The sequence below is a fragment of the Euphorbia lathyris genome, chromosome 3 (genome assembly GCF_963576675.1).
Source record: "Euphorbia lathyris chromosome 3, ddEupLath1.1, whole genome shotgun sequence".
Classification (NCBI taxonomy): Eukaryota; Viridiplantae; Streptophyta; class Magnoliopsida; order Malpighiales; family Euphorbiaceae; genus Euphorbia; species Euphorbia lathyris.
The window spans coordinates 97,168,412-97,240,500 of NC_088912.1; the positions used below are offsets into that span (position 1 = coordinate 97,168,412).

The 72,089-nt window shown below is 37.4% G+C and overlaps 4 protein-coding genes across 18 annotated transcripts in view; all 4 read left to right on the forward strand.

Moving 5' to 3' along the window:
- The first annotated feature begins 4,219 nt into the window (after nucleotides 1-4,219).
- LOC136221664 (putative lipid-transfer protein DIR1) lies at nucleotides 4,220-7,635 on the forward strand. 6 transcript variants are annotated; one of them, XM_066009074.1, is made up of 6 exons: nucleotides 4,220-4,433; nucleotides 5,061-5,125; nucleotides 5,246-6,028; nucleotides 6,139-6,356; nucleotides 6,577-6,699; nucleotides 7,373-7,635. In XM_066009074.1, the coding sequence occupies exons 3-4, from the start codon at nucleotides 5,686-5,688 to the stop codon at nucleotides 6,153-6,155; spliced, it is 360 nt and encodes a 119-aa protein (XP_065865146.1). In that variant the 5' UTR covers nucleotides 4,220-4,433; nucleotides 5,061-5,125; nucleotides 5,246-5,685; the 3' UTR covers nucleotides 6,156-6,356; nucleotides 6,577-6,699; nucleotides 7,373-7,635. The 6 variants fall into 6 exon arrangements, with proteins under 6 accessions (XP_065865146.1, XP_065865147.1, XP_065865143.1 ...); XM_066009075.1 differs by having other exon boundaries at nucleotides 6,139-6,174; XM_066009071.1 differs by having other exon boundaries at nucleotides 5,246-5,542; nucleotides 5,642-6,028; nucleotides 6,139-6,699.
- Nucleotides 7,636-20,851: 13,216 nt separating this feature from the next.
- LOC136224457 (proline-rich receptor-like protein kinase PERK1) lies at nucleotides 20,852-25,387 on the forward strand. Of its 8 annotated transcripts, none has more exons than XM_066012795.1 (9): nucleotides 20,860-21,071; nucleotides 21,166-21,408; nucleotides 21,642-21,969; nucleotides 22,385-22,471; nucleotides 22,586-22,656; nucleotides 23,477-23,535; nucleotides 23,620-23,764; nucleotides 24,812-24,973; nucleotides 25,064-25,386. In XM_066012795.1, the coding sequence occupies exons 2-9, from the start codon at nucleotides 21,286-21,288 to the stop codon at nucleotides 25,151-25,153; spliced, it is 1,065 nt and encodes a 354-aa protein (XP_065868867.1). In that variant the 5' UTR covers nucleotides 20,860-21,071; nucleotides 21,166-21,285; the 3' UTR covers nucleotides 25,154-25,386. The 8 variants fall into 8 exon arrangements, 7 of the variants coding, with proteins under 7 accessions (XP_065868872.1, XP_065868871.1, XP_065868869.1 ...); XM_066012796.1 differs by having other exon boundaries at nucleotides 21,169-21,408; XM_066012800.1 differs by lacking the exon at nucleotides 25,064-25,386 and adding an exon at nucleotides 23,896-23,955 and having other exon boundaries at nucleotides 20,852-21,408; nucleotides 23,620-23,777; nucleotides 24,812-24,951.
- Nucleotides 25,388-28,497: 3,110 nt separating this feature from the next.
- Nucleotides 28,498-33,283, forward strand: LOC136224809 (putative proline-rich receptor-like protein kinase PERK6). Its single transcript, XM_066013230.1, has 5 exons — nucleotides 28,498-28,855; nucleotides 31,232-31,290; nucleotides 31,376-31,520; nucleotides 32,690-32,851; nucleotides 32,968-33,283. Exons 1-5 carry the CDS (start codon nucleotides 28,640-28,642, stop codon nucleotides 33,055-33,057), a joined length of 672 nt encoding a protein of 223 aa, XP_065869302.1. The 5' UTR covers nucleotides 28,498-28,639; the 3' UTR covers nucleotides 33,058-33,283.
- A 35,676-nt stretch (nucleotides 33,284-68,959) lies between these two features.
- The window catches only part of LOC136223732 (probable disease resistance protein At5g63020), a 3,529-nt gene continuing 399 nt past the window's right edge, over nucleotides 68,960-72,089 (forward strand). The window contains exons 1-2 of one of the 3 annotated variants that reach the window (XM_066011872.1): nucleotides 68,960-69,094; nucleotides 69,560-72,089. The exon at nucleotides 69,560-72,089 is cut by the window's right edge and continues 6 nt beyond it. In XM_066011872.1, the coding sequence (XP_065867944.1) occupies nucleotides 70,009-72,089 (2,081 nt within the window). In that variant the 5' untranslated portion in view covers nucleotides 68,960-69,094; nucleotides 69,560-70,008. The remainder of the gene's footprint in view (nucleotides 69,095-69,559) is intronic. The other 2 variants (XM_066011874.1, XM_066011873.1) reach the window with 2 other exon arrangements.

Below are 72,089 nucleotides of genomic sequence, written 5' to 3' on the forward strand. Positions count from 1 at the left end.
CAAAAAGATCCTCCCTTTTAAATAAAAAACCCCAATCTCCCCTATATTTACCTTTCTCTCTCTTTCTCTCTTTTCTTTTTTCTGGAGATACTTTCTCTCTCTCTCTCAAACTCGTCTCTCTTTCTCTTCAATGATCTTATGGAATTGGATTCAATATAGTTGATTAATTAGTTTTGATTTCAACAAAATCATCTCTCTGTTGCTTCTACTAGGTCTTCACGAACTCAACAAAACAATCGATCTTAACTGAACAAGTTGTTTTTTTTTCTTCTATCTTGGATTATGGGTCATAAGGTTGAGATAATGTGTTTTTATCAAAAAAGAAAAGGTTTTCCCTTTCTGGGTTCTTTCAAATTGGGTACTGAGATTTGTTTTACTACTCCACTCCCTGTGCTGCCGATGATGAATGAGGAAAATGGTGTGCTAAGGAATTTGCACAAAATAGCTATGCATATCATTTTTAGCCAATATACTATATTTTGTATTGCATTATCTAAAAAGAAGAATGAAAAAGAAAACTAAGTTTGGTCTGCTAAATTATGTTTCTTTTATATTGAACTAGAATTAAAGGTTAGGTTATATTTTGATACCACATACAAATCTGCAAGTCTTGGCTTATTGACGGTAGAACAATTGCAAGTAAAGTGAAAAATCCAACTCCAACTCCAACTACTGATTATCAAATAAAAGATTATGGAGCTAAACGTGAATGAATTGCCATTATTTTATAGACAACAGTGATGTAGGTACTTTCAGTTTCACATCTTCTTCTAACCACGAGGTTATAATAAAAAGCAATGTTCTCTGTTGCTTGCTTAAAATTTGATGTTGTTGAAAGTCACGAACTTCATTTTGGCTGATGAGTTGCTGAGAAATATTGAAGAGAGAGAGAGAGACGAGTTTGAGAGAGAGAAAGTATCTCCAGAGAAAAGGAAAGAGAGAAAGGGAAATATGGGAGAGATTGAGGTTTTTTTTATTTAAAAGGGAGGGTCTTTTTGTAATTACACTATATGTGGGTCCTAAGTAAGATAAAAAAAATAATGAGCTGGCGTGTTGACTTTTGAGTTGACCGGTCATTTTAACTGGCCATACACCAAAGTGGGAGGTCACCTTTAAGTTCGTGTATATTAGTGAGACAAATTGAATGTTGTATACCAAAGTGTGAAATTGGGTAAAAGTTGTATACCATTGATGAAATTTACCCGAAGACACAAGAAGATAGATCGATTGAGATGCAGGTTGAGACGGGAGGGAATCGGCCGGTTGCGGACCAAGGGGGTAGGGAAACGTAATAGGCTTCATAGAGGAAGAAGATGAAATAGCCTGGGAATATGATACCATGTTAATTTAGGAAAATAGAATACTAATAGAATGAATAATTGTATTCTTCTATTTATTATGATTGAATAGATATAGTATTAAATACAGGTAAAAAAAAACCGATAGAAGAAAATTTTAGATAGCTATGAACTCTTGATATTTATCAAGAGATTAATGAGTAATTATCCTATAGAAGTTTACCGCATAAAGATAGTTATAACATCTGAAGAGATAATTAGTGAATTATCTTTAACAGGTAGCACATAAGTAATTTATTTATATTGTTTTGTTTATCTATACTATATTTTTCAAATGTGCAACATATATAAAAATAAAAATTAGATATAAAAATATATCTAATGTTGTAAACATAAACAATTTGCATACGTCGTTAAGAATAAAAATATTATGCTTGTATTTTAAAAAAGAAAAAAATATTACATTTGAAATTTCGTTTTATAATTAAATTAACTATTTATTTTATGTTGAAAACATACACTACTATATTTATATGCCTATTATAGCTGATATATTAATATAGTACTTAAATATACAAAATTTTGTTAGTAAATTTTGCGTTAATAAAAAAGCTTAGTTTCTTGTAGTGATATTTGCATTCAATAAACCATATGCATATTATGGCTCAAAATCAATTATCAAGTTATATATAATATAAATCACTTATTCCTCCTTCAAATCTATATTATCCTATGAAGCACCGATACTTTCCGGAGGTCACCGTATGCGTATCCGATACTCCAGGTGCGGGGATTCGCTGGGGATTCGGCGGGACACGTACAAGATTCGCCTGGGAAGTATCCCATTTTTTCTTTTTTTTTTAAATGAGGGGATACGCGGGGACACTTTGGGGACACTTCGGTGACACTTTGGGAAAACTTTGGGGATACTTTAGGGGTTTTTTTAAAAAAAACTTTGAAAGTATAAGTTTTTTTTTTAAAAAAAACCCTGTAAATAGAAGGATTAAAATGAAATAATCCAATATTACTGGTATACAGAGGGTTATCGCGATTGAATTGAACCCTAAATTAAATTGAAAATCTCTCCTGTCGATTGAACCCTAATCGTATCGAGTTCTTCTCTTCAGTCGATCCCTGTCACTCATCTGGTCTTCCTCTCATCTGGTCGATTCCCTCTCATTTGGTCTTCCTCTCATCTGGTCGATTCCCTCTGGTCGAGTTTTTTCTCTCATGGTCGATCTGCTTTGATCGATTTCTTGCTCTTATCTGGTAGATTTCTTTTGTCTGTGCAGTTAATATTATAGATGTTATTTTATTTGTGGTTTTATAATTACTTGGGAGTATTATTTGTGTTTTTATAATGACTTTATGAATATGATTTGTGATTTATATATTTATGTATCTTTTGAATTTTCATTATAAATGATATATATATATATATATATTATTAATGATATACAAAATTTGATGTATCCCCGCCGTACCTGTATCTCATATTTTTTAGAAATGCCGTTTGCCGTATCCGTACGTGTACCCGCCACTATACCATAAAACCCCTAAATGCAACCAAATTTGAATTTGTTGCTTGGAAATTGATGCCTTAAATGAGTTTATTTTGTTGTATTTCAATAATGTTGCATTTTTGTTGTAATAATCTTCATATTAGCAAAATTATAAAAAAAATATGCAACAAAAATATTAATTGTTGCTTGACATGTTGCTTTTAAGCAAGTTAATCCAACAATTTGTTTAAAATATTACAAAAAATAAGGTAAAACCAAGAAAGCAACAAAATTATAATTGTTGCATTGACATTTAAGTGATCCAATGCAACAAAAATAAAGAAAAACTAACAAATATATAATGTTGCAATTAAAATAATTTATCATGTTATTAATATATATAAATATTAATTTTTGAGAACAATTATAATATTAATTTTTGGAAACAATTATAATATTAATCTTTTTTATTAATATTTAAACTTGTAAAAGAAATTTTTTAATTTTTATTAGACCTTAGCATGGGTCGGGCTCGGGCCGGACCTGTCGAGCTTTTAATAAAGCCTGACAAGCCTAAGTCCAGTCCAACCCGTAAGAAATTTAATCGGGCTCGGACTGGGCTCGGGCCTAAGATATGAATCCCACGTCCGCCCATTCAAGCCCATTTATATTTATATATTATAATTTATATTTATATATTATAATTACAATATATATATATATATATATATATATATATATATTTATTATAATTAATATAAATATCAAAGTTAAAACTTAAGTTATATATATATATATATATATATAACCGGGCCGATGTAAAATTCGTAAAGCCCAAACCCATCCAGTTTTTGGCGAGCTTAGGCCGGGCCAGACTTGACAATATCACTGTTCATTCTTGGGAAAATTAGTCGAGAAGAACCAGGGATGCAACTGGGGCAAGGAATACCCGTACCCGTTGGGGCCCTGCCCCGGTTTTTGGCAGGGATGAGATTGGTCCCCGTAGGCAGGTACGGGGCGGGACCAGGAAATGGTATCCCCGTACTTAGGGATGACAGCGGGTACCTGACACTATCCGACCCTAATGGGACTACCCGAACCTTGGTTTAGAGACGGGTATGAAATTAAGAATACTACCCGTCACGGGTATGGGAATACCCCGGGTACACAGTATGTATCTGACGGGTACCCGTTACCCACTACCCATTTCCCTTATATAAAAAAGAAATTCAATGTTAAAAAAAAAATCAATATACATACATGGGACTCAAACTCATACTCTTCTAATTGTAAGAAATAAGCATTACCACTTCGCCATCCTACTATTATTGTTTACATATAAACCGTAATTATTATATTATATTAATTTCGTTATTATTCATATAAAATAAAACCCTAAAATTACAGCCACCACATCGTTTCTTCTCTTCTATTCTCTCCTCAAACTCTCAAACTTCTTCCGCCTAGCCTCTCCTCCACTTCTCCATTGCTCTTCTCCCTCCCTCACCGCCTCTCCTCCACTCTTCTCCATTTATTTTCTCACTGCCGGCGCCGTCAACACCGTGCCGCCATCATCTCGTCGTCGGAGGCCCTCGGCTTGATGACCGTTACTTGCTTCGACTCATCGTGAAAGGTATGCACCGAAAACTTTAATGGATTTACATTGCCATGCCTAGTCTCGAGTTGGGTTCCTAATATGCACCGAAAACTTTAATGGAAAGAATTACCTAGAAAAATAAAATAATGCTTGATTGTTAATGTGAAACACTGCTCAAAACATTTACTAGAAATGTTTATTATCAACTAGAAATTTATGTTTGTTCAGTGGTCGTATGACGAACAAAAGTAAGTAATAATTGAACAATTAAATGTGAAAACAATGAAGGCGTAAATATGGATGGAAAATGATTAGCATAGCTAGGCTTATGAACTTTGTTTCCTGCTCTTCATCTTATCCAGTTGTGTCTTTTTCTTTTTATTCTGTAAGACAGTGGGACAACAGAAGAAAAGTCGGTGAATTCCTTAACATTTGCTATGTTAATTGATTTTTCCTTTGTTTGATACTGTGTTGGGAGATGGAAGTTATTCGATACTTCTTTGTTCTTGTTCATTTCGCATGTTTATTTGAGTATCATAATGGAGTTTGTCATCCTCTATTTGGATTAATTTGATGTCTCCTTGAGCTCTTGTAAACTAAGAGGTTGGAGGAATGCGCCTTTCCCCTCCTATTGCGGGTGGTATTTATTTTTTTCCTCGACAGGTTATGGATACCAACAGATTGGGGCAGGATACAAACATTTTAGAGAAAAAGCAACAGGTGCAAAGGTATGCTTGATAGTTCTAATAAATTATGCATTCTTTTCTCTGTACTATATCTGTGTGTACAATGTACATCTGTCGACTCAGTAAACTAATCAAGTATTTTGCTGCTTACTGCCCCATAAGAAGAGGGGAAACAGAAAGTTCAAGCTACGGTATTTAGTGGAGTATATGCAGTGCATTGATATGCTGTAAATTTCGTACGAAATGCGGGGTTTGAAAGAAGAAAAATACATCAATTTATACCTTCTAGCTCACCACCATAGAACTCAACACTTACACCTACTTGTTTACCTCTATACTTCTACTCTACCCTTCAAAAAAAAAACATTGGCTTCTTAATTTGTACATCAAGTGGTAGAATGATTCTCAGCACTAGCCGGATTAGGTTTTGAATTAGCAAACTAATTTATCATGAGAGTGGTAAGTGCTTCATTAAGTATAATAAACATGATTCTAGTGCAAACTCCACTATGATTAGTGGAATTCACTTTCTAAGCACCATTAACAACTCTGTTTTAGTATAAAACCCCGTGCAGAGAATCATCTAGCATTACAAAGAAGAAATGGCAATTCCAGTGAAGTCCCTTTGCATTGTGGCGTTTCTCGTAGCTCTCGGCATTGCTGGGTTTAATCGAGCTGATGGTGCTGGTGAATGCAGGAAATCCACCAATCCTGACAAGGAAGCTTTTAAACTCGCACCTTGCGCATCCGCAGTACAGAACCAGGATGCTCCAGTTTCTTCACAGTGCTGTGCTCAGGTGAAGAAAATGGGTGAGAATCCCTCGTGCTTGTGTGCTGTTATGCTCTCTAATACCGCGAAAAGCTTCGGAGTCAAGCCAGAAGTCGCCATCAATATTCCAAAACGGTGCAACATTGCTGACCGTCCTGTGGGCTACAAGTGTGGAGGTTTGTTTGCAAATTCACTTATCTTTCTGATCCAGATATGTAACTAGACATACTTTTGCTTATCAATTATAAGTTTATAACTGTGAATCTGGATTTTTTGTTTCTTGCAGCTTATACATTGCCCTGAAAAGCAAACATCAGCCGTGGTACTTTATAATGTGTTGGGAGTGTTCATGGTTGTAGCTAGCTAGTTCATTCTAGCTTGCAAATTACTGAAACATATGATAATAAATAAACTGTTTTAATTCTCATTTGCCTCATTTAATGCTGTTCTACATTCCGTATTTCGGCTTTTTGGCTTCTCGTTTACGTGTACTGCACGCCTCTGGTAAGTAGTAAAAAAATATTACACTCAAATAGCTAGCAGAAATAATATGTTGCAACAGAATGAAAACTAGTAACAGTATATAAAGTTAATACTGAAAACCCAAATGTTTCAAGTTACATCTACCATAAATTCAAGTAGACTTTAGTTTAGCTGCAGACTTCTGATCTTTGTTTACTGATTTTCCTTAAATCTAATGTTTTTTTATTTCCTTTATTTTCAGTCGTGCGAAAAGAATCCCGTGACCCGAATGCATGGCATAGGCGGAGCAGCTGAACGGCTTCTGGCAGCGGGTTTATTGAGGATCAGAATTCCATTAAATCGAAAGTTCAGTGGACGTCTTTAGGTATTTTTCAGACGAACTGTTGATTTCTAATGTTCTTTCTTCCTTTTGTCTACCATTATCTGAGATGAAATGTGACTATATAACGTGATTGAAATATTGTGAATTATTTATGAGTGGATCTAGATTGTGAACCTGCAGACTTTGAGCTGGTTTAGTGAATTGTTAGTTAAGGTCTATCAAATGGATTTGCTTAACAGATGTTCTAAGTCAGCTCTAATACTCTGCTCTTTTTTAACAAAACTATAACAATACCTCTTAAATTGAGAATTTAAAAACTTAAAGTGCTTGATTTTTAATTTCAAACAGATTGAAGATGTCAAATGAATTTGTAAACAGTCCCGATTTCCTTTGTTCATGTTCAGTTTGAATAAAAACCGTGTTTGATCTGTTCCAAAATTGAACACCGAATAGGTTGTATTTGTTATTAAGAAACTGAGGGGTAAATCTTATTCCCTCGTTTTGATTTTGTGTGATTCGAAGGAAATCTTATCTTTTCCTTTCAACATCATTGAACTCCCAACCAAGGGAAATCTTCAATCTTTTCATCAATATTTCATATCCATGCTTATTTCCTTCATCAAAACTTTGGGGTCATGTTTCGTTTGTGATATTATGGTGAATTGTAAATGAAATTTAAAAAGTGCATTAACTTAAATGATTTCTGGTCATGCAGGTCTTATACTGTTTGTCAATCATTCATACTCTTAGCTGATCTTGAGTTGAGGCTTGCTGTCGAGCTTTTTGGTCTACAGGGACCTGCCTGGGAAGAGGAGAAGCTAACGAGTGACATCGATGAAAGATTGTGGTTTCTTAGAATTTGAAAACTATGTATTGGACATATATTATGATACTTTTATCTTATTTTGTAAGAGATTCTGTATGTATGACTTGGATCATTTTTTGTAAATATATTTGGCATATTTTATATTACACTTTCCGAAATTAATCAAAATTTGCATTTATTATAGGTTGAAATTATTAAAAATATTGCAACAAAAAGATGAAAATTACAATGGTTGCAAATTCAATTATAAATGTTGCAATTTCGAACTAAAATTGTTGCAAATCATAAAATTTGTTGCAAATAGTAATATAAATGTTGAATTTGAAGCAATATTTGTGTTGCAGAAACTATTAAAATTGTTGCCAAATTAAATAAATTAGTTGCATTAGATTTAATGCAACAATAATTACATGTTGCATTATTTTGTAAATGTGTTGCTTTAATAAAAAATTTGTTGCAACTAATTAAAAATTACCCAACAATTGTTAGTTGTTGCTATTGTTTACAAATTGTTGCATTAGCAAATAATGCTACAGGAGCGTCCGCAACAATTGGATTTTTGTGGCGTTTGGCCTATTTTTGGCCTACTGCAACTCAAAAAGGGGTCTAAGCCAATAATTTCACTTGGTTGCAGTAGGGGTTTTATGGTATAGTGCGCACCCGTATGCATACCCGTATCAGTGCTTCATAGATATTATCACATAACATGAACATGACCCTAGATTCCTGAAATGCTCTCATGCCTATAGTAGCCTCATACTTGTTCTTGCCAGCAATTTTTTCCACTACTAAAAGAAGTTGGTAGTTTGTCCGACGATGACTTGTGCTTCACACTTTTCGATGCTCTCCAATTTTAAATTGGTATTGGTTTGTTTGTTGTAGCATATTCTATGATCTCAGTCACACGTAAATCTTTCAAATTGTTAATTGGAGTCCAATTGTCAGAGAGTAATCCTACTACTGGAATAAACATGAAAAAGCAGAAAACCACCATTTGAAGTTTCATTTTATAATTAAATTAAATCTGTGTTTATATATATATATATATTCTGTTAAAAATGCAAAACACACTACTCTATTTATATATCCATCACAACTGATATATTAGTATGTTACCTAATTATACAAAATTTTATCACCAAATTTGTAAGGTTGCTTTATCCAGTGAATGCTTATTTGGTGATTGTGATAAAAAAAATATCAGACATGTTACATGTGCTTCCAAATTCACTTGTTATTCAATAATTATTTTTATTCTATTATATTATTTCGTTTGAAACATGTGATTCTTATAAATAAATATGATGTGTTACTTTTAAAACAAAATCAAGAAATCTTGATGACAACAAAATTAAAATACATACATTAAATCTTCAATTTTATTCGATATTGCAATCACTGGGCGAAGCACCTGATTCATCAGTCTCATAAAAGTACTAGGGGAGTTGGTCATCCCAAAGGGCATAACTAACCATTCATACAATCCATCTCTTGTCTTGAAGGCAGTCTTCCACTCATCCCCAGATCGGATTCGTATCTGATGATACCCACTCCTGAGATCAATCTTGGAGAAGACTCGAGATCCGCCAAGTTGGTCCAACATGTCATCCAACCTTGGAATCGGGAACTTATACTTGATGGTGATCTTGTTAATAGCCCTACTGTCAACACACATCCGCCAAGACCCATCCTTCTTTGGTGTAAGTAAAGCTGGAACGGCGCAAGGACTCATACTCTCCCTAACGTATCCCATCTCGATGAGTTCCTCCACTTTCTGTCTCATGATGTCATTCTCCTTTGGGCTCATTCGATAGTGTGGGAGGCTTGGTAAACTAGCCCCGGGAACAAGATCGATATGATGTTGGATGTCCCTCAAAGGTGGTAACCCACTTGACAGTTCGTTAGAGAACAGATCCTGATATTCGCCAAGTAGGCGGGTCACTTCACTCGGCATCTCCCTTTCGTCCCTTTGGGCGGATTCGTGATTCACCTTAACCATTACCACATATACCATTTGGCTCTCTTCACATTCGCTGACAAACGATTTGTGTGTAGGACAGACTACCAAGGTAGACTTCTCGTCGGCCTTTGGCTCTCTCACCATTGGTGTAAGGACAAACTTCACCCCATTCTTCACAAATCTGTAAGTGTTCTCTCTTCCGGCGTGGGTGGCGTTGTTATCAAACTGCCAAGGTCGGCCCAACAATAGGTGGCATACGTCCATGTCGACCACATCACAACAGACTTCATCATGATAGTTACCAATCTCAATCGGTACCTTGCATCTCTGGGTCACCCTCAACTCGCCCACGTTCTTGATCCATCCCACCCTGTAGGGATCAGGGTGCGCCTCTACCAACAACCCGAACTTCTGAACGGCGCTGCTACTCACAATGTTCTCTTGGCTCCCACTATCTATTATCACATTACATCGTCCGCCCTTCACAAGACAGCGGGTCCTGAATAGTCGGTGCCTCTGATCGCCCTCTATCCGGCTGGAGACTAACAAATGTCGTACCACATGAATGGTGTACCTCTCTTCACCCGCCACCTCATCATCTTCTCCCAAGGGTTCACAAAATACTTCATCCTCTTCGTCATAGTCATCTTCATACCTCTCCACCATGTTGGCGCTCTTCCTTCTAGGACACTCGTTGGATCTATGTCCTGGCTCATTGCACCTAAAACATTTGAAAGGTGCTGGCCTCGCATACCGATTGTTGTTCTTAGGTGGTATAGGTGCTTCCTTGTATGGCCTAGTATCTCCAACAGATCCCCTTCCTACACTGTTAACCTTGGCCCCACTGGCACTCGCCACCTGCTTGCCTTTGTCATAAGACCTCACGTTATCTCTTCCTCCAGGCGTATACTCAGTAGTGGCGGATCTCCTGGATCTCCCAGTCAGTTGGGATTCAGCCTTGAGGGCTAAATTCCTAGCATCTTGTACTCGAACCACCATCTGTGTGCCAATACGATCCTGGATATTGTATCTCAATCCTTCTAGATACCTAGAGGTCTTTTGGCTCTCAGTTTCAGACAAGTTGGCCCTTGCTGATAGCCTCAAGAACTCTGAGGTGTACTCATGAACACTTCGGGTCCCTTGAGAACATCCCCTGTAGGAGCTGTAAATATACTGTTCATAATCTTGCGGTAGGAACCGCTCCCTCAACATCGCCTTCATCCGTAGCCAAGATCTAATCGGATCTCTGCCCCCTCTTCTTCTTTCTTCCCTCATCTGATCCCACCAAACTGATGCGCCCCCCTTCAAGCGATACGCCACCAGCCTCACCTTCCTCTCATCAGGAATCCCGGCATACTCAAAGAAACGCTCAACTTTCGATAACCAATCTAATAATCCCTCTATATCCAGCTCGCCACCAAAAGATGGTAAGTCTATTTTTAGCTTAAAGGCATCATCTCTGTCAAAGTTTCCTAGGTCTGGTTCTGCCCTAGCCATACCCACACGCCTGTTATCAATCGGACCACCATTCCTCACAGTTCTAAAGGAACCATTATCCCCAATATCCTCAAAATCATCACTATCAGCGTTATGTACAAGGACAAAGTTGGGTCTTCTTACCTCAGGATCCCTAGGACCCATTTGTGGAAGTTGGGCATTTGTCAACGGCAGTCGAGGTGGCGTGGGTTGCCTTTAGGGTCGTGGTTCAAGGACTCCTTCCCTCTTCTGGTCGGACTCCCCGGCGGCTGGTCTGACATCTGCACGGATCTCCAATCTGAGGTTTTCCAGGGAAGCGGTTAGCTCCTGGAACCGTTGGTCGTTTTATTTCTGCCGCTCCAGGCTGGCCTGGATTTGTTCCGCGAGGTGCTCTCTCAGCTCCTCGTATCTCCGGTCACTGGTTTCCATGGAATCTTGCGGTTTTCGGGGTTGAACCATTGCCAAAAGAAGTTTCGGGTCAGGAAACGATTGGCTCTGATACCAACTGATACAGATTGAAAGCGATAAATGGAGGTTTTAATCGTAAACCAACAAAGATCTTCTTCTCTAGCTAGACTAGAAGGAGTGAATCCCGATAAACAAAGGTATAAACCTTAATCTCAATGAGAAATGATATTTGATTGATTAAAAGTTGCCTTATCCTTACAAAATGAGGGTTTAAATACAACCTCTAAAAGATAAGTAAAGGACAGGGACTACCCCTACTAGGGTTACAATACGGTTAATAATAAAAGGGTAAGATAGGTAATGCGCCTAGACAACAGGTACAGAGGGGCAGGTACGGAGCGTCAGAGGTTCTTGGTGAATTCCTTCGGCAGGAAGTAAACTTGAGATCCGCCCAGTGTAGTTGTTGGTATGCCTCATGGCGTACGCCTAGATCCGCCCCACTCGCGTGTCCAGGGGATCCGCCCTCTTAGATACAACCTCTGTGGGAACGCCGAGAGGAGATCCGCCAAGGCGCGTGTTATTATTGATCCCAGTTAGGATGTCCGCATCATAAGTCCACCTAACCACATTTGTCATCTAGAAATTATAGGTTTAATTGAATTAAATTGAGTCGTGGTTCGCCTTTTGCTATTCGAGGATCATTGTAATGCTACAACCTGAGGTAAAACATAATTTCTAAGTGAAATCATATTCTTTACATTGACTTTCTACCTTTATGTCATTTCATTTTGCACTTTCTCTGTATTTTTACTCTTTTGGCGGTGTCTTAGTGACTATCGAACACATTTTTTCGTGTGTTCAACTCTTCAAATGGCACATTTTATTTATTGATAATATTACCAAGTTAATATTATTAATAATAAAAACAAATTTTGGAACCGGAATTCAGAAAAGAGGACGAATCTTTATTAGAACAGTTTGACTGTTCCAACTATTCGGATCATTCAATTATGATAGTTCCACCAAAATCCTATTTTTTTTAGGCAAAGGAAAGAAAAAACAAAACAAAAAACCAAAACATTAACCTGGGATTAGCCTGGGAAAGCTAACCACCAAAACCCTATTTTATTAGTATGTAAATATATTATACTATATTTATAGTTTTAATTCGAATTATATTGTAATAAACACGAAGGTATATAATTCTAATGTTTTGTAAGTTTGGTGGTGAAAATGTAAATGTACATGTCTCTGTTAGCGCTCAAACCCCTCAGGTAGAGGTGCACGTGGTCAGTTAACCGGTCCATTAAAGTAAATTCGGTCGGTTAACCATTTTATCGGTGTTTTGAAAACACTAACCATACACTAGTACACTAAATTCGGTTAATCACTAATCAGTTAACCAATTATTTCGGTCGGTTAACCTTTTATTTCGGTTTCTAACCATTAGTAATTCAAAAAATACTTCTAATTTTAATTGTGAGTGGAACGACGGGTCAATGGTGAGTTGAAGAGATTAACGACGGAGAAGGAGATGTGCGTGCATTATGTACGTGTGGACTATAGATTGGACACTGCATTTTCCCCTTACAACAACTCTTTAAGGTATTAAATTACTATGTTTTTTAGACCAAAATTCTTAACTTCCGTACTTTACCAACTAAGTCCTATCCATGTATATTAATTTCACTAATTATCTACTTTGTGACAAATTTGATAGTACGACGACATTTTGGACAAAATATTTCATCGTTGAGTCTTAGTCATCGGAAATAATTAGTGTTTCTTATTAACTTTTTTTGCTATTGATCCTTGTATTTATTTTAAGTGGGATAATGTATTATTATTATATGTATAAATATAAATATAAATAAATATATTTTTATACATTTAATTGAATTCGGTCAGTTTCGGTTAACCACGGTTTTTAGAATATGAAAACCGTAACCGTAACCATTAACCACTATTTTTAAAATTAAAAACCGTACACTAGTCCATCAGTTTCGATTAATCTTATTTTCGATTTAGTTTTTCGGTTTTACAGATTTTTATGTGCACCCCTACCCTCAGGTTACTGCCTAGGCCCCTTGGACAACCACCTAGAAGCGCCTACTACTGTCCACAAATGTAGAGATGAGCATGGTCTGGTTCGGTCCAAAAACCAAACCAAAACGAATTGGACCGAACCAAATTACCTCTATTTTTTAAGATCAAACCAAACCGAATTATAATTCAGTTTGGTTTGGACCGAACCGAATTAGTTCGGTCTGGTCTGGTTTGATTCATGTTTGGACCAAACAAAGCACTAGAGACCTACAACTACTTGTGTCTTGACTAACTAAACAATTATGGCCCTGTTTGGTAAAGAGCGTTTTGGGATAAAAAGAGCAGTTTTGACCAATTTTAGAGATTTGACCACTGAAATCGCTGATTGGAGTGTTTGGTGGAGAGAGGTTTGGAAGAGAGTTTTGGAATGAAAACGCTAATTTAGAAAAAGCTCTTAAAATGAGCTTTTTCAATTAGCGTTTTGGAATATTAAAATTAATGGACTTCTTTAACCTAAAACCAGACCGAAAACCAAACTAGCTTAAAAATTAGGACCGAACAAAACAAATTATAATTCGATCTGGTTTGATCCGGTTTTTTTGGTTTTTAGATTTTCGGTTCGGTTCTACTCACCCCTACACAAATAGACCGGATTGAAAAAAAGTGTAATATTGTATGCTTGTTAATTTTTGTCGTTTAACTCTATTTTATTTGTTCTAAAAGCTTTATTTAATCATCAAGACGACAATATTGAGAAATGGAGCACGAAACCAAGCTTTAAGACTACTCGAATGTATATGTAATTTTATGGTTTAATACATCATTTGCCTCCGAAACTTGTCCAAAATGGTTGATTGGCCCCCTGAACTTTCAAAGTGTCTCGATAGCTCCCTGTACTTGTATAAAATATTCAATTAACTCCCTGAACTTGCATAAAATGTAATCAATTAATCATTCGGTTATAAAAAAGTAAGTCAAATGCGGAAGATATGTTACACGTGCCTTATAATGTTATTACATACTTCACAAAATAGATTAAAACATGTTAAAAAAACATGTTAAAAAAATTTCTTACTTATTTAACTATAAAACATTTTCTTCTCTAATATTATAATCGCATACCCCAACCTTGGTCGTTTTACTTTTTTAAGATGCGTGCAACATATCTTCCGCATTTAACTTACTTTTTTACAACCGAGTGATTAATTGATTACATTTTATGCAAGTTCAAGAGGTTATCGAGACACTTTGAAAGTTCAGGAGGTCAATCAACCATTTTGGACAAGTGCAGGAGGCAAATGATGTATTAAGCCTAATTTTATTTTATTATTTTATGTGGCGCCTCTGTTTTTGGGATTTTTTTTAGCTTGGTAACAGCAGACTGGCCATAAGTTTTAAGTATCTCAACCCGCACTGCAAGTTTGGGTCCGCCGAGTCGTAAGTTTAGGCCTGTCCTCAGATGAGCCCCTCAATCCCATCCATAACAAAGATCTCACCACCATATTCTCACCCCACGAGCCCCTCATCCATAACAAAGTTCTCACCACCATATTTGTTGGGATTTTTTATAAAAAAATATAAAAGAAATTAATAACAAAATATAGTGCTAAGAATTTTATTCAATCTGTCAGATACAGATTTATGGTCGTTTTATAGGCTTTTTTTTTGGTAGAAAAGGAAAAAAAAAACGAACAACAACAAACTACTCAGGAATTAGCCTAGGGAAGCTAACCCCAATTCTATCTTCTAAGAGAAGAGGAGAGATGAAACTAGGGGAAACAGGAAGGGTAGTAACGCCTAACGTCCCTTCATGGCCCGCCGCCGCCAAGCGATCAGCAACACGATTCTGCTCTCTAAAAATATGTCTGAACTCTACGAACTCAAAGGAGGAGCAAAGTCTTTTAATAGCTTTGATGAGGTTGCGACTGTTAAGACCCATAGAATGATTCTCAGAAATCATTTTGATTGCTTCCAAATTATCAGACTCCACAGAGAGCCTCTTAACACCCAGCCTTTTAGCAAGATTGATTCCAGTAAGAATAGCCAAGAGCTCCGCAAAAAAGGCGTTTTATAAGCTTATAATGCAATAAAAATGAAGATTTTAAAGAAAACAATAAAATCTCACTACTTATCTCACTAACAAATTAAAGACCTAATAAAACTAAACTTACCCAAATACTGAGCCACTTCCAGCACTAAGAATCAAGTTACCCGGCATTTCAAGCACAACTGAAATTGGAGGTAAACTTTCATTTAATCGCACATCAACAACAGCACCAATCATAACATTTGGTTTAGTTGATGATTTTAATTAGCATATGCGAAGCCTGCGAAACTAATGTTTGGTTTAGTTGATGATTTTAATTAGCATATCTGAAGCGAATGTTTGGTGTAGTTGATGATTTTAATTAGCATATGCGAAGTCTGGATGTGTTTTTAACAAAATTCGTTAAGTGGTATATAACAAAAAAAAATGGCAAACAATAACGTATTCTAACATTAAAATCATAACATTATCAAAATTTACAACAAGATTGCCACAATAACAACATTAAAATCATACCATTATAAAAAAAAATGCTAATTAGCAGACTTCGCATATTACACAATATGCGAAGTGAGATGGAACATTCAAACCATAACAATCGATTGTAAACGCTTTAATCTGTGGTGTTGCACGCTAGCTTTCATTTTCTACATCCCTCAATTAATGTCTGTCGTATTTTCATAAATATTCTGGAAATAATACCTAATTATTTAACAAAAAAAAAATCAGAACATAAATGAATACACCAATAATCATTCAGTGAGATTTATAGAATTAGGCCTTTTTTCTGCGTTTCCCAATCTTCCACCTCACGGAACGAGGTTGCCGTTAGCCCTAAAATCACCCTCTTTCTTTCCTTTTCTCTGATGTTCGCCTTCTTCCTTGTCTTTTCTCTCACTGTTCACCTTCTTCTACCGTCGTTCACCTTCTCTCACCATCGTTCGTCCTAAAATCGCTCTCTCGTATTTCCTCTACTGCCGTTCGCTTTCCTTTTCTTTCACCGGAGTAGGAGTTGATGGAGAATGGCGTTAAAATCGCACTCAAAACGCCAGTGGAAGTAGGTTGCTGGAGATCGCCTTCTAAATCGCCGTTTGTTCGATCTGTTCGCGGAGAAGAATGGAGAATGGGAAAAGACAAGGGTATATTTGTCCAAATGTATTGAAAATGCCTAGATTTGTAAGAAGTTAGAGAAGTAAACTAAATATGTAAATGGGCCTCCTATTTGACCTAGTTTTGTAATTTACCCTTAATTGATTGATGATATAATATAATTGATTGGTTTAGGCTAAATATAATTAATTGATTGATTTAACCTTCCTTTTTGACGTTTTTTTTTTTTTTTTTGAGGAAATTAAATTTAATTACTTGATTGGCTTTTTTTTAAGGCTAAATTTAATCAATTGGCTTTCCTTCTTTAGTTAATTGTTTTAGTTTCCTTTTTTAGCTAATTTTCTTCCTTGTTTACGTTTATTTCTTTTTTAAAGTTTTTGTTGTACAAGGAACAATTATTGCGTATATATTTGGTGAATTAATTAAAAAGAATATTTCAAATAAAGAGCAATTTTATCTCTAACGTCTAAAATGATATAATTTTACCTTTAACGTTGACAGTCAAGAGTAATCTTACTCTTAATATTGACAAGTTGGATCAATTGGAGAAATTATTCACTAAATTGTCTTCTCGGTCATAAATCTTGTCATTTACACTTCACATATATGTCATTTTATCACTAATTAGTAACGGATCACAAATATGTGATTAAACGTGAAAAAATTGAAAATATATATTGTATTTGGTACGAGTTGGACAAGAAATTCAAATATTTTACCTAATTTAAAAATATTAATCTCCAATTCTATTATTAAATCACAAAAAATATAAAATCTTTTTTTTTGAAAATCAACTTACGTGCAATTTGTGCGGAATAAAGAACAAAATATCTGTGTTTTATAATAATGTCTGAAATTGACCAAACTTGTCAATGCTATGGGTAAAATTGCTTTTTGCTTCCAACATTAGGAGTAAAATTGTATCAATTTAGACGTTAAGGGTAAAATTGTTCCTGCCTGTAAACGTTATGGATATTTTTGTACCTTATCCCATAAGAAAATCAGTTCCACAAAAAAAATCATTGTATCAAACCGATGTTAAGAACAGACGATCTAAATATGACCGATAACCACTTGCTTAACACCTTCAATCTCCAAACACGAAAACCAACTATGACACCTCGCAATGGGTGACACCAAAACACAAAGCACTCAATACTACCTCTACATACTACCTCCACTCCTCAGATGGACCGCAAATTACAATCTGTGTGATTGTGTTGCATGGTGAAAATTATAATGAATGGGTACGTGCAATGTGCAACAAATTTCGCGCAAAGAATAAAATAAGGTTCCCTGATGGAACATTAACCAAACTATTGGCTGGAACTGCATAAGGATACTTGTGAGAAACAGTTAATTCTACTCTTGATCCTGTGTTGCGCTTATCTATCCCATAACTATTAACCTGACGATGTGAAAGACATGTGGGATGATTTCCAACAACGTTTCTCAATTGGAAACGGACCACGAATTCACGAATTGAAAACATTTGTGTGTGGTCAACTATTACAACGAATTAAGAAAATTATTGGATGAATATAAAACCTGTTTTATTGTATTTAGATCGGAAAAAACACTTATATGGAGGTTAGTGCTTTCGTTCATAAGGTAGACTTTTTTTCCTTTTCTTGCGGAATTCCTCATTTTCTGAATCATAATTGAATTATGAAGAATCCTTAGTGTAACCTAACCCGAGACTTTCAAGTTTTCTCAAGCTTTCGAAATCTAAAGTGAGTGAACCTTTGAAGGATATTCAACTGTACCAACATGTACATGTCAAGCAGCTAATGTTTATGCCAAAGAAAAAGAGAAAGAAAAGGTACATGCCTTTCTTGTTGGATTAGATTCCTCTGTCTATGGAACCGTAATATCTAACATTTTGATGATGGAGCCTTTACCAAATTTGGACACTATTTTTGCTAAAATCGTAGCTGAAGGAAAACACCAAATGGTGTCTCGAGCGCATAAGACCAAATGTGATGTTGTAGGGTTTGCAATGCAAGGAAGTGTATGACCAAGCCCATTGTTTTCAACTTATTGGATTGCTTGACTGGTGGGTGAGGAAGTGGAAAATCTCGACATGGGGGAGGATGAAATACGGGTAGGAGCAATCGTAATCAGGTCACTCATACAGCAAGTACATTGAAATTTGATATCAACTCAAATAACTCTTCTATGCCAATCCAGGAGTCAGATCATAATGGTCTTCCAGGGCTTTCAAATGAACAGTGGAATATACTTATAGGTATGCTCAAGATGTCACAAATGTAGTCCTCTTCAACCGAAAAATTAAGTGGTAAGTTTGTGTTTCATGATTAATAGATCATCGAAACCGGATCACATGATTGACAATGCTTGTTTATTTATCAAACTAAACGATATTTCTCCTACATTGGTTGGGCTGTCTAATAGAAAACAAACTTTGGCCACTAAGGGACGATCTTTTTGAGCAAACACATGGTGTTATATAATGTCTTATATGTTCCTGATCTTACCTACAATTTGCTATCTGTCTCTCACATTTGCTTGTTGATTTGAACTGTATTATCACTTTTACTAACAAGCTTTGCATTATAAAGGACCGCGTGTGAATAATGTGAAGGGTTTACTGGTTTCGGCCTTTGCGACAAATTCAAGCTTATCAAACTACCATGAAAGACAAATGAGAACACCGACATCAACTTTTTTACGTTTAGTCATACTTTTACGCTTTTAGATACTTCCAATTTTAGTTCGGTTGTAATTCATTTCTCCTTAGTCTAGTTTAATGTTTTCCTTCCATCTTTAATTTAGTTAAACCTAGCTTTGACATTAGTTTGCGTTTTCATCTTTTGTTCTCAAGTAAAGTTCGTTCAATTCAAGTTCCATTTCTACATTTTTTAATCTTAAATTGATATACCCAACTTGATGAACATGATGTTAAATAGATGTCAAATTCAAACTTTATCTCGAAATCTTATAGGCAAAAAGCATAATGAGACTCACGATATTTCAATTTTTGGTGCATTAAGTTATTGATCATTTATTTTTTGTAACATTAACTCTTACTTGTCAAATTGGTTAGTTGTGAATAAATAATTTAGTTAAAAAAATGTTACTTATTCCAACTATGTTTAAACATATATTTTACAGTTCAAAATAAGGGTTTTACAGTTTTTGTATAACCACGTTAAACATATTAAAAACTGTTTCGGATTGTTAAAAATAAAAATTTCAAATGTATGTAAAATAAATAATATTATGTTAGTTTTATATTCAAATCTAACTTTTATGTTTATAAGAGGTTTATTGTAACAAAAAAAAATTAGAACTGGATGTATACAAATAAAAGATCAATGATAACAAATAAAATATGAGAGCATCTCTAATAGAGAGTGATTGATTGAATGTTTGGTAAGAGCTAATGAATTTAGCAACTTGAAACCACATCTATTAGAATAAATGTGATTTTAAGCAATATTGTCACTGTTGGACAACCTTTTTTAAAGTTGTAAAACTTTTTTTAATATAAAAAAGTGATTACTACTATTGCATTTTAATATTTATAATTAAAATAAATTATAAATAGATGGATTTAAATGGATTGGTTTTGAGATTTCAAAGTCAGCCAGCTCTAACCCATAAGACCATCTCTAAGAGCAAGTTTAGTGGGTGTTACAAATTTCTTACTTGTAACACGCAACTATTATACATGTTGTTACTTCCTTGTTACAAGGAAAGTTACTTACAGTAGTAACTTAAAACTGGTTTTGAAATAAAATAGGGTAAAAAGGAGGTTGATTTTCATACCGTCACTCTAGAGCTACAAATGGGCGCGTGCATTACAATTGTTATGTGTGGCATGTCAAATAATCTATAAAGTGGTAGACAATCACTTTCAATTGCTGCAGGGAATAGTTTTTGTTTAATTTTTTCTTTTTATTATGTTAAATGGTGGGCCCTAGCAATAATATAGTAACGAATAAATATACTGGATATTTTTTTTTTTGAGTGTTGCTAACAATGAGGTGGCACTTCTTTGTTGTTATATCTACTACACCTTAGTGACATAGTTGTTACTAAATAAAATAAGTAACAACAAACCAGAGAGCTAGTGACTTGAGTGTTACAAAAACAAGTTTGTTACATTGGTAACATACAGTCATTTATTCCCTCAAATCCAAAAATAAAAAGATTGAAGGCCACGCACAGGGCCAGAGGCGCCAGTTTTGGCGCGTGAATCCCAAGCGTGGCCTTCAACTTTCGTGCTGTTCTGATATAAAAGGGACGGATAATTATAGTTTTAGTAATTTCTGTTAATTAATATATTTCTTTTTATCCTATAAAATTTTAAAAAATTAATCTTCTCTAATGGAGTATTACTACATCTTATTACTAATTTCTCAAAAATCACAATGGTTAGATGCTAACATTTTTATATAAAAATCGGCTCGGTTCTCCATCCCGACCATGGACAGGCCTAATTGGAAATGCTTGGAGAGGTCGTCAGAGATAACACATCAGTCTACAGATGAAGTGTCAACTCATGATTGGTAAAGGTGGTCTTCTGAATTTCAACAGTGGCCGGAGTTTTTCTCCTTGTGCAAGCTTACTTCTCTTTCCTTTCTGATTTCAGACTAATTTCATTCTCAGCAGCTCATTCTTTACACTTCCTAAAATCACTTGATCCAATTTTTGTGATCGAAGTCAGTCAGGAAAACTCCACCGGCCAGTTTACCTACTGGAGATAAAATCAAATGATGCGATAAAGGAATGGGGACGGGCGCTTCAAGAGAAGAGCCACGGACTGGCCAACAGGAGTTAGATTATTTTGATTTCCCAAAGAATAGTCAATTGCAAAAGCAATCCACCTCTTACTCTCGACCAAAGCTTCAGGTAATGGCTGCTCATTCAATCCAGTTTTGACAATTTTCGATAGGGATTTTCGCTGCTTAATTAAGGAATTGGAGAACATTTTCTTTTGAATCAACCTTCGTTTTCATCAGATTTTCATAATTAACTATATTATTCGTACAATTTAGACTGTTCCGAAGTGGAATTTGAATTTCTATGATTCGATAACTGATATAATACTGTTTTACAGTGATTTCTGTTGTTTTTCATTTCAGTCTCTAGCTCACTTACATAGGAGTAGTATTCCGACGAAGTCATTTACTTACCAAGAGCTAGCAAAAGCCACTGATGATTTCTCAGACCACAACTCCCTCGGCTGGGATGGTTGTTGTTATGTTTATCGAGGAAAACTTTCGAATACCGAAGTTATGATTAAGGACTTTGATGGATGTGACGATACTGGATTTTTGTCAGAGATTTTGGTCATAGGCCGCACCAATCATCCAAATATTGTTAAGATGGTTGGATACTGCGTTGGTGCAGGTATCAGAATGCTTGTTTTAGAGATTGTTCCCAACAACACCTTGGACTTTCATTTACATGGTGAGCTATTCCGCTGATAATGTAGCTTTGTTAGATATTCCATATTGCTTAATTAGGGAGCTATGTAGCTCCTTATATATGTGTGAGGCCACATCCTCCTTTGAGGTACCTCTTGGTTGAGTTAGAAATTTGTTTACATGATATTTGCTTCACGGTCCATATGGTTTTGGGCATGAGTGTGCGTGTTAGATATACTGCATTGCTTAATTAGAGAGCTATATAGCTCCTTATATTTGTGAGTCAATTCTCTTTCTATGGTGTACCATTTATGCGAAAGGCTTATTGGTTTCTATGCAATGAATCTGCTTCTTATAAGCTATATGAAGCATATAAATATGTTCATCATAATCATGTCATAAAATGCATCTGTTTGTGTTTGTAAGTTAAGCTGTTAAGTGTGAAAATGACATTGCAGGAGGGGAAACACCTAGCATCAATTGGGAAAACAGAATGAAAATAGCTTTAGGTGTTGCGAAAGGATTGGTGTATTTACACGAAGATTGTGAGTATATGAAATGAAGAATTTCTATTGCATCTAATTAATTAACTGGGAATAAGCCATATGATAATATGAGGTTTAAGTCTATCTCAATTCTTATTTGATTCTCATCTTTAGGTGATCCCACTATCGTTCATAGGAATATTAAGTTGAGCAATGTGCTTCTTGATTTTGACTTTGAACCGAAGGTAAAACTTATGAGACAAATTCATTACTCTTCCGTCATTCTCGCTAAATATTTATGAATTTCAAAGAACACTTTTTTTTAAGTTGTTCAACTGAACAGATTCGTGCCATTGTGCCCTTATACATCTTTTTTATTCTATAATGTCCTAAAACTTTACTTGTTGGTCCTATTGAGCCCCTGTACTTCTTGGTTGGTATTACTCAGTATGTGAGATTGCATTTATTAAAAAAATGTGAAGCACATTGCTATTGATTTTCATTTAGTTCGCAATCAGCTTCGAATTTGTCTCCTCAGGTTGTCCATGATTCTACAGCCGAATATTAGCTTGTAGATGCTTTTACAAGACTGCTTTTATGATCTCAATTTCTCTTACTCCTGAACAGGATTGGACTCTCTTGTCAAGCTTCTACTTGTGGAAACACAATGTTGAAATTTCAGTAGACAAATCAGCTCTTATCTTAACTAGTAATTTTTTTAAATTACATCTGAAGTCTGAATTGTTCTTACTTCAAGTGTAGGAGTTAATGGGTTTAGCAATGATCTCGCTATTTATAGTCCCAATGATCAAAACATGTTAAAGGAAAACAATTCTGATGTTACACCAAACCTCAAAGACTTGTTAATTTCTCATCTTATTCATCTATTCAGATTACGATACAATCTAGTTTAAAGCAAACTTATTTGTAAAACAATAAAGGTTGAATTTTTTTTCTTCTTCTGCTCCTGAAGAAAATTTCTTGTGAACTTGATTTGGTTGATCGTTTTCAGTCAACTCATGTGATAACAAAAATGCTAATTTTTTTTGTTTTTTTGCTTTTCAGATTGCAGGTTTCAACTTTGCTACACAATGTACTGTTTCCCGCACTGCAACTCGTTCTGGGTAACATTATATATGTGTGTGTGTGCAAATATTACTTTCTCATAGATTATCTCTCATGCGTACTTTCTTTTGATCTTTATGCAGTTGTATGTTTCCGGATTACTGTTCAGATAACAGGCATTCTGATAAATCTGATGTTTTCTCCTTTGGTTTCATACTATTGGAATTGATTACTGGCAAGAAACCTTTCTTTTCTGCTGTGGATCAAAGTCCTCACGTAGCCACCTGGGTGCATACTAACAGTAAATATATTCTTGCGCAATCATAATTCATCAACCATGTGTTCTACTAGTTAAAGCTATTAATAAGAAATCAGAAGAACTGATATATATGTGTTTTTTTGCTTCCCTGGACAAATAGATGACGTATTGGAAGAACCAGTTTTGCTAGTAGTCTGTTGATTCGACTGAATGCCAGAAAGTTAAGGTTTCATAAACCTGTTGATTCTACTAATACTAGGAATATAGGGCGAAAAAAGAGAAAATTCTCTTTGATTTGTTATTCAATCTCAAAATACGGTAAAATCCCGTTGCAAAAGATGTTTAATTTAAACCATATCTATAGCCAGGATAAAAGAAAAATGAAAGGCATTAATAACCTTACTAATGGAAAAATGGTAAATAAACTGAAATTTAGAAAACTCTCTTTTTCACAAGGCGGGATTATGTCTTATTTCTCAATTCTGGCCAAGGCTGACTTCCGCAAGGCATGTTCATGCCTTGTGACTTCTACCATAGATTAATATAAGATCTAGGATTGGGCGTTAACTATGAGCTTTTAGTTCAATTGGTTCCTTGACATGGTATCAGAGCATCTTAGACTAAACCGTGGAGAGTTCAAATCCTGTCACCCTCATTTATTGTTGAATTTAAACACATGGTGGGATGGGGCCTGTGTTGCCCACGCTTCAAGCCCGATGGGCATTCGCGTGAGGGACGTGTATAATAAAACTATTCTTGGACCTTAACTCCCATTCCTTCATAAAGCTTTCAGTTATTTCCTCCTCTGCATCAGTAGGTAGATTAGAACATATTATCCATATATATAAAGGTTGAAGTATGTTCATTTAGTTCAACCTATGTTTCAATGGATTGTTATTATATGTCAAGCATTACTGTATTTAACAACTTGTAAAGCTAGTTAATTTAGTATAAGATCTAGTCTTCTGTCAGTAGTACTTCTGAGAGTAGGGTGTTACAAATCCAGAGAAGAATCGAAAACAGAAGATTTAACCTTTCCTTTTTGTGCTAAGATTTTGTCTTTCTTTCCGAAACAGATTATGCCTCCGCTGAAAAATGCATTGAACAAGTGTGATTACACTGCTCTTGTTGATCCCACATTGGGGAATCAGTATAGTAAAGAAGAAATGGGTCGAATGATACACTGCGCTGCGGCTTGTATATATAAACTTGAAAGGAATGGGCCTCAAATGAAGGAGGTAAATCTATGTTAATATATAGATGGTATATATTAATTTCCTGTCCAAATTAGTAATCCTAATGCAGTTTAATGCTTGGATATGAAACAGATAGTTCAAGTTCTAGAAGGAGATATGTCGATGAAGCTTATATGGCAGCACGAAAAAGATAAGCATTATATACGTACTCTATTATGTTAGAATCTAGCAAGATTTTACTTGGAATACTTTTAAGCACATGTTCATCGTTTTTCGCATGTTGAAATTTCTTACTGTTAAGAGTGATTAGTAAGATTATTACTGTTCTGTAAAAGGCTGCTGCTGATAGAGATAAAGAAGTCATTTTGTACTCAATGGGGCTCTGTGTTCTTCATATTTCTGTAAACCCATTTAAGTTGAATATATATGAAAATATCTCTTTAGTTCTCTGCAAGAACCATTATATGCTTCGTTCGGCATAAAAAGTTGTGTTGCGGGTATAGGATCCCCTGTGGTCAGTGGCGGAGCCAAAGCTCAAGGTTAGGAGGGGCTCCATTGCATGAAATTTTTTTTTCTTAATAACGACTTAAGGCTTTGATTCATAGTAGTCAAATCAAAATTTTCAAATTTTGATAATATGAATGTAAATTTGATCATAATTGGAAACATTAAGGTGCAAAAATACTCTAATTTTTACACCTAAGAACAATTTTACCCCTAATGTATAAAATGGTGCAATTTTACCCTTAATGTCGGCAGCCAAGAGCAATTTTATTGCTAACGTTGACAAGTTTGGTCAATTGGAGAAATTATTCATCAAAGGGAGATTCGAACATAAGACCAATTTGAATGTAGAGATTCCTTTAATTATCACTACAACCAACTATACAAGCTTAGTTTATGTCTTATAAGTACCAATTTTAACTATTTTGGAGGCTGCTCGGGACTGAACCAGTGTTCGTCAAGGGTGTTCCGGAGGGTCGGAGAGTCCCCTAGCTCCGCCCCTGCCTATGGTAATGGAGAGTGTCACTTACGGGCAGCGGTGGGGCCAGAACTTAAGGTTTGGGACCTTGACTAGTGACGGAGGGTGGCTGAAAACCAGCAGAGGCAGCCTTGAAACCACTCTACTATGGGGTAGTGTCTGCGGCTAAGGCACTGCGCTACTTCCTAAATTTTATTGGAAAATGATTGCTGTAAAGAAAAGAAAACAAAATCTGCAATTGTTATAATGTGGAACTTATAACTTGAGCAAAGAATATAGTTTAAAGATTTATTGATTTATTTTTTCATTTCACTTTTGAGAAATACTTTTGTATTTTAAATGTTTTCGTCGGTATCTTAAAAGAAGTCACTCAGAATAGTTAAAGATAGATATACAAGAGAATATATAGTCATTATTTGCCTATGGACCAATACAAAATAATTAAATAGAGTGATGAAGTGTATAAATATTGGGCAAATTATAAATCTAGATCAACTGAAGGGGTTTATTAATATATTTGACCCACTTTGCTTGCATCTCATCAAATTAAATATTTTCATCTCTTTTGGATAAATATACCTCTAGTTCCATTCGACCTCTGCTCCCGCTTCTTCTTCTTCTGATACCAATCGTTAACGATTTTTGAGATTATTGAAGTATTCTAAATTTTGTAAAGGAAACACAAAACAAATGAAGTTTTCTAGTAGAAACGGTATGTTTTTAGCTTATATACCTATTATTTTCGGTGGTTTTGTCTCTTCTTCATCTGTATGGTTATCGCATTTGTGACGATGCGATAAATTTCGTCACAAATACGGCAACTGTTGTCGCATCTACACTATCGCAGCTGTGACATGAGCAATTTTATCGTAGATGCGACAACTCTTGTCTTTTCTCTCTCTACAAACATAATCTCTTCTTTTTCTCTCTATAAACCACCGTCTTTTCTCTCTCAATACTTGGCGGTAATGCAGTTTTCGTCGATTTGGGATGAGGAAAAAGACGTTGAGAGTCTGAGGAAGAAAGGGAATTGAAATAGGGATATTCTTATCCAAAGAGAATGAAAGTGTCTAATTTGGTGAGATGGAAGCAAAGTAAGTCAAATATGTTAATACACTTTCAAATGGGCTAGATTAATAATTGGCCCATAAATATCCTTGTTAAACATCATTTTAGGATTTTGCTATTCACCGCCCCCTCTTAGACATTTTCGTCATTTTCATTTTTTCATTCAAAAACGTAATATCCTCTCTTTCCCGAGCCAAGAATTGGATTTCTGAAAAATGAACCCGATCTACAGTTCCTATTTACATTAATTGAAATTCGTCTCCAAAAACCAACCGATCCAATCAGTATATAATTCGTCTCCAAAAACTAATAAATTTATATATTTATATATTAAACATATATTTTTAAGTATAAATTTTATTTTTTATAATTATAAATTTTATTTTTTAAGTATATACATAATTAAGTACAAAATTATAGCTAAGTCATATCACCAAACTTAATTTTTAATATGTCATTATTCTCTATATATTATGATTTTACAACATAATTTAAAAACTCTAGACTCTAATTCATAAATTATAAACCCTAGAAAATATATTATAGACTTCCAATTTATAAATTCTAATCCTTAAAATATATTAAAAGTATTGTTTTTACTAGTTTGATATAATCCAAAATTATTACTTGATATCGTTGTAAATAGTTTTTAAAAGATGAATTTCTGTGTAATTTTCCTTATAAATTATGTATATACTTTTAGATGGATTTATATGAATTGGTCTTTGAATTTGAGTTTTAAATCCGAGTCCAGCCCAACTTTAACCCACCTAAATTAATAGAAACGGAGCATTAACTAAATTTTTTTTTTATCACAGTAAAAGACATGGAGAGAGAAAAAAAATGGGTAAAAAAGCTGGTCAATAGTCGTGGTGAGTATTACAGTAAAAGATAAGAATTAAAATTAGTGGTAATAAAAAAAAGTAAATTCCAAAAAAGAAAAACCATGTGGTTTTATGGATTTCGCAAAAAACCTATGTGGTTTGTTATTACAAAAAAAATGACCGTGTTATACGCCGTTATTCGAAAAACGAATTTTTTATATTTTTTCCCCCTCTCTCTTCTTCTTCTTCCTTCTTCTCTTCTTCTTCATCCTCTCGTCTCTTCTTCTTCTCTTGTTCTTCCTCCTCTCTTCTCTCCTTTTTCTTTTTTTTCTTCTATTTTCTTTTTTAAGTTTCGATTCCAAAAATCTGGAAATTTTCGAAGAAATCTCGAAAAACTGGAATTTTCCAGTCCGAAGTATTGGAAATTAAAAAAAAAAGAAAAAAAAAAGAGAGAAGAAGAAGAAGAAAAAAAAAGAAGAAGAATAAAAAAATCGTTTTTCCAATTTTACCCCTTACCACGTCATTACTTTTAACACCGTTAAGCCATTTTTCGTTTTCGGGTAACGATCGTTTTTTTTTTATAATAACAAACCACACTTATTTTATTTTTTTTGAATTTAGCCTTAAAAAAAAAAATTGTAAAATTGAGTGCTCACGTGTATAATTTACCCCTTCCCATACCTTCCCTTTCCGATTTCAGGCTAATTTCATTCTCAGCTCATATTCCACGCTTCCTAAAATCATTTCATCCACTTTTTGTGATCGAAGTCAGTCGGGAAAACTCCGCCGGCCAGTTTACCTACTGGAGATAGAATCAAATGAAGCGATAAAGGAATGGGGACGGGCGCTGCAAGAGAAGAGCCACGGACTGGTTTTGTAGGGCCACGGATTGGCGAACAGAAGTCATATTATTCTGATTTCCTAAAGTATAAGCGTTTTGGAGGGCCACGGATTGAACAGAAGTTAGATTTAATAGATTATATTGATTTCCTAAAGTATAAGCGTCAATTGGAAAAGGAATCCACCTCTGACTCTCAACCAAATCTTCAGGTAATGGCTGCTCATTCAATCCAGTTTTGACAATTTTCGATAGGGATTTTCGCTGCTTAATTAACGAATTGGAGAACATTTTCTTTTGAATCAGCCTTTGTTTTCATCAGATTTTCATAATTAACCATATTATTCGTACAATTTAGACTGTTCCGAAGTGGAATTTGAATTTCTATGATTCGATAACTGATATAATACTGTTTTATAGTGGTTTCTGTTATTTTTCATTTCAGTCTCTAGCTCACTTACATAAGAGTTGTATTCCGACGAAGTCATTTACTTACCAAGAGCTAGCAAGAGCCACTGATGATTTCTCAGACGACAACTCCCTCGGCTGGGATGGTTGTTGTTATGTTTATCGAGGAAAACTTTCGAATACCGAAGTTATGATTTAGGACTTTGATCGATGTGACGATACTGGATTTTTGTCAGAGATTTTGGTCATAGGCCGCACCAATCATCCAAATATTGTTAAGATGGTTGGATACTGCGTTGGTGCAGGTATCAGAATGCTTGTTTTGGAGCTTGTACCCAACAACACCTTGGACTTTCATTTATATGGTGAGCTATTCCGCTGATAATGTAGCTTTGTTAGATATTCCATATTGCTTAATTAGGGAGCTATATAGCTCCTTATATATGTGAGGCCACATCCTCCTTTGAGGTACCTCTTGGTTGAGTTAGACATTTGTTTACATGATATTTGCTTCACGATCCATATGGTTTTGGGCATGAGTGTGCGTGTTAGATATATTGCATTGCTTAATTAGAGAGCTATATAGCTCCTTATATATGTGAGTTAATTCTCCTTCTATGATGTACCTTTTTGCAGTGGGCTTGGCCTTGGCTTACAATTTTCTTATCTTATTATTATGTGTAACAAAATTTGAAATTTCAAAAGGTTATGTCCTACCATTTGTGCGAAAGGCTATCGGTTTCTATGAAATGAATCTGTATGGGGCATATATATGTTCATCATAATCATGTCATAAAATGCATCTGTTTGTGTTTGTAAGTTAAGCTGTTAAGTGTGAAAATGACATTGCAGGAGGGGGAACACCTAGCATCAATTGGGAAAACAGAATGAAAATAGCATTAGGTGTTGCGAAAGGATTGGTGTATTTACACGAAGATTGTGAGTATATGAAATGAAGAATTTCTATTGCTTCTACTTAATTAAGTGGTAATAAGCCATATGATAATATGAGGTTGAAGTCTATCTCAATTCTTATTTGATTCTCATCTTTAGGTGATCCCACTATCGTTCATAGGAATATTAAGTTGAGCAATGTGCTTCTTGATTTTGACTTTGAACCAAAGGTACAATTTATTCCAGTTCAGTCATTCTCAACAACAACAACAACAACAAAGCCTTAGTCCCGAAATGATTCGGGGTCGGCTAACATGAACCATCATATAAAACCGTGAAAATCAAGTCGTGTCAGCGACACAGATTCGCTCCCTCCACTCCGTCCTATCCACTACCATATTTTCCTCAATTCCCAATAAACTCATATCACTCTCGATCACCCTCCTCCAAGTTTGCTTAGGTCTTCCCCTACCCCTCACCACACATCCCTTTGCCACTCTTCGGTTCTCCTAACCGGCGCATCAAGCCCTCTACGTCTCACATGGCCAAACCACCTCAGTCATTCTCGCGAAATATTTATAGATTTCTTTCAGAGAAAACACATTTTTTAAGTTGTTAAACTTTACGTACTTGTGCCATTGTGCCCTTATACATCCTTTTTATTCTATAAAGTACTTAAACTTTACTTGTTGGTCCTATTGAGCCCCTGTACTTCTTGGTTGGTATTACTCAGTATGTGAGATTGCATGTATTAAAAAATGTGAAGCACATTGCTATTGATTTTCATTTAGTTTGCAATCAATTTCAAATTCATCTCCTCAGGTTGTCCATGATTCTACAGCCGAATATTAGCTTGATGATGTTTTTCTCTTACTCTAGAACAAGATTAGACTCTCTTGTTGAGCTTCTACTTGTGGAAGAACGATGTTGAAATTTCAGTACACAAATCAGCTTTTATGTTAACTCATGATTTTTTTGAATTACATCTGAAGTCTGAATTGTTCTTACTTCTTACTTCAAGTGTAGGAGTTAATGGGTTTAGCAGTGATCTCTCTATTTATAGTGCATATGATAAAAACATGTTAAACGAAAATGATTCTGATGTGACACCAAAACTCAAAGACTTGTTAATTTCTCGTCTTATTCATCTATTAAAATGATAGAGTTTGAATTTTTTTTCTTCTTCTCGTCTTGAAGAAAACTTCTTAGGAACTTTATTTGGTTGATCATTTTCAGTCAAACTTATGTGATAACAAAAATGCTAATCTTTATTTTTTGCTTTTCAGATTGCAGGTTTCAACTTTGCTACACAATGTTCTGTTTCCCGCTCCGCAACTCGCTCTGGGTAACATTATATGTATATTGTATGTGTGAACATTACTTTCTCATAGATTATCTCTCATGCATACCTTCGTTGGATCTTTATGCAGGTGTATGTTTCCAGATTACTGTTCAGATAACAGGCATTCTGATAAATCTGATGTTTTCTCCTTCGGTTTCATACTATTGGAATTGATTACTGGCAAGAAACCTTTCTTTTCTGCTGTGGATCAAAGTCCTCACCTAGCCACATGGGTGCGTACTAACAGTAAATATATTCTTGCACAATCATAATTCATCAACCATGTGTTCTACTAGTTAAAGCTATTAATAAGAAATCAGAAGAACTGATATATATGAGTTTTTTTGCTTCCCTGGACAAGTAGGTGACCTATTGGAAGAATCCGTTTTGCTAGTAGTCTGTTGATTGGCTAAATGCCAGAAAGTTAAGGTTTCATAAACCTATTGATTCTAGGAATCTTAGGAGTATAGGACAAAAAGAGAGAAAATTCTCTTTGATTTGTCATTCAATCTCAACCCCTTGCAAAATATGTTTAAACCATATCTATATCTAGGACAGAAAAAAAAAAAACAAAACTAAAAGGCATTAATAACCTCACTAATGGAAAAATGGTAAATAAACTGAAATTTAGAAGTAAAAACCGCAAGAGGTCACTTTTGGGCAGAAAACTCTCTTCTTCTCAAGGCAGGATCATGCCTTAGAGCATCTTTAATAGGCTCTTTGAGGAGTTTGTTGCAAAATTCAACTCCATCAAGTGTTGGACCTCTTACCTCTCCTAGTCCTTCCTCATTTCATTTTTATTAATAATTTATTATTGAGGAGTCTCTCTTCTCATTATTGGTAAATATAACAATATATAATAATTTTAATGATAAAAAATAAATAAAGAGTGAGTTTAAGGAATATTGTTAGAGATGACATGTATTTTAATGTTTTAAATGGCCAACAGTTGTTTATATTATTTTTTAGAGAGTGGACTAAGAGGCTGTCGGAGATGCTCTTATTTCTCAATTCTGGCCAAGTCTGGCTTCCACAAGGCATGCTCATGCCTTGTGACTTCAACTTCCATTTCTTCATAAAGCTTTCAGTTATTTCCTCTTCTGCATCAGTAGGTTTAATTAAGATTAAAATTAATGATTCTCAAGTGCATAGCATATTATCCATATGTATATAAAGGTTGAAGTATGTTCATTTAGTTCGATCTATGTTTCAATGGATCGTTATTATATGTCAAGCATTACTGTATTTAACAACTCGTAAAGCTAGTTAATTTAGTATAAGATCTAGTCTTCTGTCAGTAGCACTTCTGAGAGTAGGGTGTTACAAATCCAGAGAAGAATCGAAAACAGAAGATTTAACCTTTCCTTTTTGTGCTAAGATTTTGTCTTTCTTTCCGAAACAGATTATGCCTCCGCTGAAAAATGCATTGAACAAGTGTGATTACACTGCTCTTGTTGATCCCACATTGGGGAATCAGTATAGTAAAGAAGAAATGGGTCGAATGATACACTGCGCTGCGGCTTGTATATATAAACTTGAAAGGAATCGGCCTCAAATGAAGGAGGTAAATCTATGTTAATATATAGATGGTTTGAGGTAAATCTATGTTAATAATATATAGATTAATTTCCTGTCCAAATTAGTAATCCTAATGCAATTTAATGCTTGGATATGAAACAGATAGTTCAAGTTCTAGAAGGAGATATGTCGATGAAGCTTATATGGCAACACGAAAAAGATAAGCATTACATACGTACTCTATTATGTTAGAATCTAGCAAGATTTTACTTGGAATACTTTTAAGCTTATGTTCAGCGTTTTTCGCATGTTGAAATTACTTACTGTTAAGAGTGATTAGAAGATTATTACTGTTCTGTAAAAGGCTGCTGCTGATAGAGATAAAGAAGTCATTTTGTACTCAATGGGGCTCTGTGTTCTTCATATTTCTGTAAACCCATTTAAGTTGAATAGATATGAAAATATGTCTCTTTAGTTCTCTGCGAGAACCATAATATGCCTCATTCGGCATAAAAAGCTGTGTTGCGTGTATAGGATCCCCTGTGGTAATGGAGAGTGTCACCTACGGGCAGCGGTGGGGCCAGAACTTAAGGTTTGGAACCTTGACTAGTGACGGAGGGTGGCTGAAAACCAGCAGAGGCAGCCTTAAAACCACTCTACTATGGGATGGTGTAGGCGGCTCAGGCACTACCCTGCTCCCTAAACTTTGGGCTGTCACCGCCTCTGCCTGTATGTGTATATATGTATTTATATGTATATATATGTATTTTATTGGAAAATGATTGATGTAAAGAAAAAAAATCTACAATTGTTATAATGTGGAATTTATAACTTAGCAAAATAACTCTTGTAAAAGGAATATAGTTTAAAGATTTATTTTTTTCCATTTCACTTTTGAGAAATACTTTTGTATTTTAAATGTTTCGTCAGTATCTTAAAAGAAGTCACTCAGAATAATTAAAGATAGATATACAAAAGAATATATAGTCATTATTTGCCTATAGACCAATACAAAATAATTAAATAAAGTGATAAAGTGTATAAATATTCTTAAGGTTTGTAGTTAAAAATAATTTTATCCTAATATCATAAATGATACAATTATCTCCCCAATAGAGGAGAAATTATACGGTGCTATTATAGTTCAAACTAGGGGTAGAGATCCTCTAGAGTTGAAATCCTCTAGAGTTGGTGGAGTTATATACATCTCAACCATTAATTACAAAATGAATGGATGAGATTTGATTGATCAATAAATGACTAATTAAATATTAAAATTTATCAATCAAATCTCATCCATTAATGTTGCAATTAATGGTTGAGATTACAACTCAACTCTAGAGGATCCCTACACTCAAACTAGATAATCTAGTTGGAACTTGCGATCAATAAAATTGGTCCAAATGTGTATTTCAGCATGGTCCACATTTAATTACAAAATAAAAAATTTGAAACTAAAATCGATATTCATTGTTCTCGTGCGTTTCTTCATAGCACGTTTCTTTGCACGTTTCTTCACAGCAGAAAGGGTTTCAAACTAAAACTAAAGTCAGATCATTTTAAAGTTAAAAATCAATGATTTTATTCTTCAAAACCAATTATATTCTAACCAACTTAGATAGAACAATTGGGATAAAAAAAATCTAGTAGTTATTTTATCATTGGAACATACCATTGAAAGAATGGAGCTTGTTCAAGTTTTAATGGAGAAAGTGAATATCAATTAAAAAAACAAGAGATCCAGGAATTTTTTCATGCTTTAATGGAGAAAATTAAAATTAAAACAAGAGATCTAGTTCAGTAATAAATCCTTATTTTACGGTAATCAATTTATATAGAGGAAAAGCGTATTCTTTTAAGAGAGGTTTAATTTTAGTTTTGGTTTGAAAACCCATTGATTTGTGTTATGGAGGTGAAGAAAAGCGCATGGATTTTAATTTTAGGTTTATTATTTTAATATTTTTATATAAATGTAGACCTTGCTTATACGTGGTAAGGGATACGCTTGGACTAATTTTATTGGTTGCAAGTTCCAACTAGATTGTTTAGTTGGAACTATAATAACACTGTATAATTTAATTTTTTGGGAGCTGAAATACTAACAAAGTTTAAGAAATCAAATTTTATGTACAAGTTTAGGGCAGATGCTCTAGTACTATAATAATGTTAAATTCCTTAACTAATGGTCACTCTTAATTATATAATAGATAATTGTATAATATTTCAAAGGGTGTTGCTATTTACCATTCCTAAATTACTTATCACCGTTTCCATTTGGACAATTTTACCCTTTTCATAAAAAAAATTCAAAATTGAAAAATTTGAATTAAAAAAACGTGAAATTTGGCCTAGGCGGATGACGGATCCGCCCAACCAATGGGCTGGCGGATCTAGCACCCACCCAGCCAATGGGCTGGGCGGATCCAGCACCCACCCAACCAATTGGCTGGGTGTGTGCTGGATCCGCCCAGCCCATTGCTCCATTTTTAGTGATGAAATGTAAAAAATTTTACTTTTTTGTGACGAAAAATGGAAAATCGTCACAAAAAACATGCATTATGTTCATGGTTTTTTGACTAAAAAACGTAAATTTTAATGTTTATAACTCGTAATCATCCATTTCCGGAGTTTGATTGTCACACATTAATTATTTTTATAATTTTAATTATTATTGTTTGGGTTTGTGATTTTGGAGAGAAAATTTTTAGTTTTTTATCAAAAAATTTGAGAAAGATAAAAATATCCAAATGAAAACGGTAACTAGTAAAAGGAGGCAGTATTTAACAAGTGGATTACTATACCCAGCCCCAAATTCACACTTCCAGTCCCGAAAAAAGACGTAACCGCCCTTTAACCAAAAATTGAAAATTTCAAACCCTCCCAAACTCTCTCAAACTCTCCCAAATACATTTTGATCCGAAATCAAAGACAACACGTTTGATGGAGAGCAATCCGTTATCACCGGGAAGAGGCGGGAGTGATGCAGTGTCTGAAGTTGAGGTATTTTTCCGATTGAACTTCCTTTGATTTCTGTCGTTTTTTTTTTAAAATTCGCTGGTTCGACACTCGGACGTGTGAGCATCACGCCCCACCATGTGGTGGGGCGTTTGAACATTACGCCCCACCACATGGTGGGGCGTGATATCCACATGCCCCACTATGAGGTGGGACGTGATATTCATACGCCCCACCATGAGGTGGGACGTGATGTTCATACGCCCCACCTCATGGTGGAGCGTGATGCTCACACGCCCCACCTCATGGTGGGGCATGATGCTCACACGTCCGAGCATATTTGTGGCTGCTTTTCGGGTTTAGACACCGAAACGCTTTTGGAAATATCGCGTGTTGGAATGTAATGTTCATTATTTATCATTTGCAGGAGGTTTCGTGGGAAGAATTTGGCGGAAACAGCAATGATTATAGTTCGCAGTTTTTTCCCAAACAAACGTTTCAAACATATCATGAAGCTGTTAACTGGCAAAATAGACGGCAATTGGGATCGACTTCGAGTTAACCACAGCGTCGCACAAGACAGGGGACAAGTCAAAGTGGATATTGGTTAAATGTGCTCATGGTATTAAGAATTATAGAAGGAAAAGAGATATAGATATGGATGTTATACTATGGAGGGATACAAAAACAAAGTACTATGGTTGCAAATTCCAGATAAAGGTTCTGGAAATCGCTGAATTAGGTGGTTGGGTGGTGAATGGGATTGCTGGAGATAGAGGACAGCACTGTCATCAGTTGGTTGTATATCGTCAGGGCTACAGACAGATGAGCGGACTAAGCCCGGGTTCCAAAAAACTTGTTCGTGAAATGAATTCAGCTCAAGCTAAGCCTTGTGCTATTTTTGCTGCAATCAAAGAAAAACATCCGGAGGATTGCCCGACACAAAGACATATCTATAACTACAGAGAGAAAATTAGGACTAAGAGCTTTGAGGGTCGGGATGTAATCGGTCAGTTTTATCGGCTTGCTATAGATAAGGAATATGTACATTGGACGCAAGCGATGTTGGGGTTTAGTGTCCTATAGACAATTGTTGCAGGATACAAACTTAATGTAAATGAATTGTTCTTTATATCATTTGTTTTAATGAGATATATGTTTTATAACTATATATAAAGGCAATCCCTTTTAAGCACTAAACAAAGTCTAATAAAAGGAAATCCGTAAGTTTGTTTAAAGTGATTATAAAGTGTCCATACAAGCATGAAGTGAGACAAAACTTTATAATAAACTAATAAACTTAAAACCACCCCAAGTCAAGTGATATGTTTAGGATTGATATATCACTGTTGAGACTTGTATGTAACAATGTCTTCTGTCCGACAGAAAGCTGATCTCACAAGCTTCATATATATAGATATCTGGACAGTTACATAGATTCGATGAAACGTCGTTCATTAGGATTGGGGATCCGATTTGAGATAACAGGATGGGTAGATTCATCCTTGTCACCTGTTCATCTCATTGGTATTAATAGGTATAACTAATCCTCAGACTCAAAGGAATGTTAATTGGTCATCCTGAATTACTGAATGTGAGACTTTGATCCCGCGGTCCCACGATCCTTAACAGAGATGACTCTGGGGTGTGAACTGCAAAGGTTGGGTGTCACATGAGGTAATGTCAGGGTATTTATACATTGGATTGAGCATTTATCACTCCCGATTAATGGGAGATACATCCAAGGATCGCTTGTGGAAGACTCGACTCTAAATCCTTGCAAGGTGATAGCTTAAGAGTAAGAAATACAGATTTCACTTAACCTATCTATTTGAGTTGACTCGGCCTATACAAGTAAAACGAACGTCTCGCTATATGTGACTTGACATCACCCATAGTCATAAGATTCAGTTCAAGGATGTAGTTGATAAAGGATCGAATTATACTGTAACTAATACGGAAGGGTTAACGACAGAATCAACCTGTCTTCTTAACGGACTCTGGGGGAATGATTACAGACTTGCCAATAACATACTCAGTACGTCATTCCGTTATGCAAGGATTAAATATAATTCTTGAAGAAATTAATTTAATAGTTGCATACGGCCAGAAGTAGTAAGAACCTAATGGATCACACATAAGACTTGGAACCAAAAGAGAGATGGATGTCATGAATAGATGGAAGCCCAATTGAGCCCAGTAAGGCCCATTTAAATAGAGGGGGCCGAAATTTATATATAATAAATAAGGAATTATTTTAATTCCATTAATCCTAATTTGATTAGGTTTGGGAATTAAATTAATTAAGAGATAATTAATTTAGGAGTTTTAATTAGATTAATATACTCCTATTATTATCCAATTAGGTTATTTATTATTATCCTAGATATATTAGATATATTATAATATAATAATTGGGAATCCTATTCCGAATTGAATTCCTATTAAGTAACCTATTCCTATCTAACTAGGGTTTAGATACAAGTTATTATATATACCCCCCTACTACATGAATTTCGACTAAGCTTAACCCCTCCCCTTATTGTGATTTTCGAAACATACAATTAGAGAGAGAAAGTGAATTCGCATCCCCTAGTTCGTGGACAAGAATTCATACGGCTTCCATCGGTCGATTAATTTCATCTATCTTTCTTTCTCTTTAATCTTGTGTTGGTTAATTAGAGGCAATTTATTTTGGTTGCATCTCATACGGTTGATTCTAACTTAACCTCACAGTGTTATACTTCGTGCTTGGGAACTCGGAGAAGAATTGTGGGCGCTTCTTTAACAACGGTAGATTGTTCTTCAAAAGGTATTTCTTCTTATCCCTCTTTATATGAAATAACGATTAACGGATCCTATGGTTAAAAGGAAGTAGGCTAAAATTTTTATATTTCCGCTGCTATACCTTAGCCTTAATTTCCTTCAGTGGTATCAGAGCCATCGTTAAATCCGTTATTTCATATATGAAAATTTAGAAGTTTTTCAATAGGATTGAATAAATATTTATGGTTAGGATTAATTAACAAATAGTTTGATTAATTAATTCTAAAGATAAATAAATTTTAGTTAGTTGTTAATTAAAATAGATTATGCGTATGTTCCTAATTATTTCGGTTGATAATCATTATAACAAAATCTATTAGTTTTATAGTTAGGTTAATAAAATTAGTTTTATTAATTCTAAAAGATAAAACGGAAATCTATTGTAGTTTTTCCTATTTCTGAAAACCGTTTTAAAATCTGATTTATATATATATGTATATGTTTTAAAAAAAAAATACGACAGCGGCGCGACCAGCCGCTGTCGCGCGGCTGCTGCCTCGCGGCAGCAGCCGCGTGCGCAGCCGCAGGGCTGCTGCCAAACGGCAGCAGCCTAGTTTCGGGCCCCCGGCCCGAATCCCACTTGATTTTAATTGTTAAAATCGGCTTGAAAACAATTTGTATATATATATATATATATATGTTTCAGAAATTAATGGTTTTCTGTTTTGATTATCGAATGAAAATTCGTTTAAAAGTTTGTTTTTACCAAGTTGTAAATCAAAGTGTTAAGTGAATTGAAATCAAAATAATTGGGACATGCATAATCGACGTTTTATATGGTTATATTAATCTAAGAATTAATATAAAGATACAAAACGATTAGAAGTAAAATTGGATGAAAGTTAATTTGACAAGTTAATGTGATTAACCTAAATATTACATAAGCCGGTTATGTAATCAACCAATTAAATTTATTTAATTGAGTCTATGCATGTTTGGAGTTATGGACATATTTGGACCCTCTTTTAGTCTTTTGGTATTTTTGAAATAGGGTCTGCGCGTCCTGCCTTTCTACTATCTATTGTAATTTCTCCTCTCATCCGATTCCCTTCAATTCAATTGAAGTTTTCTTATAGTAGTATAGAAATTAATATGTAATTTCAAGGCGCCATGGAGAAGACGGAGGACCTAAAGAGAAATATGTAATAGTTAGTATTTCCTTAGGTTTGCCCATTTATTCCGTCTCTGGCTCGACGGAATAATTTAGATGATATGTCCATAACGCCAATGTATGTGAATGTATGTGTGTCTGATGTATGCTAAAGCAAATCAAGACTAAGTTAGATTATGAGACTTAAATAAAATCCCTCGTTAAAAGTTAAGTAAATAACCAAGTTATTAAAATCGGTTGCCCCTCCCTAATATTATAATTCAGCCGGCAGTACTGGGGGCCTTTGGGTTGTTGAGCAAACTCAAGCTCGGGGTCTTATGGTAACACCTGAATTATCGAAAGTCATTCTTTCATGAATATGGGGTAATACTTAAATTAGATTATGATAATTGGATGAGCAAACTCATGTTGTCATAAACTAATTGGCAATATGGTTGGGATTAATGTGAATATCATATTAGTTACTAATGTGGTTAGTAACCCAATATCCTAGGAGTCATATTCAAGATGTGATTGATTACATGAATCTACCTAACAAATAAGACTAGCTTGTTGAGCAAACTCAAGGCGAAATCTCAGGAGTTAGGATCCTAGCTCACTAAAGGATTTGTGAAATTCTTCGAATTAATATGGAAGGCTATTAATTTGGCAAAATAGTGGGAGCAATCTGAAATAAATTAAAAGGCCTATAATTTTAGATTGTTATACTTTAAAGCAAATGAATGACATACGTTTACTCTTTCTCACTCTCAGGTTTTGTTTAAACACACTCTTAAAATCATGACTAACACCGATCTGCGTTACATAATTACCAATAACAAATTGAATGGTTCAAACTTCACCGACTGGTTTCGTAACCTCAAAATTGTTTTGAAGTTCGAGAGGAAATGGTATGTACTTGATACACCGATACCCCCTTACCCAACTGATGATGCTCCCTACCAAGAATTTTATGCTTACTTGAAGCATAAATCTGATGATGATCAAACGGGGGACATCATACTTGCATCTTTGACACCGGAAGTTAAAAGGCAACTACATTCAGATATGGATGCCTATTCCATGGTCAAGCACCTCAAAGAGTTATTTGTGAATGAAACTCGGTGCGAGCGCTTCGAAATAACCAAGGAGTTATATAAAAGCAAGATGCAGATGGGCACATCTGTAATGGCACATTGTGCAAAGATGATCAGCCTTATCACCAAGTTTTCTAGTATTGGAGATGCGATGGACCATGAACTAAGTGAAAACTTACTTCTTCAGTCCCTCCCCGAGAGTTACTCACAGTTCGTAATGAACTACCAAATGAGTGGCTTGCAAACCTCTCTTGTAGAGCTTGCACATATGCTCGAGTCAGTCGAGCCCATTATAAAAGAAAACGAGGAGATACTGGCCCTTGCTATTGAAGGATCGAGAAAGATAGGTCAGGAAGCCTAGTCTGCCACGAGACGATTGACGACTTGCGGGAGCAGTATCCTTGGCTTCAAGGCCTGGAAACAAGCATTCCCGGGGAAAATAGAGGACCCAATGGATGGGCCGACTTGACTCTGGACAAGTTTTTGGCGGATTGTCTGGAGGTTCCCTTCTCGCTCAAGATTTTCTCCAAGCTTCATCATTTCAAAAGTTCGGGGGAGTATTTTAATTTCATTCGACAGAGCGGTTACTACGGCTTTGACGAGAAGTCGAACAAAATCCGCGAGTGGGACAGGTCTTATTTCTTCATCAAGTTCCATGAAGGGAATCCGAACTTTCTTCGTTGCTGGGGCCGACCTAATGTAAAGAGTTTGAACTTTGGTTATCCAAGCAAGGAAGAATCTGCTATTGTAAAATTCTTGAAGAGTATTCCTCCTTTTGTATGGACATATGATCAGGCATTCCATATGCTAAGGAGCCGAGTAGCGATTGCCTACCGCGAAGAAGATCGCGTTGTTTATATCCCTTATCGCGTTTTCGTACAAGGTACTATTAGCTTATTTCCTAGTTGATGATTTCTCTTAACCCTTTGCAGGGGTGACCCTTTATCCCAACTCGCTGCAGATCGGGAAGCGAAAGCCTTGGCGAGGAGGAAGAGGCGATTGGCGGGAACAACATCTGTTGCAGGGGCGGATTCTCCTGTGGGGGCGACTCCTTCTGTTGAGGCGGCTTCCCCCACAATTGCTTCCATTTCACAAGGCCCTGCTTCTGCTTCTGAGGACCTTCCCTTAAATAGGAAGCGGAAGAGTAATGCGGATACGGAGTCTTCTCGCCCCAGGAAGAAAAATACCTCCGTATCCTTGACTGTTGGTGGTACACCCATATCCACCCCATCCAAAGAAAAGGGCAGTACTCCATTTCACGAGGTATCACGATTTACTCACTCTTTTTGTGTTGTTTATTTTCCTTTATCAGTTATTTGCTGTTCTCCTGATCCCTCTCCTTATGTATTCGCAGCCAATTCCTGACATTAGCGGGTGGTGGACTAGGACCTTTGGTAAAGCCGTGAGCTTTTCCTATAAGGACATTGTTTCTTCCATATGCAATGTCCTTGGGCGACTCCCCTCTGCTTCTCGCGTGCGCGAACAAGTGCCGCTTCCAACTGCCATGGAGGGGATTGAGAAGCGTGCTATAGAGGTAAATTGCTTTCTACTCATGTTCCATCCCTCAAATGCATGTCTCCATTCGCTCTTTTTATTCACGTATCGTCCTATATGCAGATTATCAATTTCGCGGAGGGTGCCCTCTACAGGGATGCTGAACGAGCTAGAGAGCTGGAAAGCCTTGGCACTGAATTGGCGACTCAGAAGTCACTTTTTGATGATGTCCAAGGCAAAGTAAAGGTCCTTGAAGGTGCTTGTCAGAAGGCCATCAGCGAGAAGGAGGAAGCTCTCAAATCCCTCCAGGCTAAGTCCGATGAGCTTCAGAAGGCCATTGATGATCTGAATTCGTCCAAGGAAGCTTTGGAGATGCAAAAGAGGAGGGCCGAGGAGATCACAGCTGAAGATGGTGCTCGCATCTATTGGTATGGAGAGCGGATTCATGCGGCTTATGAGCATGGACATTCAGATCGTGTACTTAATCGCCCCAAGGTTCCCATTCCTGAAAAGGATTTAGCTGAAAAATGGGACAAGTTGGAGGCCGAGGATGCCGATATGGATGAGGTACTTCTCCTAGATTGGCAGAGTTTTCATGACTCTCCAATTAGCCGTGAGATCCCAAATCAGAATGTAGAAGAAGGGGCACCACAAGATGTTTCTCACGTTGAACAAGAGGTACCTCGCTCTGATGCGGTTACTGATCTGATTGTTGGGGATTCGCTTGAAGCAGATCACCCCACTGGAGAAGATGAAGGAGCCGCTGAAGGTGAAGGGGGCAATAGAGGCGAAGGAGAAGAAACTGTAGTATAATTTTATTTATATCCGAACTGTTGTATGTAACAAACTGCCAGTATATATATCAACCGAGCGACTTTGCCGCCGCTTTTCATATATGTGCAATTGCTGTTTTATTCTTCGTCGCCTTAATGCCGGTTATTTTCGTATGCGACCCTTGCCTTTTGCCGACTTCATACTTGTAATTTTTCGTAGTTAGTTTTGTTTTCGTTAGGGTGGCCAGACCCTTTTTGCAATTTTTTAAGTACTCATTTATTCGCTTAATTTTATGCCTTATAATTTTTCAAATAATCATAAGGTTAACCATAAGGTTTTGCGAATGATGCATAATCATGCATCCGCCTTTCTTTTGTAGGCAACACATTTATGTGTTTAAGGTTAACCATAAGGTTTTACGAATGATGCGTAATCATGCATCCGCCTTTCTTTTGTAGGCAACACACTTATGTGTTTGTATTATCAGTTTGAAAAGGACCTGCATTCAGCCGTAGCATACTGAATAATTGTAACCAATGAACATCTTTATTGATAGAGAAAAAAGACTTCTTGTTACATGGGTACATAAACTGTGTGGGATCAAAGCCTCATTAATAAATCTTCTCCATCCTCTGGCCTGCTCATTAAGGGCGGATAACATAGTAATCGATTTATCCCCTCGAATGCTTCTTGACAATCTGGTGTCCATTCAAAGGACTTAGATTTTTTGATGGCATTGTAGAAAGGTAGACATCTCCTAGCTGAGCATGATATGAATCGCCCTAATGCCACCAACCGCCCATTGAGTCTCTGTACTTCTCTTATGCTCCTTGGCGTCTTCATCTCCATCACTGCTTTAACCTTCTCAGGATTCGCCTCAACTCCTTTCCCACTAACAATGAAACCCAGGAACTTCCCTGCTCTCGCTCCAAACGTGCATTTCTCCGGGTTCAATTTGAGGCCATATTTGATCAGCACTTCCAGGATTTCTTTAATATCCTGCGGATGGTCTTGCATCTTCTTGCTTTTAATGATCATGTCGTCTACATAGATCGAGAAGTTCTCGCCTGATTTGTCTGAAAATATCTTGTTCATCATCCGTTGATATGTTGCTCCCGCATTTTTCAGTCCAAAGGGCATCACCTTGAAGCAATAAGTTGCCTGATGAGTTATGAATGACGTCTTGATCTCGTCCGCCTTCTCCATTGGTATCTGGTGGTAACTGGATTTCACATCGGTGAATGATAAAGCTTCAAATCCCGCAGTCCCATCTACCAATATGTCAATGTTAGGTAGCGGATACATATCCTTCGGACAAGCTTTATTCAGATCTTTGAAGTCTACACACATTCTGTACGTTCCATTCGGCTTTTTGACTAGCACCACATTGGCTAGCCATTCCGAATAAGTGACCTCTCGAATTGCATCTGATTTTAGCAAATCCGCCACTGCTTTTTCAATCGCCTTCTGCCGCTCTAGGGCATGTCCTCTCTTTTTCTGTCGCACTGGGGTTGCACTTTTGTCCACATTCAAACGATGTGTTGCTATTTCTGGACTTATCCCTTTCAGCACTTCATCTGGAGCGGCGAATGCCGACTCGCATTGGATCAACACCTCGGTAATGGCTTTCTTCGTTTCCTCTGGAAGTCCTGCCGCTATCCTTACTTTCTTGTCATTTGAAATGGCGAATAGTTCTGTTTCTCCTAACGCTTCAGCTGGCAACTTCTCATCAACTTTATCTTCTTCATCTGGCTTTGTTTCAAGTGACAATGTATAAGCTTGTTGAGATATAAGTTGATCACCCTCAACAATGACTCGCCCTTGGTGTGTTGGCAAATGCAATGTCAAATGCTTCATTGAAATGAGCGACTCCGTTTCCGACAGGAACGGACGCCCCAGAATTATATTATAGGCCAATGGGAGATCAACAATTGCGAATTCTAGATCACCTCTCCATTTTAGATTCTTATCGCCCATTTCTGTCTCCAACACCACCTGTCCACTTGTTTGAGATGATTGACCTCCAAAACCAGTTACATCCATGAACGTATGGTCTACTCGCTCGTCGTTAATGCCCAACTGGTTGAATGCAGTTCGAGTAATAACATTGCAAGAACTGCCTGTATCAATAAGGACCCGCTTGACGTCCCATCCTTCAATGGCCACCGTAATCACCAATGCATCCGCATGCGGCTCCGTGATTCGTGCAAATGAATAATTGAGGGCATCCCCCCTACTCGTGTTGCTTTTTCGCTGTTCACGGCAAGCCCTTTTTGTTGGAGGCTCATAGATCCCGCATGCTATTACGTTAATCACTCCTTTTTTCTGCTTCTTTTCTGGCCTTGCTTCTATCTCACGCGGGAGTGTTGCTTTTTCATCAATTGTTTCTTTTCTAACGAATTGACTCAGTTTCCCTCTCTCAATCAGCTTTTCAATCTCCCTCTTCAATTCGTAGCAATCATTCGTGTCATGGCCGTTCAATCTGTGGAACCTGCAGTATTTGTTAGGATATCATCCCAAACTGGTTCGACCTTTCGCCTCAGGAAACTGCACATCCTTCTTCAGGGGGATTTTTTCAATCCAAAGTAACACCTCATGGCGAGTCGCGTTCAATGGTGTTTGATATCCCCCCCTTGAAAGGAGCGATCGCCTTTCCGAACAAAATTACCCTTAGATTGGGTTTGATTTTGATGGCGCCGATTGTCCGAAGTGGATCTAGCCGCATCTCGTTCTCGACGGGTTTGAGCTCTATGTTCCCTGTTAACATCATCCACTTCCATGAATTCCTTTGCTATCTTCATGAGTTCGGCCACTGTGCGTGGCTTATTGCGGATGATTTCCTCCCGCATGCTCCAATCTGTGGTTCCATCTGCCATTATGTTGCGAATGCTCACGATATCTGGGTTCTGCAACCGCACCAGAATATCATTGAATGCCACAACAAATTCCCTTAGGGAATTATAATTCCTCTGTTTGATCTCTTTCAGCTGCCTATCCGTCACATCTGCCGCTTTACAGCCCACGAACTTTGCACAGAAATCACGACTATACTGAGTCCAGTTGTGAATAGATTCAGTAGGTAGAGACCGAAACCAATCGGATGCTGCTCCGCCCAAAGTGGTTGAGAACAATCGACATATTATGCTTTCGCTTGCTCCTGCAACATCCATTAACTCTCTATAGTTCCTGACATGCGCCTCAGGGTCAGAATTTGGATGCCCATAGTATTTAGGTATCGTCGGTGCTTTTATTCTGTGATCTGGAATAAATTCCCGCAACGATGGGGCAAAAGGCGAATCACTCTGCACCACTGCTCTCGCCCTAGGGGTGTATCCCATTCGCTCCATCATGCTTCGCAGTTGATCTTCCAATTCAGTATTGGGTTCCCACCGAACTTCTTCCATCCGCTGCTGGTGGATTCTGGGTGATATCCACCTGCCATACTGTGTCGACACTTGTTCTCGCTGTGGGTCTAACCGCTGTCCAGTCATATGATCAAAATTCCAAGTGTGCTCCCGCCCAGACACATTCGCTCCAGATGTCATCAACTCTAAATGTCTGTGGACAAAAGGCTCCGTTTGTTGTAGCGGAAAAATTCCTTGCATTCCTGACATCGGTTGGGATGTTTGCCAGGTCGGATGGACCGTCATATTAGGATCTTGGTGCGAGTAGTTGCCTGGATGGCTATGTGGTGTCATGCGACTACTCTGACCCACCCGATTCGTCTCTCGAGATGACTGCGGAAGCGTAGATACGGCAGGAATAGTTGATGGTTGTGTCGAAGTGACAACGGGTTCTTATGGGGCAGCTGCTACAGCGGTATTATGATATGCGATTGCAGTTAATAAACTAATCATTCGATCTCCAGGCGCTTGGCTCATATTCGTAGCCAAGACCTGTCCTGCCATTTGCACAAACTCACTATTCGACATCTCCATCTCAGTTTGCACTTGGACCTCCAATAATGGACTCAACTGTCCTGAAGGATTCGTCGAGCTGGGTATCACAGGCTGCGAACTCACAGTCCGTGGACCTCTTGAGTTCATACTAGTTGATCTGGTTGTAACTCCGGTTGTTCGTGATGGCTCTGACATGTTCTTGGTGTACCTTTAACCAGATGTTGGTAAAAAAGGTCCACCTTCACCGCACCAATTGATAACTTGCCGGATTTGATTTGATGATCCTCGTCGTAGTTACCTGCAAAACAAAACCGGAGACAGGATCTCCGAGAAAACTCTCCGACGATCAAGTCAGTTTTATGTGGAATTCTAGTAGATTAATAATCGTATTGAGGAAAAATGTGAACTTACCCCTCCCTTGGCTTTCTTATTTCTTTTATAAGCCTTTCTAGGTAACCGCCGAGGGCGGTTACTCTTTCTGTGCCACGTTCTCCACGTAGTCACAAACGTGGTCCCGTTTCTCTGAGTGGGTGGTTTAGTGCCTTGTTGGGATTTCGGGGCGGTTAGCCCTTTCCCTTATTAGGAGCCCATTTAATCTTGAACCGTGGGCTTAAGTTTGGGATGGGCCTGTGCTTATGATTCAGCTCAGTTGGTTTCACGAATCATCACTCTTGAATTCTTCCGACACGCTACACCTCCCTCGGAAATTAATTAAAGTTCCGTTATTTGTCGTTAAAAATAAAAACATCGGAACACAAAGGATGGTTTAATTGAGAAATTTTAGTCTTGGTTTTGAAGTTAGGGAATTTATGAAAAGCTTAGGCTAGTACTAAACAAAAGCATTGAGTCTTAACCCAAATGTTATCTCCATAATGAACTTTGAAAAGGCAATAAAAACGGGATATTTGAGAATTTAGCGAAAACTTGATAGTACACAATTTGAACCCGAATCTTTGTGAGGTATATTTGAGCCTAAAAGAATTCGTACGAGAACTCTAATTCTTTCACACTTTTTCGAGAGCTTTGACTTCACTCGATTTATAGAATTTGCATCTAATACCGGGCTAAGTACACTTATTATGGTAAAAAGGCAATAGATGATAAACTGAACCTACTTAGGCTAATTTTTCTTAATTTATTTTTCTCGTTTTCATTAAACATTAGGAAACCCCTTCGAGCCTATTAACCAACTTTTTTTGTTAATACCCTTTTAACATTTAACCCTTTTTCCTCTTGTTCAAATACCGACAAAATCAATTTGCACCCGAATTACCCGAAATAAGTCACGGCCTTAGCAAATGAGCACCATAAGCCTTCAAAATATTGTTTTTGTGCCTCTATCAAAACAAAGGATACAATAAAAACAAAGAGGCATTCTCAAGCTCCACCCGAGCAATTTTGAAGTATATTTTGTAAAAATTGCCAAGGCCGAAATAAACAAAAACACGGTGCAATCACAAAACGGTATTTTGGAACTTGAGTTTCTTTAAACTAACCACTAAAAAAGCCACCCACATTACAACCCCCCTCCGGGTTCATTTTTAATGTTGCCTAACCATGTTATAGGAGGAAAAACCCGGATGAAAATGCAAATTCAACATGATCTCGAGTAAGTGCAAAAAAGAGTGCTAAAACACCGACCCACCAAAAATTGAGCGTAAGAGTGAAATTCCTTGGTGAGGTACTACCGAGTTCTCAAAAAATGATCGGCTCCCGTTAATATCGCCTATTAAACTTAATCATGGAGGTCTCAAAGAAGTTTTTGTACTCAATTTCTTACGTAGGTACTTACCGAAACCTTTGCATAAAACCGTAACTTTGAAATCACGCACTTGGTAAAACCAACCTTCGGTTTGTTTCTCAATTATCTCAATCACTTGTCTTTCAATTTCTTTTACTTGAGGACAAGTAAAACTTTAAAGTCCGAGGAGGTTTGATAGGGGCGTTTCGTCCCTATCTTTTAGCGTGATTTACGGTTTAATTTTAGAAGAAATAAATAAGTTTAATTACAAAAATAGAGTGTTTTAATAAAATAACAAAATAAAAATAAATTCCTTACTTTCGGTTAATTTTCCTTATTTTTGATTAATATTAGAAAATAAAACGTCAAGCTAAAGATTTGTATTTCAGGTACGAGGAATGAGTGAAAATCTACTCAAATACGCGGGGCGTATCATCATATACGCGGGGCGTATCATCATTTACGCGGGGCGTATCGTCATTTACGCGGGGCGTAAAACATGGTGTCAGAAATAATTGCCTTATCCGCAGGCACCATGTGGAAATGACTCAGCATACGCGGGGCGTATGACACCTTACGCGGGGCGTATGACACATGTCGGAAATGATTGGCCTAATCCTGAAAGTCAGACTGCACTGTCTCCCGGAGTCAACTCTTTTACGCGGGGCGTAAAACCATATACGCGGGGCGTATCACTATATACGCAGGGCGTAAAAGGTAGTTCTTCAACGTAAAAAGATCAGAGACTCATTTACGCGGGGCGTACTTCAGTTACGCAGGGCGTATTTGAGACAATTAGATACATAATTGGTCCACATGTAGGAGATTTCTGACGGAATGGGCATATACGCGGGGCCTGCCTCACCATACGCGGGGCGTATTATGGGATTTCTGCACTCAATGATGTTGCTCCATATTTGTACCTTGTGAAGTTATGATTCTACCCCTAGCTTGATGTATAAATAAGAGTGACTAGCACTCATTTAGACACCTTCTACTTTCTATCTTCTACCTTTACCTTACCTAGATAGTTGTTGTATAGTTTTGGTTTTAGATTCGGTTTATGTAATAAAACTCTCCCACCTCGAGAGTTTGTTTGGTTATTCCGGCGTTCCATCAACGTTCCGCTCCATCATTCGTCACCAAGCTCGAGAGTTCCACCTCCAAGTCCTAAGAGACGGCCTTGAGTCCGGTTGGCTAGTCTCGAGGGCCGATTCTTCCCTCTTCACTTGCTAACTAGCTTGCACTCTTCCTATGTACTAGGCTTGGTTGTATTCTATATTCTTACTCTCCATATTTATAATATATGATTTGCAATTTCCGTTTCTATATACGTGTTGATGTTTATTGCTTGTTTTGATGCTCATAATTGACTATTGTGTAGGGGAACGCGATTTCCGACGCCATTCGGGCTATCTTTAGGGATTCATATAGGTGTTGCCTTACCGGAAGTGACAAACCGGAAACCGTAGGAATTGACACACCACGGAACTTACGGGCCCTAGTTTCTGATCCCCAGCATTAGACACGCCTTGACTAGGAACCACGTAGTCTAAGTACTTCACCGGTCGGTCGAACTACACGTAGTCGTCTTTGCAAGAGTAGACCATTAATCGTATATATTCGGAGTCTTTGTTTGTCATATTTATAACTTATCGTCGCCATTGCACTTCGCAGAGTATTTGTTACATAAATATGTGTCACCAATAGGTTAGGAGTAGTTTGTAGTTGTGTCTTACTTTACCCCAAAGTAATCATCGCTTAAATAACATACAAAACCGAGTCGTCTAATACTTGTAATTATAAATCCCGTGGATTCGATACCCGGTCTTAACCGGATTATTACTTGATACGACGGGGTACACTTGCCCCTAAGTAGTGACGTCTAGTGAATTTAGAGCAATTAGAAAGACCATATCCATAGTCCCATAGCACACTCATATCACATTACATCCGTAAACACACCGCTAGACGAAACGCGCATCAGAGCACACCATCAAGGGTTGCCAGAATTTCCGGACTTCAAGAGTCAGAAAACCCAGAGGGGTTTAGGATACGAATTGGGAGGTCCGTCCAACGCAAGTAGTGAAGGGAAGGTGGGCCTAAGGAAGTATTTCGTGAATGAGGGGCATGGAAAGGTTTATTCAGGGACCCCTGAGTCGTGGACTAGCACCGAAGGGAAGATTCTGCCGGGGTTCGAGATCTTCAACGATGTGACTGACTGGGGCAAAGGGAAGGCAAGCTGCTTCGTCGAGGAGATTATGGTGTTAGACTTGAATGCTGAGGAGCAGGTCGTTACCATTGAAGCAACTGCAGGAGCGGTGGACGAGCCCAGTACCTCCAAAGCTTATGAGAAACCCGAGAACCCTGATGATGAAAATTGTATTACTGCTTTATTTGAATCTGATGATGTACTCGCCAACACTATCAATGAAATGAATTCTGATTTTGCTTACTTGCTTGATGTTGATCGTGATCTTTCCATGCATTCTCATTCATATAACATGCCTACATTTGAAATCAATACAATAGAAATGTCAACTTTCAATCTTGGCACGGATGAAAATCCTAAACTTATACAAATTGCTCAAGGATTAACTATTGAAGAGAGGAAAGAATTTGAGAGAATAATTAAAAAATACGAAATAGTGTTTGCTTGGACGTACGAAGACATGCCAGGAATCGATCAATCAATCGTAACTCACTGTATTCCAACATACCCCGATGCTAAGCCCGTAAAACAGAAACTTCGACGCACGAGGCCGGAATGGGCGGATAAGATCAGAGAGGAAGTGAAGAAGCAGTTAGAAGCAAGGTTCATCGAAGTAATCGACTATCCCCCTTGGGTCGCGAATGTAGTGCCAATCGCGAAGAAGGACGACAAAGTAAGAATGTGCGTCGAATATAGAGATCTTAACAAGGCATGCCCCAAAGATGAATTCGCATTGCCTCACATCGACGTGTTAATCGACAGTGCAGTATCGAGCGTCTTGCACACAAATGTGGACGGCTTCATGGGCTACATGCAAGTTCAGATGGTAGAAAAGCACAAAGCAAAGGCCTCATTCACAACTGAGTGGGGAACATACTGCTACAGGGTGATGCCGTTTGGTTTGAAAAATGCCGGGGCAACTTACCAGCGAATGGCTACAGCACTGTTCCATGATATGATACACAAGGAGGTAGAAGTTTATGTGGATGACATAATGGTCAAGTAGGAGACAAGAGAGGGGCATTTCGCTGCACTCGAGAAGTTTTTGGCCCGAATTGCAAAATTCAAGCTGAGGTTGAACCCGAAGAAGTGCTTCTTTGGCGTTTCATCGGGGAATCGAGGTAGATCCGGACAAAGTGAAAGCCATACGGGAAATGCCGGCACCGAAGAACGAGAAAGAAGTGAGAGGGTTTCTGGGGCAGGTTCAGTATATCAGTCGGTTCATAGCAAGACTCACCGCGATCTGCGAGCCAATCTTTAAGTTGCTACGGAAAGATCAACCCACAATTTGGAATGATAAGTGTCAGCAAGCTTTGGAGAACGTCCGGAACTATTTGTCTAATCCGCTAGTGCTGAGACCGCCTAAACTAGGAAAACCGCTTCTCCTCTATGTGGCGATCGAAGAGCGATCTATTGGGGCAATGTTGGCCCAAGAAGGAGACACCGGTGTGGAGCACGCGGTGTATTATCTGAGTAAGAAGTTTCTGGAATACGAGCTTAAGTATAACATGATCGAAAAAACGTGCGTGGCAGTAGTATGGTTGACAAAGAAACTACGGCACTATTTTCAATCATATAAAGTGATCATTATTTCCCGGATGGACCCCGTGAAGTATCTATACCGAACTCCGTCCTTAACAAGGAAGCTAGCCCGATGGTTGTTGCTTTTATCCGAGTTTGACATTGAATATGTAACGAAGAAAGTTATCAAAGGGAGGGCTGTAGCAGAGTTTCTGGCCAACCAACCTCTGAACGCAGAAGAAGAAGAGATAAGCTGCGATTTCCCCGATGAGCACTTGAACGCAATAGAGGTTATACCGTGGAAAATGTTCTTCGACGGAGCGGTTAATTCGAAGGGAGCCGGAGTTGGAGTACTACTTATCTCACCGGAGGGAGAAAGGATCCCAATGGCAAAGAAGCTATCCTTCCCTCTCACCAATAATATGGCCGAATATGAAGCGTGCATCTATGGGTTGGAGTCATTGTCAGCACTGGGAGCATCATATGTCGAAATCTGGGGCGACTCAAAGCTGATCATCGAACAGGCACAAGGAAACTGGGAAGTGAGGGAAGAAAGGTTACGTTTATACCTAGATCAGCTAGAAGGGTTGGCACAAAGATTCAAAGAATGTCGTTTTTATCATATCCCTCGAGCACAGAACCAGGCAGCGGATGCTTTGGCCACTTTGGTGTCAGTTTGGGACAACCCTCACAAACCATGCTACGAAGATGTAATGCTGCTAGGGGCAGATGAGAAGCCGTGGTATTTCGATATCGTAAACTTCATAAAGAATGGAACATACCCGGAAGAGTCGGAACTTAGGGATCAAGCTGTGATTAGAAGGTTAGCTCAGCAGTTCGTCATCCACAACGACTTGCTTTACAAAAGGCACATCGATGGGTTACAACTAAGGTGCTTGGATGCGGGAGAAGCCCGTGAGGCAATGGAATCGGTACATTCAGGAATTTATGGGGCCCATATGGGAGGAGCGGTGTTAGCAAAGAAAATCATAAGGCAAGGCTTCTATTGGCTCACCATGGAAAAGGATTGTAACGAATATGCGAAGAAATGCCACGATTGTCAAATCCATGGGGATTATAGTCATCTACCAGCCATGGAATTACATGTGTTAGCACCTATTTGGCCATTTGCGGCTTGGGGCATTGATATCATCGGTGAGGTGAGGCCTAATGCTTCGAGTGGGCACAAATTTATTGCAGTCGCCATTGATTACTTCACCAAGTGGGTAGAGGCAGAGTCGTTTGGCAAGTTGGGGTCTAAACAGATGAGGAAGTTTATCGAAAAACACTTAATCACCAGATTCGGAGTGCCTCATCACATAATCACAGATAAGGGGGTCCAGTTTCAAGGAGAAGTGAGAGGTCTCTTCCGAGAATATGGTATTGAACATCACAGGTCTTCTCCGTATCGTCCACAAGCTAATGGCGCAGTAGAAGCGGCTAATAAGAACCTTAAAAGGATCCTCGTAAAGACAGTAGAATCGCACCGGAACTGGCACGAACAGCTTCCACTCGCTTTATGGGCTTATCGCACGACGGTTAGGACGTCAACTGGGGCAACACCGTTCTCCTTAGTGTATGGGGCAGAAGGAGTCCTGCCGATTGAGATTGAAAAGCGATCGTTGAGAATCGCGATAGAAGCAGAAATTCCTGAGACAGAATGGGTGAAGAAGCGGTATGAGCAGTTCGCATTGGTGGACGAGAAGAGAATGGAGGCTCTTTACCACATGCAGTTATATCAGAGAAGGATGGCCCGAACCTTCAACAAAAAGGTCAAGGTCAGCCCCATCAAAGAGGGAGACCTGGTGCTGAAACAGATCCGAGTGACGCACACCGACCCTAGGGGCAAGTTCAGACCTAACTGGGAAGGACCGTTCTTCATAAAGAAGATCTTAAGCAAAGGGGCGGTGAAGCTTACTACTATGGACGGCATGGAGTTCTCCAAACCTACCAATCTGGATAGGCTTAAGAAATACTTTTCGTGAAAAAAAAAAGAAAAAGAAAAATTCCCGATAGGTTGAAAACCCGCAAAGGGCGGCCTATGCAACAATAAGGGACATCCCAATGGGTGAAAACCCGAAAGGGCGCTCATTTGAAAATTCTGGGATAATAAAAGGAGAGTTGAAAAATCGCTGGGATTTGAAAACCGAAAAAAGGCGGGTCCTGGTAACAGTAGTTATATCTTGAGCAATTATAAAAATAATGTATAAGCGGCTAAGTATTTCTGTTGTTTGTAAATAAATAAAGGCATGAATATATTTGAAGAGAATGATTGGAATTATTATGATCGATTGAATGCATGGTATTGTAAGTCATGAGTTATACATTTCTTTTCCCCACCACCAAATAAAAAGCCTACCCAAATATCTTTTTCACATATACCCGTCGTACGTCACGGTAGTACTAATAGAGTTGTAAACAAAAATAATGACGGGACTATCAATGAGAAGGAATCCCAAAGTCCCAAAAGCCCTCAAACGAATCAAAGCCTCCGAAGTAAGGTTCCCGCTCCCCGGCAACTCGGCGGCCCTCCACCGCAATCCGCAAACTCCCCTCAGCAGCTCGCTGGGCTTCTATATCCACACGGCTCCTCTCCTCGGCTGCTCGGCCTCGCTCCTCCCAGTTGGAGCGCTCATCCTCCCTATCCCGACAACGACGTCTGATCTGAGCGTCAGCATCCAGTAGCCACTCCCCTTGCCCAACCGCCACGTTCTCCTGTAATCTTCGGTCAATAGAATGGAGGTCTCCCTGTAAAGAAAATAGGAGGGAAGCAATGTAAAAAAAAAGAGAAAAAGAGAGAAAAATATTCATTCATAATCATGTGCATACATATCACTACACTAGGTCATACCATAAAAATATTCACCAGGTGATGGGCGTGACTCAAGTCAAGCCGCATGAAGAAATATGCGGATAGCTCCAAGAAATCCGTGTGAGTTTGGGCACAGGCCCCGCTACGGACTGCGGTCTACGGCATCATCAATGGGCACAGGCCCCGCTACGGACTGCGGTCTACGGCATCATCAATGGGCACAGGCCCCGCTACGGACTGCGATCTACGGCATCATCAATAGGCACAGGCCCTGCTACGAACTTCGGTCTACGGCATCATCGACTCCGGTCAAACGCAGACAATCCTGGTAAAAAGAAGCGACGGTGGTCACAAACTCTCGGACGAGTGATAAAGCCCAAATATCCAAGCGACTGCAGTCACAAACTCTCGGATGAGTGATAAAGCCCAAATATCAAAGTGACTGCGGTCAAAAACTCTCGGACGAGTGATAAAGCCCAGCTATCATCAACAAAGGACGCCTGCAATCGATGTAGAGATTAGGGTCGAACGGTTGGTTTGGAGATGTGCAAACGAAAGGATGCCTGCGATCGATGTATAGATTAGGGTCGAATGTTCGATTTGGAGATCTACGATACAAGAAAACGCATGCGATCGATGTAGAGATTAGGGTAGAACGATGGATTTTGAGGTATGAAAAATGAGAGGACGCCCGTGATCGATGTATAGATTAGGGTTGAACGGTTGATTTAAAGATATGCTAAACGAAAGGACACCCGCGATCGATGTATAGATTAGGGTTGAATGGTTGATTTAGAGATATGCAAAACGAGAGGACGCCCACAATCGATGTATAGATTAAGGTCGAACAGTTGATTTGGAGATATACAAACGAGAGGACGCCTGCAATCGATGTATAGATTAGGGTCGAACAGTTGATTTGGAGATATACAAACGAAAGGACACCTACGATCGATGTATAGATTAGGGTCGAATGTTCGGTTTGGATATCTACAATACAAGAAAACGCCTACGATCGATGTAGAGATTAGGGTAGAACGATTGATTTTGAGATATGCAAAACGAAAGAGTACCTGCGGTCGAGATAAAGACTAGGGTCGCTAGAAAAAGCAACTTTACCTGCGGTCGAGATAAAGACTAGGGTCGCTAGAAAGAGCAATTTTACCTGCGGTTGATTTAGAAACTAGGGTAGCTAGAAAGAGCAATTTTACCTGCGGTTGATTTAGAGACTAGGGTAGCTAGAAAGAGCAATTTTACCTGCGGTTGATTTAGAAACTAGGGTAGCTGGAAAGAGCAATTTTACCCACAGTCGTAGACTAGGGTTGCTTTTGAGCCATTTTCACCCGCGGTCGTGGACCAGGGTTGCTTTTGAGCCATTTTACCCACAGTCGTAGACTAGGTTAGCTTTTGAGCCACTTTCACCCGCGGTCGTGGACCAGGGTTGCTTTTGAGCCATTTGACCCACGGTAGTAGACCGGGGGTCGCTTTTGAGCCATTTTACCCACAGTCGTAGACTAGGGTAGCTTTTGAGCCACTTTTACCCGCAGTCCACTTAGGCTAGGGTCCGTAAGAAGAACATCCACCGGCAGCCGATTCAAAGGCAAGGACAGAAAGAATCGAGAATGACGCCGGAACGCGCAGCGCAAAGGTCAGGTATTCTTCCTCCTACTCTTTACGTGTCTCTTACTTTTATATGTTTTACATTGCATGTGTTGCGCTAGCAAAAACGTTTTCAAAACACACACATCACTGTCAAAATAGGAAAGTAGGGGCAACTGTAGACACCGAGTCGGAGGACCTGTGACGAAAACCTTTAACAAAGCGGTCGAAGCAGTTGATTCCGGAAAAATTTTGAAAGAAAAAGAGAAAAATGTATAATAGCAAAGCGGTGAGTCAACGGGTCGCAGTCGTCGAGTAGACGGCTCGTGGACGCTCCACGACGTGGTGCGAATGCCTAGCGGTAGCCGACGTGTGTCCAACGGCAGTCGGACACACGGCCAGCAGCGTAGGGCGTGCGGTCAGCGTCCGCGGGACGCCCGACGGCCGTCGGACACGCTCCCCCGACAGTCGTTGGGCGAGCGCCCGACAGCCGTTGGGCGAGCGCCCGACGATCGTCGAGCAAACGCCCAACGTTCGTTGGGCGAGCGCCCGACGATCGTCGGGCAAACGCCCAACAATGTTGGGCGTTCGCCCAACATAGGTTGGGCGTCCGCCCAACCAGGTTGGGTGATAGCCCAACCTCTTTTGTGCGACGCCCAAAAGATTCCGGGATCCGTTGCCTATTTAAGGCACAGATCCCAATGCATTTAAGGAGGAGGATTTTCTTGGAGCTTTCTCACTCTAAACATTTTTAGAGAGAGAAAATCAATTTTTTGGAGAAAATATTTTTTTTCCCAAAAAAATCCAAATTTTCCAAAAGTTAAAATTTTACCAAAAATACAAAAAAACACCGGAAAAGCACGATTCATGGAATCACCCGACTTCAACTGTCAATACCGAACTTGAGGTATTATCCGAGGACTAGACTCGTTTTATTTTATTTAATTTATTTCCTTTATTTATTTTGTTTTATGTTATAATTTTATTTATTTAGTTATTTATTTATTTATCACGTTTTATTTAATTTTTTCGTATTTATTTAGTTTTCGTCTCGTATTAGATAAACGTTCGGTTTTGTTTTTGAATAAAAAACCTCGTTTTGGTATCCCAATACGAACCGTGATCTGATATAAAAGGTAGTTCGGGTATTAAAAACGTTGTAATTATAAGTTTTTGAAAAGATATTTCCGAATAACATGTTAAAATAAAAACGTCGTTTTAGAAAACTCCGTTGTAGACTATGATCCATTTTTGGTAGTTCGGAGATCCAAAACGATTGAATTAGACTTAATTTAAAGCTTTTGAACGAATCTGGAAAGTTTTGGAGTGCTGCTGTAATTCTAAATTTTCTGTCACTAATAGCAGATTGGCGACGGATTTTCCGTCGGTAATCTGCTGGAAACCGAAAATCACCATTTTTACCTCCCTTTTTCAACTTTTTGATATTTCTACTTGTATATATATGTATATTATTATGTAATATGTTGATAAAAATTATTTTTGAATTCTATAATTATTTATTATGTACAATATAGTTGTTTATTTCATTTTGAAATTTAATTCATTTGGATTTAATGTTATAAAGTAGTATATAGGTATATATATATATAGTTTTTGGCTCATTATGTTAATTATTATTGGGTAAAACTATTTTGGATATTAAATGTTATTCTTCCCATTTAAAGACTTTGTTCATTGTTTTACATGTTTTTAAGTATGGTAAAAATGTATTATATTTAGTATCTTTTATTTTCATTATTATGTATATACTTAGCTATATTAGGTGATATTCTTTACTTGGTTTTCTAAATTGTATGTATATCATTATTTTTAAATATATGTATATATATATGTATATGCTTCTTCCTTATTCTTTTTGGCATTTGGGGGACATGGTTTTAAATTGGTTTTCAATTGGGGAATTTTGTATTAAGTTGGTTTATTGTTGTGATTATGATAATGTTAAGGGTTAATTGAGTGAAAAGGGAGAAATAAAATCACAAAAAGAGAGTTTAATTTGCTTATTTAAATTTAAAGTTTTCTAGATATTCTTAAAGTGTAAAATGACGTTTTCTTGACCTCTTTAAACCGTTTCTTAAAATCATCACGTTTTAAAAACCTTAATCCGTTCCAACGACGGATTAAGCGAACCTTGTAATTAAAATCGTTTTTATTGTAAATAATAAAGTTTTGAATCGTTTTCTTAAATGATTTGTACAAAGTAAATTGACTTGTATGTCTAACCATGTTTTCGGGTTAAAATTCTTTATTCCACGTTTTCAAACGCTTGAGTCGTTCCAACGGCGATTCGAGTGAACGTCATTAACGGGGTTTTGAAACATACCTAAATCGTTCCAACGGCGATTAAGGTACGAACCATGTAAATAAACATTTTTTTGGGAAGTGAGCTTAGTTTAGAGTTAGTATGTAATACGAAACATAAATCACATTGTAAACAAATCAATTCTTTCTTCTCCCCCCTCTCTCTCCTATGTATTTTGAACTGATGTAAATGGGTGATTCTTTACCAAAGTGGCTTTTCAATAATATATGCTCAAAACGAGAAAGAAAAGGTTTCAAATGAATTTCAAACTTAAAGAAATATACGATTAGTCCGTTATCGCCTAACATGCTGAGTAGGAGGCCGGTGGTTCATAACCGGGCGATGTCGGGGTGCCTAGTAGCCTTTCTCCGGAAAGGAGCTAGCCTTCTCGGCTCGTACCTAAGTTTCCCGAACCCTCACCGGTCTCCCGCAAGGGATCGGTGTTCATTTTCCCATTCGTGGGTGGCGACTCTTCCATACTCCGAGCTCCGGTCCTGCCGAGCAGCTTGATTCCACGATTGGTTGCTTTCGGCGCCAATCACCGCTTACGTCGCCATGAGGTGTCCACCCCCCGGTCCGCCCGGGAGATTAGGCCGCAGCACCTCGTCTAACAACAGTGTTGAAGCTATATTGGGTGATGAATACCTTCACTAGTTCTTTCCAATCTCTCTTCGTTCCCAGTGGCAATGTATGAAACCACATGAGGGCAACTCCTTCCAGATAGGTACTGAACAACCCTAGGATCTGTTCCTCAGTCAGAATTATGTGCTTCATCGCTGCCACATATTGGTTCACATGGGCGGTAGGATCCCTAGTTCCATCAAACTTCTTCATATCAGCGAGTCTGAACTTCAAAGGCAAAGCAGTTGCCGATGAATAGTTCTTCAAATTATAAAAGTCCTGACCTCCAGAGCCTACCCCCCGTATATCATGCACTTCCTGAGTGATGTGCTACTTCCATTCTTCTTCCCTTTGCTTTCTTTTCCCCAAACTGCTTGTTACGCAATCCTGATAGTTATCTCCGAAACGGGGACCCGTGCTCACCCTGTTCTCAGCTGGTTTACTGCCACTCTTGTTACTCTCAATTGCAAGCTCATCCAGATGGACTAAAATTGCGGTTAACTGATCATTAATGTTGTTTACCACTCTTTCTAACCCTGATATTCTCTCATCTAGCATAGACATACTGACCGAAGACTGAGCTGATTCAGACAATGATGATTCAAACACCACAACCGCTGATTCGGGACTGACGATCTGTGACTGATCAAACTGCCTGACTAGCCGGCTACTCTTGCGGTACCAAGACTTCTTAATGGTGACATCTGCGCGAACGGCATCCATTAGTATGTATGCATGATTTTATATGCATGATTCATGGTGTGTGTGTTTATTTATTTACGGATATATAAGATAAGAAGAAAAAACGTCAGTCTAATTACACGTATCACAGCATCTCTCTTCCACCCTTATTCCTCCACACACTCGATGGTCCAAGTCTCTTTCCTAGGATTTTGGTTTGGGGCTCACATTGCGGTCTAGAGGACGCGTGATGCCGTCGATTATTGCGGAAAAAGTAAATCATCCACCAGACAATACAGTTCGTTTTGGCATATCAACGTTCAGTGACTAAGATATCGACCAAGTTGGATTGTCCTTTCGGAATAACTCGTCTTTTGTCCTTTTGCGAGACGTGGTACAAGTTATTCTTTCAGTTCAATCGTTCGTTATTAACAATGACTCGTTCCCTTTTATTCACGTGGGTTTGTGTCTCGATTTTTGGATTATGACGAGATCTTTTGGATCTATCGAGAGACGCAACCACGTGTTTGTTTAGTGATGAAATCACTTTTTGGATTTTATTTTAGGGAACGGACTCATCGCGTAACGTGTTTGTTTTTGGCGTCAAGAATCCTGCTTGCTCGTTTTGGCTACGTGAAAAGACGGCGAGTCTTATTCGAGCACACGATAAACTTTCGGCTAACAACAACCATTTATTCCTTCCAATTTACGGGATATATCCTCCTAGCTTGGTTATAGAAAATCAACATTTCATTGAATCGCATGCTTATTCGAAGCAGGGATATTACCGTTCTTTTCATTTAGGCACGAGTTAAGCGAACATGCAAATCGGGCCATATTTCTTGTAGTTTTGGTAACGGTCGACATGATCGAGCCATTAGTCAAACCCACAGTCTCGTCCATATGGTGCGACAATGCGGTTTTTTGGCTTAATTCGGCTTCATGATTTTAAACGGCGTATATACCGGTTCGAGGCATGTATTTAACGACTTTGGTTCATCTTCTTTAACTACTCTCGGGATTGACACATATCGTAGATACGGAATGGTTTTGGTCATTTTTATCTTCTTTTATTTTCTTAGTCACTTTTTGCGGATACGTCCATTTCGCTTTAGAAAAATGTAAGGCATAACGTAAGAGCTCGTCTTTTATTCGGAAGGGACGGGCCATATTTGCAAAACTCTTTACGTTACAACGGAGTCGTTCAAAACAGAAATGTTCTTCGTTTTCGTTTTGTCATAATCTCGCTTTATCCCAACGTATTTAAAGAATGTGAATAACGGCTATCGTTAATATAGTCTTTTGAATCGAGATATAACTATCCTTAACATCAAACCGATTCGTACTAATACGTGCTTACGTCACAACGTATTTCCTGAACATGTGCCTTCTTCGGGACACGGAAAGGGACCATACGGGTCGCATAAGTTCATTCATACGAGATGACTAAGTCTTCTTTAGTTCGAATCGTTTCGATGTTTTGGGGTAGTTTATACATCGGTTTAAGAGTATATATTAACGTATCATTTCATTTCCTTTACATATTTTAGGATTAGACACGTATTATGGCAATTTGAAAACACGAACTGATTCATTTATCACGTCAAAAATAGTAATGGGTAATCCTATGGCAACTTCTAAGGCTACTATATGCTGACACGGCTGATCGCGGGACCTCACAGGACCGCACAAATTCGCCCCTAACGAATGGATGGGGACCCTTTGGCGCCTTACTGTAAGGGGGAACTTACACTAGCCTTTAAGGGCTTAATACACGTCTTCCAGAATCAAATTTCTCGCTTCCCTAGTAGAGTCGCCACTTGTTAGACAAGGTGCCGAACGGCCTCGCCCGGGCGGACCGAGGGGTGGACACCTCATGGCGACATAAGCGGTGATTGGCGCCGAAAGCAACCAATCGTGGAATCAAGCTGCTCGGCAGGACCGGAGCTTGGAGTATGGAAGAGTCGCCACCCACGAATGGGAAAATGAACATCGATCCCTTGCGGGAGACCGATGAGGGTTCGGGAAACTTAGGTACGAGCCAATAAGGCTAGCTCCTTTCCGGAAAAAGGCTACTAGGCACCCCGACATCGCCCGGTTATGAACCACCGGCCTCCTACTCAGCGTGTTAGGCGATAACGGACTAATCACATATTTCTTTAAGTTTAAAATTCATTTGAAACCTTTTCTTTCTCGCTTTGAAAACTGTTTTGAGCATGTCATTAAAAGCCACTTTAGTAAAAAATCACCCATTTTGCATAAATTTAAAATACATAGGAGAGAGAGTGGGAGAAGGAAGAATTGATTTATTCACAGTGTGATTTAGGCTTTATGTCGTATATTACATCTACGCTAATCTCGCTCCCAAAAACGAGTTTATTTACACGGTTCGTACCTTAATCGCCGTTGGAACGATTTAGGTACGTTTCAAAACCCCATTAATGGTGTTCACTCGAATCGCCGTTGGAACGACTAGAGCGTTTGAAAACGTTGAACAAATAGTTTTAATCTAAAAACGTGGTTAAGCATACAAGTCAAATTATTTTTGTACAAATCCATTTGAATAGGAAGACGATTCAAAACTCTATTATTTACAACAAAACGATTTTAATTACAAGGTTCGCTTAATCCGTCGTTGGAACGAATTAAGGTTTCAACACGTGATATTTTGGAAATGGTTTAAAAATGACAAGAAAACGTTATTTACACTTTAGGAATATCTAGAAAAACTTTAATTTAAACAAACAAATTAAACTCTTTTTTGTGGTTTATTTTTCCCTTTTTCCACTCAATTATCCTTTATGTGAATAAAATGACAACAAGTAAGGAATTAAATCCAAATTCACCCAACCAAAACACTTTTCAAAACGTATATATACATATAGGAAATTTAAAAGGAGAAGAAGAAAAATATACATATATATTTTGATAGAAATGATAACTATACATATATATATTTAAAAGATAAACAATAAAGACTTTGATTAATAGATAAAAATGATAATAATATTCACAAATAATAAGAAATTAGCTTTTGACCGCAAAATTACAAGGATAAATGTGTATAAACACCAAAATGCCAAATATGTGTAGTTTAAATGAATAGAAAGAAAAAATCTATATATATACATATAATTTTATTAAATCAAATTAATGAAAAATAATATATAAACACATTAAATAAATATATATACAAAATATTTAAAAATAGCTTGAAAGTATATGTTACATAACTATACATATATATATAAAGGACCTAAAGTCTAAAAGTTGAGAAAGGAGGACCAAAACAACATTTTTTACGTTTCAGCAGCTTTACCGACGGAAAATCCGTCAGCCTTTAGTGACAGAAAATGGAAAATTACAGAACTAATCCAACAGTTTCCAGATTTATTCAAAAGCTTTAGATTAGATCTATTCTATCATTTTGGGTCCCCGAACTACCAAAATCGGATCATAGTCTATAACGGAGACTCCTAAAACGATGTTTTATTTTAAAACGTTATTTAGAAATATTTTCAAAAACTTATAATTACAACGTTTTTTAATCCCGAACTACCTTTGGACCGGATCATAGTTCGTATTGGGATATTAAAACGAAGTTTTTATTTAAAAACAGAAACAAACGTTTATTTAACACGAGACGAAAATAAATAAATACGGGAAATTAAATAAGACGTGATAAATAAATAATTAAATAAAACTATATCCTAAAAAAATAAAATAAGAAAATAAAATAAATAAATAAATGAAATAAATAAAACGAGTCTAGTCCTCGCATAATACCTCAAGATCGGTATAGACGGCTGAAGTCGGTTGATTCCACGAGTTATGTTTTTTTGGTGTTTTTCGGGTTTTTTTAGTAAAAATTTAACTTTTAGGAAATTCAGACTTTTTGAGAAAAGAAATATTTTTCTCAAAAAAATTCACTTTCTCTCTCTAAAAATGTTTAGAGTGAGAAAGTTCTCCAAAAATCCTCCCTCTCTAATGCATGGGGATCCGTGCCTTTTATAGGCACGGATCCCAAAAAAATTTGGGCGTAGCCCGACGGGCGTTGGGCAGACGCCCAACATTAGTTGGGCGGACGCGCAACTTTCGTTGGGCGAACGCCCAACTTGGTTGGGCGGACGCCCAACTTGGTTGGGCGGACGCCCAACTTCTGTTGGGCGGGCGCCCAACGCAGGTTGGACGTTCGCCCAACAGATGTTGGGTGTCCGCCCAACGGACGTTGGGCGCTCGCCCCACCTACGTTGGGCGCTCGCCCAACGCCTGTCGGGCGTGCGCGCCCAGCGGCCGTCGGGCGTGCGCCCCGCGCTGTCGGGCACCGTCCAACTGTCGTCGGACGCGCGCCGACTGCCGCTAGGCGCTCGCACCACGTCGCTGAGCGCTCGCGAACCGTCCACTCGACGACCGCAACTCCTACTGACCTCTCGTTTTTTTTTATTATATGTTTTTTTGCTTTAAAACTCCCGGAACCAACCGTTTCAACCGTCTTGTTACAGGTTTTCATCACAGGTCCTCCGGCTCGGTGTCTACAACAACAATAAAAAGACATTAAATTAAAAGAATCTGTCATCTAAAACAAATCTCTTGACATGATTGATTAAGACCTATGCCATCTGATACAAGTTACTACGACAGAAATTATTATAAAAATTGTCACCGCGAATACCAATATGCCAATTTTCCATATAGCGACTTGACATTTTTAATTATCAGTATGCCATGTGATGACATTAAAAGTGACGTTAATAAATAAAAAGATGCATCGTAACAATGTTCATATGACAGTACGAAACTAGGCTGATGTCATGTATAGTATCTTCAAATGAGAGAACCTAACCGTCGTCTGAAGGTGCAATAGACGGCAGCGAGCCATGTGACAGATTTATATCTCGCGGGACGATAGTTTTTAACAATCGTCTGAAGGGGGTTTTGGCGTAGTGTAGGGAAAAACTAGATGAGAAGATTCACAACTTAGAGCTTCAAAAAGAAAGAATGAAAGCTATGAAGATGGACTAGGAACGAGAAGTGGTGGAAAAAGGTGAAAAAGTGAAGCACATTAGTACCATCAACCAATGGATTGACATGGTGGAGAAAAAGGTTGTAGAGGTCGAAAAACTTCTACTAGACCGTAAGGAAGAAATAGGGCGGTTTTTCTTTTTTGGGATGTTTTCAATAGGAGGTTTTAGTAAGAAAGTTGATAAACAACTAGAGGATGTCAAATATTTGATAGAGATAGGTGGTTTTGACACATCCGTTAGAACGTATATGGACAAATCACCGAGGATAGATTTGTAGCCAAGTGTCATGGGAGCTGTCAATGGAAACAAGAGTGACCCATCTTCTTCTCAACGAGCGAATACGGTGAAGAATAAAAAGAAGATGAGGGCCAGGAAATAATCACAACAATGTATATATCTTGTGATGAAAATTTATTGCAATTTAAATTCCAATCATTTACATACTACTTTTTTACTTATTATTTAAATACAGTTCTTACTTTTTACAATTCCAATACCTTTAAATTAAATCTCAGTTTATTTAGAACCTTTTGAGGCTATGCTGTTTTTTAAATCAAAAGATTTTTTTTTATAAAAAATGTTTATTAAAGAGTAATTAATAAAAAAAATTAAATCATTTTCTGTTTTAAAAAGGTTAATTTCGTTATATTAATTTTCCTAATCTAAAAAGAAGGAAGTTATATTCCTTTAAATGTGAAAATGAACCAATGCCCTTGGATTCCATGTTAATCAAGGTTGATTAATTGTTCTGATTGAACCATTATTGCCTTATTTGGTAAATGTCTCAATTGCTTCTCCATTTACATGTTAAGCATTAACTTTAATTTGAAAAGAATTTATTATTGATTGAGGTTTGTCCAAGTCCATTAAATCAATTTGGATATGTATGTATTCATTATTTCATTTAGCTTAGTTGTAGTATTAATCAATTCAATTTTAAATAATTAGTTAATTTCACTTTCGAAGCTAATTTGATTTCTTTACGTCACTTTTATATTATCCTCTGAATCAATTAACCAAGTTAATTCAAATTGTCACAAAAATCATCATTTGGATTGTATGTCTGTTATACATGTAGTTCCAAATAAAAAGTAAATCAATTCGAAATGTTGTTTCGAATCAATAAAAATAACCAAGCTAATTCAATATTTTATAATATTATTCAAAAATATCCTTTATTTAAATGTTATATCTTCTACTTTGAGGGTAGGTTCAAGTTTCTGTGAAGTCATCTGACAAAGTGGAAGCTCCAAACAGTATAAATTGCAGTTTTGTGCCACAAAAATTTCAACGTTACCCTTTGAGTATCCATCAATTTCTGTCTCAATTTCTTCTAGTCTTACTCTTATTCATACTTCTTTACCGTTCCATCCTCTTAATTACAATCCATTCATTTTTTATTTTACGATTTTATCTTTTTGTCCATAGTACTCTAGTAAAACATAAAGACCGGCAAAACAAACAGAACCTTATTAGAACCATAAATCTAAGCAAAAATGTTACTGATTGGATTAGCCTTATTATTAAATTCTTAATTCGTTTTTTAAAATATAATAAATAATAAAATTTGTTAGGAAGGAAATTTTTTAGATGAGCTGTCTATCTGTTTTGAATATACTAAAAATCACTTTTAAACGAAAACAGTTGGAATATTTTTTTCTCGATTAATTTAAGAATTAATTCACTTAAAGAAAAATTAATCTGAATGAATTAATTGACACTAATAACAATTAAAAAGTGTAATATCTAAACTATTTAATAAAATTAATGACAAAGATTAATTTTATTTAGTTCTATTAATTCGATTTAGTTCTCTAGTAACTACATAGTTTTTTTTAAGCAAGTAACTACATAGTTTTAAAATTATAAATCACTAAATAAAATTAACTTAAAAATAATTTTTTGAATGAAAAAGTAAAAAAAAAAATATGTTACAATAACTCGTGATTTTGTACTATTAAGTTAACTAATTTATATAGAAATAAAAAAGAAAATCGAGCAAATAATTATAAGGTCTTTGTGTTTTTACCTAATACACTACTTCCAGTTTTTGTTTTTCTTACCTCCTTAGTCCTTATATTTGGGTCAATTATCAAACTAGATAAATAAACTCTAAAATACCAAAATTACCATTTACTTTATGTTTTAATAATAAAACATCTATTTTTCCTATTTTATACTTTTTTTTCTCTTTTTTCCTACATAATCACAATCTCTCCAATATAAACTCCAATATATTGTATAGTTTTAATTTAATAACGTAAAATTTACTGACTTTAATGAATGAAAATATTTTAAAAATTATTAAAATAGGAGTAAGACTATCATTGTAAAACAATTCTAATAAATTTTATGAATGAATAAAAAAATATATGATTTTTAAAAAATTATAAAAAAACTATAATAATATTTAATGTTATTTTAAATATATTATATTAAAAAATAAAGAAAAAAATAATTACAATTTAAGAAAATTAATAAGATATTTTTCAAATAAAAACACAAGGACCTTGAGTGAGTGTTTTTCCTATTAGTCCCTCGTCCTATGGAATATCCTCTAGAGTCTTTATGTCCCGCCTAAAGTAAAAAACCTGGTATGGAGGGCGTTGACAGACTGTTTGCCAAGTTTGAAGTCACTGGTTCGAAGACGGGTTCCAATTACAGATGTTTGTCCTTTATGCTTTTCTGCCTCGGAAGATACCTATCACGCACTGGTCAACTGTGAGACAATGCGAGCTGTTTGGACGACAATTGGGGTTGGTGATCTAAATGGTTTGATAATTTTTGGGATTTATGGACTGCTCTTACGTCGAATCTGAGACATGTACAAAAAGGAGCTGTTATGGCGTGTTGGGTGATATGGGGCAACCGCAACGATGCCGTCTGGAATAGTACCAGCACTTCGGCAAATATATTGGCGAACATGGCAGTCACCTTCTTGGAGGATTGGACTGGCCATGTCTCCGCCCCCTATCCTGTCCAGCCACATGGACAACCCCACCTACTGATTTTCTGAAGATGAATATTGATGCTGATGTGTTTGAATCGACATCGGCTGTAGGTTTCGGCCTAGTACTTCGTAATCATCTTAGAATGTTTGTAGCAGAAAAGATTGGGCTGTTGGATGGCATAATGGATCATGCTGTAGCTGGAACTTTATCTGTTCGCCCCATATCTTGTTTGAGACGGAGTCAATGGCCAACGCATCAGAAGCGATTTCGCCTTTTATTTTTGCCATAGTCAAAGATTGTACTTTTTTTTGCTAAACGAGTTAGATAACGTTCGACAAATGTGTTAGCTCATATTGCTGAGCATTCGGTTTTTTTTCAAACAAACAAAAAAAAAAACTCTCATTTTCTTTAAATATAAGAATGAAATAAATATTACTAAGTAATTAATCTTTTGCGGAATGAAACTGACGTAGTAATTTGAGAGAGAACATTAGTAAAAATTAAGTTTCCATTTATTCTCTTTAATGTATAAAAAAAACAGCTAACTTAAATATGAGTTTCAGGGTTTAGGGTTTCAAGTTCTCATTTTGTTCGTCTCTGCTCTGCTTAATTCGTACACCCATCATGGCCTCCTCTATCCTCTGTTGATCCATCTCAAACTTGGAGTAGGTAAATTTATATTACTTTTCCATGAAGTTGTTTAAATTTTTCATGAAATTGCTTTGTTAACGAATCGTCTGATGCTCCTTTTCTATTCGATAACAATCTCTCGAGGGTTTTTAATTTTAGTAGTTCCTCTATTTGTTCTTTGTTGGCTGTGTTGCAGATCTAGATATCTCTGTTGTTGTATGCGAATTTTGTTACTTTGGTGTTGATTTTCAATTGTTTGTTAAATTTACGCATACATCATTCTGACGATGCTGCGATTTCATGGCTCTGATTGAATTCAATAGATAAAGCTCTTTTTCTTTTTTATTGCCTTCCTTTTGACCTAAATAACAAATTTATAGTTCAATCATGTCGTATCTAGTTCAAATTGTTTTAACTACTAGGATATTTAAGGTTCACTTCTATTGTTAGTTAGTGTATTTCAACTATTATAATAAATTTCTTACATTTTTACTAAAATCCCAGAATCAAACCGAGGAGTTCGTCCTAGTATTGAAAAAAAAAAACTCAGAAAATGGCTGACAGCTTCTTAACCAAGATGTTGTGTTCCGCTGCTTCACTTTTTATGTGCTCAAGAAATCTGCAGGATGATCTTGAAGAACTAGCAATCATAAAAGATGAGTTAACGGCATTGAGAGCATATGTGATGGGAAGCGGAGACAAACCAAAAACGAAGCCGGTATGTCCTGTTAAAATTTGGCTTTCTGATGTGGAATTTAAGGTAGCAGAAGTTGATAAACTAATAAGTTATGGCGTGGAGGGGTATTGGTCAAAGATTTGTTTTTGTAGTAGGGTCGAGAAGATCCTGTCTGAAATGATGGCTTTAAAAAATAGAGCACCTCTGCCGAGCGAACCAACAGTTGAATCGATGGATTTAAAACCAACAATAGAGGGCCTTACCAACAGTTGAATCGATGGATTTAAAACCAACAATAGAGGGCCTTGAAAATAAGTTAGAAGAAGTATGGAATTGTTTAACTGCGGATGAAGTTGGGGTAATTGGCATATGGGGTATGGGAGGCATTGGTAAAACGACCCTATTGACCCAGCTCAATTCTAAATGTCTTGGCCATTTTGATTTTGTGATTTGGCTGAAAGTTTCACAAGAGGTAAAACTTGAGGATTTGGAGGATGAATTTGTAAAACAGATAGGGCTTTCAAAAGAGAAAAAATCTAACGACAAAGCTGCTCTCATCTCTCAAGTACTGCAGAAAAACAAGGTTCTAGTGTTGTTAGATGATTTGTGGAACCGAGTCGAGCTTAAAGACATTGGAATTCCTCAAAACAACAAGTGTCAAGTCGTATTTACTACACGATCGGAGCTAGTCTGCCGCTTAATGGAAGCTCAACGGAGCATCAAAGTGGAGCCTTTGGAATGGGAAGAAGCTTGGCGGTTGTTTCAGGACAGGGTTGGATTTGAAACTTTTGCTGCACATCCTTGTATTTCTCGCATAGCTAAAGAAATCGTGAGAGGATGTCAAGGTTTGCCCCTAGCACTCGTTACTTCTGCTCATGCCATGTCCTCTAAGAAGACACTCCAAGAATGGGAGCATTCTGCTGAAATCTTGAGGAAATCTGCTTCAAGTCGTGTATTTTCGATTTTGAAGTTGAGTTACGATAGGTTACCAGATCAAAATATGAAATCTTGTTTATTATATTGCGCTTTGTTCCCGGAGTCCTTTGAGATCCCAAAGGAGGAGTTGATAGATAAATGGATTGGTGAGGTCTTCTTGGATGATGGTATTGATCAAGCCGACCCTATTAATAAGGGTTACAATATTGTCCAAACACTCGTTGATTTATCTTTATTAGAAGATGAAGGTCAAGAGGTGAGGATGCATGATGTGATTCGTGACATGTGTCTGTGGATAGCGTGCGAGGTTGAAAAGGAAAAAGAAAGTTATTTTGTGCAGGGAGGTACTCGATTCAGAAACGAACTACCTAGGGAAGAATTGAGATATGCGAAGAGAATTTCATTGATGCAGAATGCATTTGTCCAACGGGTAACACAAGTTCCTGGATCTCCTCATCTGTTGACCTTGCTACTTTCCCATAACCGTGGGTTTGGGACGATTGTTGATGGCTTCTTTCGATATATGAAGGCACTGACAGTTCTAGACCTATCTGAAACTGGATTACGTGTTTTGCCAACTGATATTTCGGAATTGGTTTCACTTAGATATCTTGATTTATCCACTTCGGAAATAGAAAAGTTGCCTCGGGGGGTAATGAAGCTAGAAAAGTTGCAATGTTTGAACTTGGAGTACACCCCTAAACTTAGAAAGATTCCGAGACAAATGATAGCTAGTTTGAAAATGTTGCAAGTTTTTAGAATTGTTGGATCTCATTTCATTCTTGGTGAATTTAGTGTAGGAGAATTGGAAAGGTTGGAAAATTTGAAAGCCTTGAGCCTGACAATAAAAGATGCATATATTTACCGTCAAGTACTCAACAGCCAGAAATTATCAAGTTGCATTGAGACTTTACTTGTAGAAGATCTCGAGCCTCCTTATGGTGAACTTGTAGGAACAAAAACTCAAACCGTTTATGGCATCAACAAAGTGAGATGTTTCGATAAGCTTCGCAAAGTGCGCATCTGCTGTTGCCATTATTTACAGGACTTGACATGGGTTATGAGAGCTCCGAAGTTGATGGAATTGATTGTCAGATGGTGTGAAAATTTACAAGTAATAAGCAGCTATGAAGGTGAGGAGAACGAGAAAGATCTGGATCCATTCGCAAGACTCGAATTCCTTGTATTAATAGGATTGCCACAACTGAAGAGTATATGCTGGAAGCCAATGCTCTTCCCGTTTCTATATGATATCCGAGTATGCGGATGTCCGATGCTTAAGAAGCTTCCTCTAAACACGAACAGTGCAAAAGGGTGTGATTTGGAGATTGAAGGAACTACTGATTGGTGGTTTAAGCTTCAATGGGAAGATGATCCAACTCGAATTGCTTTCAGATTCTGTTTCGCAGAAATTGCGTGGCC

Bases quoted from the DNA above. Each gene is read 5' to 3' on its own strand.
- LOC136224457 (XM_066012795.1), top strand. From the start codon at position 21,286: ATGGGGACGGGCGCTTCAAGAGAAGAGCCACGGACTGGCCAACAGGAG. The intron at 21,970-22,384 runs GTGAGCTATTCC...ATGACATTGCAG, and splicing joins CTTGGACTTTCATTTACATG to GAGGGGAAACACCTAGCATC. The intron at 23,536-23,619 runs GTAACATTATAT...ATCTTTATGCAG, and splicing joins CGCACTGCAACTCGTTCTGG to TTGTATGTTTCCGGATTACT.
- LOC136224809 (XM_066013230.1), top strand. From the start codon at position 28,640: ATGGGGACGGGCGCTGCAAGAGAAGAGCCACGGACTGGTTTTGTAGGG. The intron at 28,856-31,231 runs GTAATGGCTGCT...TTTGCTTTTCAG, and splicing joins ACTCTCAACCAAATCTTCAG to ATTGCAGGTTTCAACTTTGC. The intron at 31,521-32,689 runs GTGCGTACTAAC...TTTCCGAAACAG, and splicing joins GTCCTCACCTAGCCACATGG to ATTATGCCTCCGCTGAAAAA.
- LOC136221664 (XM_066009074.1), top strand. From the start codon at position 5,686: ATGGCAATTCCAGTGAAGTCCCTTTGCATTGTGGCGTTTCTCGTAGCT.